Source organism: Ziziphus jujuba, chromosome 4 (assembly GCF_031755915.1).
Source record: "Ziziphus jujuba cultivar Dongzao chromosome 4, ASM3175591v1".
NCBI lineage: Eukaryota > Viridiplantae > Streptophyta > Magnoliopsida > Rosales > Rhamnaceae > Ziziphus > Ziziphus jujuba.
Window position 1 is genome coordinate 24802188 of NC_083382.1, and position 72089 is coordinate 24874276.

General features: G+C 30.5%; 7 protein-coding genes and 1 long non-coding RNA gene across 12 annotated transcripts in view; 3 read left to right on the plus strand and 5 right to left on the minus strand.

The window, feature by feature from the left end:
• Positions 1-16536: 16536 nt before the first annotated feature.
• On the plus strand, positions 16537-29649 carry LOC107417033 (syntaxin-132-like). Its single transcript, XM_048472445.2, has 15 exons — positions 16537-16768; positions 17168-17184; positions 22006-22203; positions 22563-22619; positions 23742-23790; positions 24127-24215; positions 24347-24420; positions 24549-24591; positions 24772-24832; positions 25327-25352; positions 27477-27548; positions 27757-27837; positions 28061-28126; positions 29139-29207; positions 29578-29649. Exons 1-15 carry the CDS (start codon positions 16537-16539, stop codon positions 29647-29649), a joined length of 1206 nt encoding a protein of 401 aa, XP_048328402.2.
• Positions 29650-31551: 1902 nt separating this feature from the next.
• On the plus strand, positions 31552-39025 carry LOC107417045 (syntaxin-132-like). Of its 2 annotated transcripts, none has more exons than XM_048471413.2 (13): positions 31552-31867; positions 32651-32764; positions 33053-33109; positions 33849-33897; positions 34259-34347; positions 34443-34516; positions 34613-34655; positions 34732-34792; positions 34873-34898; positions 34983-35060; positions 35561-35641; positions 35718-35783; positions 38239-39025. In XM_048471413.2, the coding sequence occupies exons 1-13, from the start codon at positions 31850-31852 to the stop codon at positions 38398-38400; spliced, it is 918 nt and encodes a 305-aa protein (XP_048327370.1). In that variant the 5' UTR covers positions 31552-31849; the 3' UTR covers positions 38401-39025. The 2 variants fall into 2 exon arrangements, with proteins under 2 accessions (XP_048327370.1, XP_048327369.1); XM_048471412.2 differs by lacking the exon at positions 38239-39025 and adding an exon at positions 35885-36467 and having other exon boundaries at positions 31557-31867.
• LOC107417032 (dolichol-phosphate mannosyltransferase subunit 1) lies at positions 38425-42359 on the minus strand. 3 transcript variants are annotated; one of them, XM_048471414.2, is made up of 9 exons: positions 42049-42353; positions 41467-41695; positions 41331-41364; positions 41150-41226; positions 40745-40770; positions 40491-40655; positions 40291-40405; positions 39751-39843; positions 38425-39024 (listed from the first exon to the last, which is right to left on the minus strand). In XM_048471414.2, exons 2-9 carry the CDS (start codon positions 41677-41679, stop codon positions 38983-38985), a joined length of 765 nt encoding a protein of 254 aa, XP_048327371.2. In that variant the 5' UTR covers positions 41680-41695; positions 42049-42353; the 3' UTR covers positions 38425-38982. The 3 variants fall into 3 exon arrangements, with proteins under 3 accessions (XP_048327371.2, XP_048327374.2, XP_048327373.1); XM_048471416.2 differs by lacking the exon at positions 38425-39024 and having other exon boundaries at positions 39545-39843; positions 42049-42349; XM_048471417.2 differs by lacking the exons at positions 41150-41226; positions 41331-41364 and having other exon boundaries at positions 42049-42359.
• Positions 42360-43604: 1245 nt separating this feature from the next.
• On the minus strand, positions 43605-44980 carry LOC125420021 (uncharacterized). Its single transcript, XM_060816798.1, has 3 exons — positions 44909-44980; positions 44165-44396; positions 43605-44077 (listed from the first exon to the last, which is right to left on the minus strand). Exons 1-3 carry the CDS (start codon positions 44978-44980, stop codon positions 43605-43607), a joined length of 777 nt encoding a protein of 258 aa, XP_060672781.1.
• Positions 44981-45075: 95 nt separating this feature from the next.
• On the minus strand, positions 45076-46372 carry LOC107422063 (L10-interacting MYB domain-containing protein-like). The gene is made up of 2 exons (XM_060816587.1): positions 45988-46372; positions 45076-45870 (listed from the first exon to the last, which is right to left on the minus strand). The coding sequence occupies exons 1-2, from the start codon at positions 46315-46317 to the stop codon at positions 45301-45303; spliced, it is 900 nt and encodes a 299-aa protein (XP_060672570.1). The 5' UTR covers positions 46318-46372; the 3' UTR covers positions 45076-45300.
• A 1168-nt stretch (positions 46373-47540) lies between these two features.
• Positions 47541-48888, plus strand: LOC107419045 (uncharacterized). 2 transcript variants are annotated; one of them, XR_009638734.1, is made up of 3 exons: positions 47581-47739; positions 48103-48332; positions 48559-48888. It is a non-coding gene; the product is annotated as an uncharacterized LOC107419045 (long non-coding RNA). The 2 variants fall into 2 exon arrangements; XR_009638735.1 differs by lacking the exon at positions 48559-48888 and having other exon boundaries at positions 47541-47739; positions 48103-48421.
• A 15581-nt stretch (positions 48889-64469) lies between these two features.
• Positions 64470-66246, minus strand: LOC125418358 (uncharacterized). Its single transcript, XM_048461707.2, has 5 exons — positions 65642-66246; positions 65448-65543; positions 65248-65376; positions 64890-65146; positions 64470-64787 (listed from the first exon to the last, which is right to left on the minus strand). The coding sequence occupies exons 1-5, from the start codon at positions 66188-66190 to the stop codon at positions 64649-64651; spliced, it is 1170 nt and encodes a 389-aa protein (XP_048317664.2). The 5' UTR covers positions 66191-66246; the 3' UTR covers positions 64470-64648.
• Positions 66247-71730: 5484 nt separating this feature from the next.
• The window catches only part of LOC107417040 (isocitrate lyase), a 3390-nt gene continuing 3031 nt past the window's right edge, over positions 71731-72089 (minus strand). Inside the window, 1 exon segment of the mRNA XM_016025596.4 lies at positions 71731-72089. This exon segment is cut by the window's right edge and continues 31 nt beyond it. Coding sequence (XP_015881082.3) covers positions 72023-72089 — 67 coding nt within the window. The 3' untranslated portion in view covers positions 71731-72022.

The window sequence follows — 72089 nt, forward strand, 5'->3', positions numbered from 1 at the left end:
TGCACTAAAACAGCTTCCGCGATCCATTTCTGCCTTCAAAGCTTGGATTCTCAAAATGGGCTTAGAATCTTCTAGTATAATTATGCCTTCTTGAGATTTAATAACTCTTTGTATGAAGCTTACCAGATTGTCCTTAAACCTCTTAGCTTAAGCCCTTGTAATTGGTTTAATCTTAAGTTGCACATGATCAGCACCTAACGTGTAGTTGTTGGTATGGGCGAGTTCTCATCAATTGAAGAGTTAGGTTTTTATGTTTTAACCTTTCATTTGACATTGCCATTGTAATCATTAGGAAGCTAGGATCTTCTTTGCCACTGTCGGTGATCAGTGGTGGGTTTCTCTTTATCTTTGTCCCCTTTAGCTATCTTCTTCCTTCATCATTGTCAATTAGGTAAGTTTCTTCTTCCTTTGTTTCCATCGGTTAGGTGGGTTTATTCTTTCTTTGTTGTAGTCTATGATCTATGGTAGGTTTGGGTTTTTGTTTCATTTTAAACGTCGGTTACAATATTTTTGCTTTTTCTCGGGGGGTTATGGTGGATTTGGGTTTTTTCTTCTACTTTGAACATTGGCAATGGTGGGTTCACTGATTGTTGTCATTGCGAGGTTCTCATGTTCTAGGTGGGTTTAGTTTTTTGTTTCGTTTTAAATGCTGATTAAAATTATTTTTGATTTTTCTCTCCCTAGGGGGGTTGGATGCATTTGTTCTTGGGTTGCTATTTTTGTTTACTAGATTGTCATTTGCTTGGTTGTTGTGTTGCTAATTTGTTGTATTACTATTTGCTGTATGTAACTATAATGTTTACTATATTTCACAAGTTGTTATTTGCTATTTAGATGTGTTTGTTTCTGGGTTGATATTTTGTTTGCTATTTTGCTTGAGATTGGGGTTTTTGTCATGATTTTTGTTAGAATTTGGGTTTTGTTTTTTATTTTACATTGGATAACAATATTCATTATGTATTCTTTTATTATATGTTTAAAATTTTAAATTAAAGCTATGGCCATTCTAATATTTGTGGGAAATTTGGGTCGTAACGACGATGGCTTATACATATAATTAAACATATATATTTGTAAACATATTTAAATTTGAGTTGAAACGATGACGGTTTATTTGTATACAATGGCTCACAATCCATATTTTATATAGTTGCCAATTGTGGTTAAAAACGATAATGAGGATGAATGTGAGAATGGTTATGGTTATATATATTTAAATGTTTTGTGCTTAATTAAGTTGTGCTTATCAAATTTATTAATTTCTTACATTTGTTATAATTGTTTAATTAATATTTTGGGCAATTGCTTTTTGATGGAGATTTATAGATCTGTTTGATGAACATGCGCTCCCCAATAATGATGATGCTAGACCATCATCAAGTGATATGGCCAGACCGAGTATTTCATCCAAAGAACATAAAAGAAAAGGACCTACAATGATGCAAGGTTTTAGAAAGGATGCAAGGGGAAGGAAAAACTTCAAACCTCAATATAATGAGGTTGGAGTTGCTCTTAACCAAATGAACAAGTTGGAAGGCTCATTGGTTAGAAGTACAATACCAATTAGTTTACCTAATTGGAAAGCCATAACACAAAAATTGAACAATAACCTATGGGATGCGATAAAGTTGATACATTATTTGTTTACTACAAATTTAGTTATGAATTGTTATTATTTGTGTTTAATTTAAATTATAATTAAATTTAGTAGTAACTTTGTATGCATTTTATTTTGTTTATTATTAGATATATTTCATTTGTTAATCAATGTTATTTTTGTATGCATTAGTAACTTCTTATTAGTAAATTTATTATTGGTCAAATATATTAGTAAATTTATAAGTACCTAATATTAATTTTTTTGAATGTAATTTTTTTTTTTTTAGATATAATTGCTAGGTTAAATATGTTTTAACTTTGCAGTAATATTCCAGTAAAGATGAGAGGTTTAAGACAGGAACTCTTTACAATTGTGGTGTGAAATGAAGGAGATTCAAGAGTTACTTGTTTGTAAATTATGTTTGACCATATTTAGACACACACGAAGTTAAGCATCCACCTCAAAAATATCAATTTATAACCCAAGATGTGTGGATGAGTTTGTAAAACAGAGGTTGACAGACAAATTCAAGGTATATTTTTATTTATTTAGAGTTAAAGTTACTTATATAATTGTGCTGTCATTATTTACATAAAAATAAACTTAATTTTTTACTTAAATATTAATTATTGGTTTTTCTAATATGTGCATGTGTTCACAATTTTGTAGAAATTAAGTGACCAACAATCCTAAGGACGAAAATTAAATAAGTATCAACATAGAATGGGTGCAATTAGATATGTGAGATTGGAAAAAATCACGGTATGCATTTTATTTTTACTTGTATTTAACTATATGCAATTTTTTATTTTAATCACATATATTATTAATATTTATTTGTAACTTTTGTAGGAAATTCAAAGAGGCACCCAAGATTATATAGAACGAGATGACCTATGAACAAGGGCATGTATAGGGAAAAATGAAAAATACGAAAGTGAAGAAATTGAAATTTTAGTGGAAAAATTGTGAGTATTTTTATTTATGATATGTTTGTTTAAAATTTATTAAGTATGCCTAAAATTTGTTATTATTGTTGCCATGCACAATATATTATTATTTAGTTAAATATTGTAATTTTCTAATCATGATCATTTAATCATTTAATATATATATATTATTGTAGAATGTCCTAAGGAAGAAAGCAGAAGAAGGAGAAATGAGTTTATACGAACCTAGATCAACTCGCGCCTAAACTCCTATTATATTAAGCCGAATCGAAAAATTAAGTTCAAGTTCTTATGATCACCTCAACCCCTAATCAATATGTGACTAGAAGCCTTGGTATATTGAAGACGCCACAATAGGTGATGGATATCCTATTGATAAGTCAAACTAAAACACTTGATTTCTATTAAGTGTTTAAAGTGTTCAAAGTGAACTAAGAGAATTCTTTCTCACAAGCATTTTTCCTTATAATATGTATGCTGTGTTTTATTTGAAAAATAAGCCCTTAAATAGGCTAAAGTCATAAAACAATAAACCCTAGACAACTAGGTAAAATTCAGCCATAGAGATTAGGAAACCAAGTGTTGGCCAAATTTTGCTTGCTTTCCTAAACTAATTTGGATTAATTAATTCCTTTATTTTGAATTAGAAATTAATTAATTTGCAGTTGAAATAATAAAATATAAACTTTTCTAAGTTAATTTGTCCAGTAAATAATTAAATAAAAACCAAAATACAAGATAGTTTCCTAAAACAAAAAGTCAAACTCGAATTAGGAAAGTAGTTGACTAGTTTGACAACTAAGCTAACTTTGACCAATATACAAGTTGTAAAGCTCCAAGTTAGCTCCAATATGCCATGTACGATGCCAAATAGGATTAATATTGATTCCAATACATTTCCCTTGATTGAAACAAAGAGAAAATGCTTAATCATCAAAATACAGTGTGAAAAGGAGCAGTTTTTGGCCAAAAATGCCCTCCATGCACAAATGCCTCTTTGGTTGCTTTTGCTTCTTCCTTCACTTGTTTCCACAACCTCTTAGTGATATCAATTGAGTTCAAGAACTTTTTAACCCATTCCTTGCTGCCGGAGTCAACAAATGCACTAAAATAGCTATCCGGGTCTATATCGGCCTTCATCATTTGGATGCTTAAAACAAGTTTTGAATCTTCGGGTATTGACAAGCCCTTTTGAAAATTGATAACTCTTTGTATGAAAATAACTAGTTTATCCTTAAATCTCTTGGCTTGTGCCCTAGTAATTAGCCCTATCTTCAACTGTATAGGATTAGTGTCCCAATGGGTAGTCAATTGTACAAGTATAAGCGGATTCTCGTCATTCCCCTCCTCTTGAAAATTATTTGTCCTCAAATCAAAATCATCACTTACAGCAAAAGGAGATAAATCAGCAACATTTAATGTAACACTAACATTATAGTTACCTGGTAAGTCAAGTTTGTAAGCATTTTCATTAATCCTCTCCAAAACTTAAAAATGTCCATCCCCACGAGGCATAAGCTTCGACTTTCTTTGTTCGGGAAATCTCTCATTTCTTAAATGCAACCATACCCAATCTCCAAGTTCAAAAACAACATTTATTCAGCTTTGATTAACATGCTTTGAATATTGCTCGGTCCTCCTCTCAATATTTGCCTTTGTTTTTTCATGAATCTGCTTCACAAAATCAGCTTTTTGCTTTCCATCTAGATTAGCACATTCATTTAAAGGTAAATGTGTTAAATCTAATGGAGTCAAATGATTAAAACCATAAACAATCTCAAATGGTGTATATTTAGTAGCTGAACATAAAGATCTATTATAAGCAAATTCAACATGTGGCAAACATTCTTCCCATATTCTTAAGTTTCTACTAATTAAAGCCCTTAACAATGCAGACAAAATCCTATTTAGTACTTCAATTTGTCCATAATTTTGTAGATGACAAGTAGTTGAAAATAAAAGTTTAGTTCCTAACTTAGCCCACAAAGTTTTCCAAAAATAACTTAAGAACTTAGCATCCCTATCCGACACAATAAATCTAGGCATACCATGCAACCTCACAATTTCTTTAAAGAATAAATTAGCAACATTAGATTCATCATCAGTTTTATTACATGCAATAAAATGTGTCATTTTAAAAATTCTATCCATAACAACAAAAATTGAATCCTTATCTGTCCTAGACCTAGGTAAACGAAGAATAAAATCCATGGACAAATCTACCCAAGGAAAGGATGGAATCGGCAATGGAAGATACAAACCTTACGACTTCAACTTTGACTTGGATTTTCAGTATTTCAGGCATCTTTCACATATTCTCTCCACATCTCTCCTCACGTTAAGCCAATAAAAATGTTCTTATAGTAAGGATAAAGTTATTAAGACTCCAAAATGACCCATTAAACCACCACCATAACCGTCCCTCACGAACAATTCTCTAATGCTACAATGTAGAATATCCCTCCAAAATGTAGAATTTATTAAAATCATATTTTGTACAGTTCCTAAATATTTCTCCAAAGTCACTATCATGCTCACAAAGTTCTTTTATTTGTTCAAATCCAAGCAATCTAGCATCTAAGGTAGAAAACAATACATACCTTCGGGATAATGCATCGGAAACCACATTTTCCTTACCTTTCTTGTAGCGGATGACATAAGGAAAAGTCTTAATGAACTCAATCCACTTAGCACACCGTTGATTAAGCTTCCCTCATCCTTTGATGTGCTTTAATGATTCATGATCTATATGAATCATAAACTCCTTCGACATTAAGTAATGCTGCCACGTCTCCAAAGCCCACACCAATGCATACATATCTTCATCATATGTCAGGTACTTTAACGCCGCTCCATTTAGCTTCTCACTAAAGTATGCTATGACTCTTCCTTCTTACATTAAAACAAATCCAATACCTACACCCGAAGCATCACATTCAATTTCAAAAATCTTATCAAAATTCAGCAATACTAATAAAGGTGCATTAGATAACTTTTCTTTCAAGAAATTGAAAGACTTCTCTTGTGCTTTGCCCTATTTGAACCCAACATTCTTCTTGACAACCTCGGTCAAAGATATTACGATGGTGCTAAATCCTTGACAAATCTCCTTTAAAAGCTATCCAAACCATGAAAACTTCTCACTTGGGTGATAGAAGTAGGTTTCGGCCACTCTTGTATAGCTTTCACCGTGGATTGATTAACTTAAATTCCTACAGCACTTACAACAAATCCTCAGAAAACTAATTCATCTTTACAAAAATCACATTTTTTGAGGTTAGCAAATAATATTTCGTTCCTAAGTACTCCTAAAACTAACCTAAGATGCTCTACATGCTCATCTAAATACCTACTATATACAAGAATATTATTAAAATAAACAACCACAAATTTTCCAATAAAAGGGCACATAACATGGTTTATTAGTCTCATGAAAGTACTAGGTGCATTAGTTAAACCAAAAGGCATTACCAACCACTCCTACAAACCATATTTAGTTTTAAATGCGGTTTTCCATTCATCACCCTTTTTTTATCCTAATTAGATAATATCCACTCCTAAGATCAATTTTAGTAAACATGCATGCACCATGTAATTCATCTAACATATCATCTAACCTAGGAATTGGATGCCTATATTTAATGGTTATATTATTAATAGCTCTACAATCTACACACATGTGTCATGATCCATCTTTCTTAGGTACTAATAAAATAGGAACAGCATATGGACTAATGCTTTCACGAATATAACCTTTGTCTTATTTACCTACCTTTATAGCTCCTTTGTCTCCTCGGAATTACTCCTATATGCAGACCTATTACGAATTGCAGCTCCCAGCACAAAATCAATTTGATGTTCAATCCCTTGGATAGGTGGTAGACCATTAGGAATCTCCTCTAGAAAGACATCTTCAAAATCCTATAAAAGAGAAGAGATAGAACTTGGCAATTCAAGTTTTTTGGGGTTAGCTTGATCATTTAAATAAACATCTTTATAAATCATGACTAGCAAGAATTTATCACTCAAAAATGCCTTTTTAACTTCCCCAAAACTAAGATAAAAAATCTTCTCTTTCTTCTTTTCCTCTCTCTTTCTTGGTGACTCACAATTTCCCCCTTTCTTCCCTCAATCTTGGCTTTTTCAAATTTTCTATCACTCTCAAGTTTGTCTTCATTTTTCCACTCAATTTGAGTTTTAGAAGACTTACCTTAGACAGTAAGTTTGGACCTACCCTCTTGGATGGATGGAGAAACCATGGCTGCGATGCTTGTTTTCTCCTTGAGCTATTCGACCTCCCTCATTTGTTGCATTTGGAATTAATCTCTAAACACCTCCCTTGGAGTTAAGGCTCCAGCTTAACATTTTTCCCTTAAATTTAAAAATAATGGAATTTTCTTTTCTATAGTGTATGGCATCCTTATCAAATTGCTATGGCCTTCCCAGTAAAATATGACCAGCATACATGAGAACAACATCACACAATACAACATCCACATATTTATCAATGCTAAATTTTACTTTGACTTGTTTGTTTACTTTCATCTCATCACTATCATTAAGCCATTGTAATCTATATTATTCTAGATATTTAGTGGTTACTAACCTTAATTTATCAACTACCACATTACTAATTACATTAGCACAACTTCTACTGTCAATTATCATACTACTATGTTACCTTGAATTTCACATCGAGTGTGGAAGATGTTATCTCTTTGAATTTGATCCTCATCTTTGTACATGGTTAGAAACCTACTTGCCACCAAGCTCAATTTAGCCCTTGAAGCATTAAGTGTATTGGATTCCTCATGTTCTTCATCAACAAATTCAACCTCTCCCTCGGATTCCTCACTTTCAAATTCCAAGTCTCCATTACTTTTTAGCACCATGATTCTCCTATTTGGGCATTGACTAGCAATATGTCCTCATCCCTAGCACTTAAAACATACAATGTCACGAGTTTTAGAAGGTTTAGGATTAGTTTTACCTTCAAACTTGGGTGCTTGGACAGATTCGATTTTAACCTCTTATTTTGGCTGATTTGATCTTTCTTTTTCATGTTTTAGTTTTTGCCTTTAATCAAAGGTGGGATTGCTTCTCCAAACACTTGGATTTTTCCTGCCACTACGTGAACCACCTCCAAACTATGAGCTTGTACCCCTCCTCTTGAATGGGATTTCAATTTTGATGGCCACATGAAGCATCTCCTCCAATTCTACATATTGTTGTAGCTCCATTTGATTGGCTATCTCACGATTCAAACCACCCAAAAACCTTAAGCATCTCCATCTCTTTATAGTAATCCTCCACGGTCCATCTTCCTATGATAATGAGTCGGTACAAATCTCTTCCTCATGGCTCTTTTCATTTGTTGCCAAGTAGTAATAGGTTCATCTCCAACTCTCCTTTAGGTACCTTGCTCATTAGTCCACCATTGGAGTGCATAATGTCCGAACTCCAAAGCTACCAATTTAACCTTCTCAGCCTCCAAATAATTATGACAGGTAAAAATTATCTCCATTTACTCCTCCCACTTTAGGTAAACTTCCGTATCACTATTTCCCATAAATGGGATGTTGACCTTAATGTTTCCAAAATCATCATCTTCTTCCCTACCTTGCCTCCCACGGTTGACCTTCCTTGGTATGTAAAAATATCATCAATCCCCTCTTCAAAATCATCTCCAAAATTATCTCCTTCGAATTCTTCCCTAGGCCATCCACAACCTCCTCATCCTTGTCCTCGGCTCCATGAAGTTCTTGCCTTGGATTTGGCCCACCTTGTACTATTTCTAACCTATCTATCATTTGATCTAAGTGATCAAAATGAGCGTTCATCCTTTGAAGTTGTTCCAAGATAGCCATCACATCGGTAGGTTCACCTACACTTCCCGTTGCTCGAGAATCACCCTTAAATCCTACAGATTCCTCTTCATTAACTCTAAATGAGCCATTTCCTTTTCTCATTCTTGAATCTGCCATGTTAGTATAAATAACCCAAAAATTCTCACCAAAATCACTCCCTCACATGTTTCACACAAATAAGGTCTCGGCACTTATGTTTGCACACTAGTTATGGCTTTTAACCCTCTTTTAAGTCACACTCTCTTGCCTTTTCCCACTAGTAAGAATATCTCAAAGTTCTAATTAAAACACATACAAAATAGCTACTAGATCACATGTATTAAACCATCTAGATTGTCCTTAAATGAATAAGGACAATCTTGTTCGTTGTTTGAATCTCTTTTCTAAATTTTATCCTTGAATTCTTGATTTCTTAATATTCTGGGTCAGTTCCTTATTCATTCTGAAAATTACTTGTTGAGTTACTTTATTTTTGGTCAGTTAGAACTTTAAAGTAACTCAACAAGTAATTTTCAGAATGAATAAGGAACTGACCCAGAATATTAAGAAATCAAGAATTCAAGCATAAAATTTAGAAAAGAGATTCAAACAACGAACAAGAAACAATTCAAACAAATATGAAATAGTTGTTAGTTGTTGTTCTTGTAATTTAAGTTTTTGTATCAAATCCTTTGCTAATTTTAATCCAAATAATTTTAGCATTCAAAATTCAAATTTCCAGCAACAAATATTGAATTCCAACAACTCCAAATATCACAAATCCAATTTTCCAATTCAAACAAATTCAAATTCCAAACTTCAACCAAAATCAGCCTTCTACAATTTCTTTTTTTTCATATTCGGCTTTTTTTTTAAATTACTTGAAAAATATAAAAACAACTCCAGTAGCAAAAATAAACACCAAAAATTGTAATTCCAACACCAAAATATACCAAATCCAATCCTTCCTCAAATAATAACAAATTGCACAATTTTTAGGTTTTTTTTTTTTTTATGCAATATGCTTTCAAACTCCTCTCTCTTATTTTTGAATATATGAATGCAACTAATTAAGATTAAAATAGAAAATAAAAATCAACAATAAATCAAATTACGAAGAACAATGATGAAAAATAGCCAACAAACTAAGAATCAAAATACGGTAAAACAAGGAAACCTAATGCGACTAGGAAAAATGATTTTGAAATTTTTTTTTTTTTATATGCAGAACATGTAGAATAGATGCAACCTTAACCTAATGTCAAAATTGCAGATTAACACAAAACAAAATAAAAAAAATAAGATAAATCTAACCTGAACAAAATTTGGCTCTTATACCACATGATACGAACCAAGGTCGACCCGCGCCTAAACCAGTATTATATTAGCCCGGATCAAAAAATTAAGTTCAAGTTCTTATGGTCACTTCAACTCCTAATCAACCTACTACTAGAAACCTTGGTATATCAAAGATGCCATAAGAGGTGATGGATGTCTTATTGATAAGTTAAACTAAAACACTTGATTTCTATTAACTGTTTTAGATGTTCAATGAGAATTAAGAGAATTCTTTCTCATAAGCATTTTTATGTATAATATGTATGTTGTATCCTCATTTAAAAATAAGCCCTCAAATAGCTAAATTCACAAAACAATAAACCCTAAACAACTAGGTAAAATTCAGCCATAGAGATTAGGAAACCAAATGTTGGCTGAATTTTGTTTACTTTCCTAAACTAATTTGGATTAACTAATTCGCTTATTTTGAATTAGCAATTAATTAATTTACAATTGAAATAATAAAATATCAACTTTCCTAGGTTAATTTTTCCAGCAAATAATTAAATAGAAACTAAAATATAAGATAGTTTCCTAAAATAAAAAGTTAAACTCGAATAGAAAACTAGTCGATTAGTTTTCAGCTTTGAGAAATTTTCAGCTTGTAAAGGCTCCAAATCAGCGCCAATATGCCATGTAGGATGCCAAATAGGATTAATATTGGTTTCCATACATTTCACTTGATTGAAACAAAGAGAAAATGCTTGATATCAAAATACAGCAAAGCCACCAGCAAATGAGCAGTTTTTGACCAAAAATGCCTTCCATGCACAAATGGCCTCTTTGGTTGCTTTTTCTTCTACCTTGACTTGTTTCCATGACCTTTTAGTGATATCAATTGAGTTCAAGAAGTGTTGAACCCATTCCTTGCTGCTAGAAGTCCACAAATGCACTAAAACAGCTATCCAGGTCCATATCAACCTTCACCACTCGGATGCTTAAAACAGGCTTTGAATCTTTGGGTATTGACAAGTCCTTTTGAGAATTGATAACTCCTTGTATTAAACCATCCAGATTGTCCTTAAATCTCTTCGCTTGTGCCCTAGTGATTGGCCTGGTCTTCAACTGTATAGGATTAGCACCTGAGCGGGTAGACGATTATACGAGTATAGGCAGATTCTCATCATGAGTCTTCACCTTTGGACCATATCCTTACACAAGCTTTGAAGACGAAGGAGTATGGAGTTCAGCTTAAGGGTCTAGGCAAAGGTTATACGGTGACTAATTTTTTCCACACCCCTAAGCAAAGTTCATCAAAAGAAAAGTAAATCCTAGGAGAGTGAGAGAATTACCAAGCTAGAGTTGGTTGTTAATGGTCTTTAGCACATCATTCAAAAGAAAGGAAATATTCAAAAAATTAGTGAGCTAGTATCTACATATGGTATTAACCTATAGTCGCAGCCTCATACACTTTAACCTAGTCTTTGTATGGAGAGGTATTGCAATCTCATACTCATTCCCGGTTATCACATGGAGATCGTGCAATAAATGACGATGATGTTACCGATCAAGGGACCCCATCTACTTCTAGACTTGATGCTCCTCATATTTATCCATCACCTATGACATCTTTAGAGGTATTTTGACAAAACAAATTCAAATTTACATTTATCATAATATATATGTTAAAATAATTATATTTTTATTAATTTTGTTATGAGTATGTTTAATTTTGTTGTTATTATTGTCATGTGAAGTATATAAATATATATATTCATATGTATTTTTTCATATCAATTATTTTTTAACTTTATTTGTAATGCAGGGTGTTAAATGCAATCTTGCACAAGGCAGTATCAATAATATAGTAGCACGTGGTACTTTGTCTCCTTCTATCCCAATGGTTGTGTGCCATGGTATTATACTAGGTGCTCAAAATTTGAAAATCACTGTTGATGAGGTGATTGATTAATTTGCCCCTTTGCCTGTTCCGTCATTTGATATTAGACATGTTGATGATGCAAAATGTGCATTTGTTACATGGCCTAGATATCTTATTATTTTGCCATCAGATGAGGTAACGTTTAACGTAACTATTTATAATAATTCATATGCATATGTTTTAAGTAATTTTTTTTTTTTTGTTGTACTTTAAATTTTGTTTGTTGATATATGAAGGGAAGTTCAAAGAAGACACATTTTGAGGATGATCAAGGTGGTGATGTTGATGCCTTAACATTTACCCCATCGATCCACAAAAATTGCTAAGTCGGGTCGACAATGTCGAGAGCAATCATTTATGGATGTTTCATATGATCAAAAGAAATGTGGGGTATGAACAAGAGTTGTGCATATCAAAAAATGACATTATTAATTTTTGTTACATGCTCAAATTATCTTCCAAGGGCATCTTATTTTACATAAGGTAACTTAAATTTAAATGTGTTTATATCTAATTTTTCAATTCAATTGATTATAAATATCATTATAAAAAATTATATTTACTTGTACATGTACAATGGATGTTGCAAGCACTTAGACAATGGATTGATAGGCACACGAGCTTAAGGGAATTTTTGTTTTGTTCATCCCGATCTCATTTTACCGGTTCATCATCCAAACCCTCATGAAATAATGATAAATATATCGAATAGATGGCAACATGCAACACAACTATAATGATAAATATATAGTTGACCAAATTGTGAAAATATTACGTGAATTAATATTTAATTTATTTTGAAATATTATTTTGTTATGCCAATATTTATTTTAATGTTGTTGCCTTTGAAGTGTTTTGCATGAAGCTAGCTTTTAAACAATTTAATTTTGATAAGATTAAAACACCATTAAAACCAAAAAGAAACAAAACCAACGCTTTTAAGAAAAAATGCCTACCAAAGTGATAATAGTCAATGCTTTTAGATGAAAGCATCGACTTTGCTTCCTCTGTTTTTTTTTTTTTTTTTTAGTTTTACTTTTCTTTTTTTAAAATTTTTAGCTATCTATTAAACAATCCGAATTTGAGAAAAATAAAAGCAAAACTTTAAAAATAATTAACCAAATTGTAAAAATATTACATGAGTTAATATTTAATTTTTTTGAACTATTATTTTGTTATGCAAATATTTATTTTAATTTTGTTGTCTTTTAGTTATTTTGCATAAGGCTATCTTTTAAACAATTCAATTTTGATAAAATTAAAATATCAATCAAACCAAAAATAAAAAATAAAATTTAAAAAGAAGCAAAGCCGACGCTTTTAACTAAAAGCATTGGCCAAAGTTATAATAGCCAACGCTTTTAAAACTTTGATTCTTTTTCTTTTTTTAAGTTTTGGTTTTATTTTTTTAAAACTCGGAACCATCTATTAAACAGTTTGAATTTGAGAAAAATAAAAGCAATTCTTAAAAAATAATAGTAATAATAATAATAATATAAGCTTACGCTTTTAACTAAAAGCATTGGCAAAAGTTATAATATCCAACGCTTTTACGTAAAAGTGTCACCTATTTTTCTTTTTTTTTTTTCAAGTTTTATTAATATGCATATAATTATGTAAATATATATACATAGATAAATTGGGGAATAAGTGGTTAGTGAATTAACATGGCAAATGATATACATAAATTAGGGCTCGAGATATCTATGTACACCTGGCTTGTAAAAACTTGAGTTGAGCAGTGTGTCTCTTACGCAGTACTGCTGCTGTCACTCTATTACCTATTTTGCAGAACAAAAAATTTATGTTGATTCAATAGCTACGTTTAAAAAGTTAAATATAATGTATAAAGATATTAAAAGTATAGTTTTAACATACTAATTAGAAATATGAAGTAAAAAATAACATTTTCTTAAATTATTTCAAGAATAATAGGCGACACTTTTAGCAATGAAAGCATTGTCTATTTTTTTTTTTTTTGGGGGGGGCAATATTTACTATTTTTTTGTTTGCAATTTTAACTTAATTAATTTTGGCAATATTAACCAATTTATTTGTTAAATTAAAGAGTTTCAATTTTTATTTTTATTTTTGAAATATCAAAGCATTAGACGATGCTTTTCTCATCTAAAGCGTGGCCTATTAGGTATTAAATTTAAAATAAATATATTATCTTACTTTGATAAATTAAAAATAAATAATTTAAAATTTAAAATCAAATAAATTAAATTGTGAGTAGATTAATTATTTTTCTGTTTGTTGCTAATTAATATATTAAATATTTAGATACATTTATATAAAATTTAAAATGCAAGATAATATTAACATTACATACACTAGCCAATGCTTTTACTTATGAAAGTGTCGCCTAAGCTTTTTGTTCATAAATAAAATTAAAAAATGTTATATGCTTCTTTAATATAGTTATTCTTCTTCACACTTCTAAAATTAAATAAAATAAGTATAAATTACAAAATAAAATTATAATAGCTTACTATTTCGTTACAAAAGTGTCGCCCAACATTAATAATTTTTACCAATGCCTTATTTGTAAAAGCATCGACTAATGTTTTTAGTCATCTATTTAGCAACACCGAAGAAAAGCGTCCCTTTTTTTTTATATATTAAGTGACGCTTTATCTTTAGTGCTTTTTGAAAGCGTTGTTTATTTTTGGCATTTTAGCCGACGCTTTATTTTCAACGTCATGGCTTTTTTTTTTTTTGTAGATGTTTTTTTTCTTTTTATAACGTCGTGTAATTGGTGTCACTAGATCACCATTTTTGCATAGTGATGTTTGGTCTCAACTTTGCCCAAACACTTATGTCAATTGTTATTATATATCCAAATCATGATAAAACTAATATTCAAGGAATGCTAATATATTATATGGTACTCATCTACAAATTAAGATATTAGAAATTTATATCGGCCTATATGGCCGAACTTACTTGTAACATATTTATCAAGTCGTGGTTTTTGTAAGGTTGGCCATTCGATCATAACATTTCATTTCTAAAGAAATTTTAAATATATTTACAAGCATGCATTTTATATTGTGTGTTTAATCTACAATTATATGTAATTTATGAATTATAATATTGGAATTATATATAATTGGATGTTAGCAATATCCATCAGTGGTGGACCCAGAAAATTTTTTGAAAGGGGAATGAAATATTAATTGTCTTTTAACATGTGGTTTAGAAATAATAACAATAATAATAATATAGACAAAAATGTAACAAATTTAGCTTTACAATAATACAACTAATTAGGATATTTGCTAAAACAAATTTTTTCCTATAAAAAAAATATATATGATTTAAAAGCAAATAAAACGTTTTTGCAAATATATTTGCAAACATGATCCTCTAATAATGATGGAATGAATGTTTATGTTTATAAGAATCTCTTCATAGTTTTTCCAAATTTAACATATATTTTAAACATATAATACTAATTAAAGTTTTAAAAAAAGAAAAATAATAAATGAAAGTTGTCATTAAAACCAAAGGTCTAGAAAAATTTATTATGTGTTTACAACAAATACAAAAAGTAATTACGTAAATATTATATTGTTCAAAAAGTATATTTCTAGTTTTAATTATAAATTTATTTTTTTATTAAATAGTAATTAACTACACATGATATGATTAAAAAATTTCTAATAAGTATTATAAATATAATATAATTTTTTATAAGTGAGATAGGAAAAATAAAATTTAGATAAATTTTAAAAATAATAAAGATATATGCAAAAAAATAATAATGTGAATAAATAAAACAAATAACTAAAAAAAAAAAAAATACGCAAAAGAACTAAGCAAGCCTAGGCCCAGATGTAGGGAAAGTACCAAAAAACACAGAAGGCCCACATAAGAGAAGATAAGGAGAGAAGGTGCGCTTGGGAAGTCGTTGTTGCACTGGCATCTTAAAAAGTAGAATAGATCAATAAAATTGTAACGGAAAATTAATAATAATAATAATAATAAATAATAGATTAGTAAAATTGTAAGGAAAATTAAAAATAATAATAATAATAATAACAAAATAATAAAAAATAACAATAATTTGAAAGGGCACACGTCCTAAATGGATTCATCAATAATATCAAAATATATATATTTATTGAATTTTTATATGTGAACAGTTCGTATATAAATACATTTAAAGCTTATATTTTCTGGATGAAAGTGTCAGTTTTGCTGTGTATATTGTATTTATCAAAATCGATGTTTTTTATTAAAAAACATCAACTTTAAATGCGATTTGCATATAGATCATCCACAACATAAAATTTATATATATATATATATCTTCTATTTATCTATCTATTTATCACGATTTGAAAAATCATGAATTAACATTTTTTTTATAGATGTATTAATAAAATTGGGTAATTAATCAAGTTTGCATGTGTTATTATTATATATTTATTTTCTGTACATAACATATAGTATATAATAATTAGGAAAAATATATGTTGTATGTTTCTCCAACATAAGTCAAAAAAGACAGACAAAGGACAACATAAAAAGCTAAAAACAGAGCCTTTTTTTTTTTCCCAAAAATGGTTGAATAACAATCATTTTTTCTAGCTGTTTTATATATATATACGATCATAAAGCAGGAAAAATCAAAAGGGAAAACAGCAACTAAACAAGCGCACTGATTAATCACAACTTAAGTTTGTTCTTGCAATTAGACTCCACGTGCTTGGAATTAACAAAAAACAAGATCCCGCACCAGCTTGAAGCCTTGAAATGCAATTTGAAAATCTTGAGCAAACTTGCTTCACCGTGCAAAATAGCCGTTGAGTTAAAATTCAAGCACCCAGAAGCGAAATCATTGAAGAAATATGGATTTAATATTAACTTGGACATCATAAAATCCGCAGAGGTTGTTATACTGAGGTTAGCATGAGCAGGGACAAGTTGTTCCACAATAGGTACTTCAGCGACAACCGTTTCGTGGTAAGTAATATAGGCTGTGCTGTTTTTGTACTTGAAGCTTACATAGTTTGGATTGTCTATGGTGATCACCATTTCTATAGTGATGTTCACTTCTGTGATCAAGAAATGAAGGTTTTCGAGGCCAACAGGGTGTGCTGTGATTGCGGGTTGTTTAGGCCTGAAGATGGTGAGCGACAAGGTTGTGAGCACGACGACAATGATGATTAAGAAAATTGTAGATAACCCACAACACAGTTTGAGAACTCTGCTACGAGAAGCTTTACCACTCTTCATGTTGGGCTAGAGTTATGAAGGAAACAGATGGTTCTCTTGCAAACAAAATATTGCCCAAAAGAAAAGTTCTAGAAGATGTGAAAATTGTGTTGATTTAACTTATGGTATATAAGAGAAACCGAGTGGAGCTTATAACAAGAGCTAGGGGATGTTAATTTTGTCTATAAATAATCTAATTTTAATTGCTACATATTCTTAATTGTTCCTATTGATGGGATAAAATTTAAATGTTGAATGCTAGTTAGGGTTTATGTGGAATTTATTTTGTTTAATGTAACGTGGACTTGGGGTTTGAGAGTTGCAGGTTTGGCACAGAGTAAGGTACATAAAATTAAGCATTTGAATTATAATTTGGACATACATATTATATATACACACACAGGGGGATGGGAATTGTTGTTTTTTCCTAATTGTTTAGATAACTCGAAGTATAGTTGACCCATATTTTACATACTTATCTATGAAAATATACAAAATCAACATGATTTAACGTAGAGGTTATTGCATTATTATTAATATAATTGTTTTATCATGTTCAACATTAACATTCTCTTTAAGTTAGGAACCCTGATAGGCTAGTTAACATTGAAACATCAAATTGAGAATCTAATAGGCATGTTGAGAATTAATTGCTCTCCAATGAGTGTGTGTAGATTTCTTACACGTAGAGGGCCCAATTACTCTCTTTATGTTGCTCAAAAAAAAAAAAAAAAAAGTGTTCTGTTGGAGAGTTTCACCCAAAATAGAATAATAATAATACTAGTCAAAAGTGTTCGTTTGGGGAGACACAGCTGGCATGATTGAAGATAACGCCGATATAGAAATTCGAGTATTGTTGCCAGAACACTTAAGGCTCGCCTTTCATAATTTTACGGTAATTCATTCTGTGCGATCTTCATTTTTTTTTTTTTTTTGAATAAATATTTTTCTAAATCCATTATATATATTTTTTCCAACTATAATCCACTTTTCGTACTCTCACTTTTTTTTTTTTTTTTTTTGGTTACTTTCTCCCATGCTTACTCATCTTCATTGGATATATGCCTTTCCCAAAAACAGAAAAATAAGAAGAAACTAGATAAACACGTTTTGGTTTCTTTTTTTTTTTCCCCCAATTTTGATCATAGTATATTAATTTCTCTTCAATTTTTTTTTTTTAATATTGATTTATTGTAACTTTTGACAGTTGGGTTGTGATGATAAGGTTTGGTTACATTGAATTATTTGTGGTGTACTGAGAAAAAATTGTGTTGTATTTATAGAATGACCGCACAAAGGTGAACAGCCCAGCAAGGCCGATGGATTATCCACTTGCGTGTACGGAAAGCTGTTCGGACAGGCTTCATTCATTAGCAATCAGGCCTACTAAGCATCTATGTGAGTCCAAAACTTTTGTGGGCTATATCTCTAGCCTATAATGGCCCAGTTAGACAGGTTCATACTGTGTAAGTTTTAGATTTCAACACCATCAATATGTTTTACACTAAAATATATATATATATATATATATAAAGAATTATCAAATAAAATAATAATTCATATGCATTCAAGAAAAAATTCATGTTTTACAACATATATATTCTTGGGAAACAGAATATTCATAAAGAAACAAGGACTTATCTATGAAAACTTGTAATAATAAAAAGGTGCTTCCAATGGCATTGATTCATTGTCTCGTAGACTTAAAAAGCTAATAGCAATCGATATTCGTTATGAATTTGGTTGTTCAATTTCCATTAGGATGTTTTATCCTACTCTCTTGATCTAAAATTTAGATACTGTTAAATATTTTATTGATTCAACGGCTATAGAATCAGAGTTAGTTAGGACTAAACCCTTTAAGATAGAATGAAATGTTCTAGATGTAGCTATCGTTGATGTGTCTTTTGAGAAGGTTATAAATGGTTCAAAATTTTGTTATATCTAACTATGAGATTTATTTACAGGAACAAGAGTTTGAAATAAATGATAAGTTAGATCTAATCACTTATAAATAAGCCATAAGTAGTTCATTATCTAACTTTTAATTAGATACACAATAGAAAATGATATGACATCCATAGTATCAAATAATATGTGAGATTTGGTTAAGTTGCCAAATGGATTGAAACTTGTTTGTTAGGATTATCAAACAATTCAATATGCACATTAGTTCTCCTAGTATGGTATCATTGGTTAAAAGTGACAAGTTTTCCGGGGACTATATTCCTAGAATGAGGGAGTTATAAAATGACAAATGAGAGTAGTCTCATTTTCTTCTGCATTTGGCAATTTGATGTTTACTCAATATTACATGCCATAGGATATTGTTTATGCAGTGGGTGTTTTCTCGTAAATGCTAGAGTAGTATTTATTATGTGTACTATGAAATAGCCATATTTATTTGAGATCAACGCACCATTACTTTGATATATTATGGTGATTTGTTATGTGGGTATGTTGTTTTGAAACTAGCACATCACTACTTTGGTGCAGCAGAGTTTTTATGAGCTTATCATGGCAAAAGAAGTTATTTTGTAAAATAGTGTTAGACGAACACTTATAACTTCGTTAATGTGGAGGCAAAGCATGTGGCATGTTTTAAAACCATGATACAAACTTTTTGGTGCATTTTTGTTATATGGCTAATAATGTTATTGTGTGTTAATTTCGCAACTATATCATTTTGTTGTCTACATACCTGTTAAAACATGGTGCCAGATTCACTATTAAAGATTAGCATATAAACTTATTTGAGGAGCATATGTCTCATATGAGATAGTGGAGTAGTTGAGACTATTGAGGCACAGTGGAGTTTTACAATCTATAATTATGTCCATATTATATGTTATATATGATTGAGTATTGTCTTATAAGCAATACATGTATATATGTGAATCATTGTTATGAGATGTTTATTACAAATATTATTGCTTTTTGTGCTAGCAGGCCTATTTGAGAGTTTTGTTGTGTACATACCTATAAAAATATTGCGCCATATCCATTATTAAAGGTTAGCCTATAAATTTGTTTGAGGAGAATATGTCTCATATGAGATTGTGAAGTAGTTGGGACCATTGAGACACAGTGAAGTTATACAATCTATAATAATGTCCATATTATATGTTATATATGATTGAGTATTGCCTTATAAGCAATATATGTTTATATGTGAATCATTGTTATAAGATATTATTATACATATTATTGCTTCTTGTGCTAGCAAGCCTGTTTGAGAATTATAGTCTTTATGTTTATGCATGTTGATCCACAAGTATCACAATGAGTCCGTACTATCTAGTTTAAGTATGTTGTTATATCTTATCGAGTATGCAATGTGCGTAAATGAAATGGTATAATGTATTAGGAGGGAGGATTGCACGTTATAAGATAAATCTTTATTATTTAAACTAAATTTATGGCATGCAATGTATTCAATTGAAATGATATATAGATTTGGAAGATTTACTGAGAGAATCTATACTGTCTAATTTGGTATATAATTATATCTTATCGGCATACGATATGCTTAAATGAAATGGTATTTTATTAGGAATATTCTTGAGTAAATGAATTTGTTGTTATATATGATGATTATACAATCCAAAAATAAGATTGTTAGATATTTTTTATGTAGATTAGTCATAATTATGTTGCTTACTTACAGAGTTTGTTTATACCAGTTATGAGATTGGTTTGTTTACAGACTTTTACAATAAAGAAACTTCAGTGGCCTATTGGACTAAACGAACTTTAATTGGCTTATTCCTTTTATTATTATTATTATTATTGTTATTATTATTATTATTATGTTGTTGTTATTATTATTATTATTATTATTATCTATTAATTATTTTGTATACATATATATGTATATATATATATTGAGGAATAAATCATCGGTTAATATAAACACCATACATACGATAGAACGATTAAAGTTTGAGGCATTTATAGTGCTTGTTTTGATAAAAACATGAGAGAGAAACGTTAGATATCAGTTTATACATTTGGCACTATTCCTGTTTTTATTATTTTTAGTTTTACAGGAACGACGATAATTAAAATTTGATAACTGCACTTAAAGGTTAGCATATCTAATCCCTAATATAATAAAATACAGTATATACACATACGAAGATCACGAGGTTATGGTTCTATTTTGATAGAATATTGTTAATTGATTTATTGTGGTTATGGTGCTATTTTGATAGAATATTGTTAATTTGTTTATTGTGAATTAGCACTAAAGGCACATCATCAATCGTCACAAAGGGTCTTATCAAATACTTAATAAATATATAATTATTTTTCGTTTCATTTTTATTTATTGGGCTTCATGAAGTCGATCTCGATTGGTTTAATTCAGTGAAAAGGAAGAATGCCTTCACATAAACCAACTCATGGGATGCGCCAGATTCGCTTATTTATTTATTTATTTTTATTATTTTTGGGTTTAGAATTTCGGATTCTTCAATGGTATGGATGGTAGGACTAAAGCCTCCCTTTGGATTTTTGGTAAATTACAACCATTTGATGCATGGTTTGTCCGTACGTAATGCTGGTGATCGTGTGGCTTCCGTGTGAGTTGTCCTCTTGAGGGGGTTTTGGTTTCTTACTAATTAAATGCGGCCGGCCAATAAACATATATATATATATATATATATGTATATAAACAAAAATATACTTATAGCCTAACAAGTTTATCAAGTAGTTAACCTGAAACTTCACCATCTCATACCATCTCATATTCTCACTCTCTCTTCCAAACATTTTTACACAGACACAGATGACACAAACTCTATACATATCTTTTTCTGCTTCTGATTATTGAATCATGAACGCCCTGCTCACGGTAATTTTAAATTTTACATATTATCTGCCACCAATCCATATAATTCTGTTCTTTGTTTGCATTTTTTTTTTTTTTTTTTTTTGGCTGGAACTGCTTTGTTCGGATTTATGTATTAATCGTCATGTTTTTTAAGATTTAAATATGGTGCTTTAGTAACAGCATGAAATTACTTAAAGGAAGGATTATTATTTCATAAGGACTTGCCTATGTTTACTATATTAGCTCTGCTTCTTCTTCATAATATATTTTTTCTTGGGAAATGTATAATGTCTTGGAAGGAATTGTTACCTATATGTAATTCGTTTCAGGATTCATCTGATAGTGATAGTAACTATATTGAGCCTTCTTATAAGCCTTTTGGTGACACTAGTGATAATGATGCCGATTATCAATACCATAATGAACCCGAAGAAAATAGTATTAATGATGTCCAAATGGAATCATCTGGGTTTCTATGCAATTATGTTGATCATATCAATTCAGAAGTTGAAGTTTTCTATAAGCAGGTATGAGCCTAATTTCTACCCAAATTAATGGCTACATATATAGACGGTAGTTTTTCAAATTTATATATGTTTTATATATATATATATTCGTGTACAAGGCACCATTGAATTTCTTTCATTCTTAAAAAAATAAATAAATAAATAACAAATTTCATCAGAAGATCAGAAGATTTTTAAGAGAAGCATTACTAGTACTTGAAGTTAGCTAAAAGATACATAGCAAAGCACCAAAGGAGACGATTATATATTTATCTTTATACATACTAACTTCTTTCTCTTCCGCTTTTGATTGGTATTAATTTAATAAAATTTAAAATCTAATTTTCCTTGATTTGTCCTCCTGCTTATATGAATTACAGATAATGAAGGTTGACAATCAGGTGGACAAGCTTTCTAGGAAAATTAAGAAACTCAAGGTATATATATATATATATATATAGCATTTTTTTTCTGTATAATTGGATAATCTTACTAAAGTAACAGTGGCGGACCTAGGAAATTTCTCCGGTGGCCACCCTTATAAAATAACATATAGTTGTTTTTTAATTTTTGCTTTTTCCAAGATACAGTACCATATACAAAATGCAACATTTTCATTGTATGTAGTCAAAGTAAAAAGAATATTCTTTAAACTAAAGACGAATAAAACACTCGTTTTATTTTTCTTTTTCTTTTTTTTTTTGTGAATTTCTCAAACCTTTTGTTTAGGAAAAAAATGTTTTCAACGATCTAGTTAAATATGATTTGGTAATAATAATAGATTGAGTGAAAATATATATATATATATATAACTTAAACATAAATTATACTCCTTGAAAAAAAAATTGAAAATTAGAAAAAAAAAAAAAAAAAAACAAGAATTGTAAGTAAAATAAAAGAAGTGATAATTCAAGATCTCTTTAGTTAAAACAAAATAAAGTTGATAAATATTATAATAAGCATATTTTTATTTAAATTGTTATTAAATAAATGGATGTATTAACTAATTATAATTGTAATGAAATATTATATTAAAAACAGTAATCAAATAAGTGTTGTATAAACCAAATTATAGATAAATATTGAATTAATAAACAATTTTGATTGAAAATAAATAGGAGATAAAAATAATGGATTAGTGGGAAAAATATTTAGATTGCAAAAGGAAATTCAATATATGCCCTGAGGATAGAGAGAGAAGGAGGAATAATACCTCATTGAGGGGTAAAATGGTAAGCATATAAATAAATATAAATAAATATTAAAAGGAAAAAATAAATATCCTACCTTATTAATTAAGCCTTAGGTTCTGGACTCAAGGTTTGTTATTAAATCCCCTCCTATTTATCAAAAAAAGTATCCTACCTTATTAATGAAAATTAAGCTTCATTACGTTGTCACTATAGATTGTAAACACAATATGAGTTACTTTTTTTTTTTTTTTTTTTTTTTTTGCTTGGAACAATATTAGTTACTTGAGCCTTGAGGATCGATATTAACATATATATAAAGTTTTGCATTTATATGATCAATAATAAAAGTATTGTTGGTTCATGCAGGATGCTAGTGAGTTGTCAAAATCAATTACAAACTCATTTTCCCAGAAAGGTAATCGGTTTTTTTGTAATTGAAAATTTCTTCAAAGAATTGCTTCTGTATAGTCTCATTATGCTCCATATATATGACTAATAAATAGGCTCAACCATAATTAAATAATACAAATGTTGGCCAATAAGTTTTTAGCCTTCGGAGAAGAAAAATCTAGATAGCTAGGGAAAAAAACAATGTTAAAAAAAAGAAAATGAAAACAAAGAGTAGACATTACTTCCAAGAGCTTAAATTAATTATAATTTCAAATTAAAAATTAGTTTCCAAAAACGTATATTATATCACATATATCTATATTGACTTTCTGATTAGGGATATATTATTCTCTGTTTTCAGTTGTAAGGAAGCGGATGGAGAAAATGATTCGTGATGTGGGAGAGAATGCGCGCAATGTCAAAGCGGAACTGGAAGGAATAAAAAGAGACGTAATTCTCAGCTGATTAATTTCTTGGTCTGGAAATTAATTAATATATTCATGGTTTTAAGCTTAATTATTGAATTTTTAAGTACTTGAAGAAAAACTGACTTTTAATTATTTTCATGATTTTTTTTCCAGAACTTGATGAATCGAAAGAAGCCTGGATGTAACCAAGGAACAGGTCTTGACAGGCTGAGGATGAATATGACAAAGTGTGCTTAATTTTCAAATTACCTGGTTAATTTAATTTACATTAATTCAAAATCTATATATAGCAATTAATTTGAGAAAATTAACAAAAGTTTTTCTTTTGATTTTTTTGCTTGTTTGACTATGGCAGTCGCTTGGCCAAAAAGTTCAAGGACATAGTGAAAGAATTTATGGTATAAATATATTACCATACATGTTAATAATTTATGGTCTAAATACATTACCATACATATTAATATTTTTTTTCCACCACCCAAAAAAAAAAAAAAAACAAAAATGGAAGAACAACTTCCTTTACATTTCTCATCAACAAATTAAAAAGACCTCTTACACATCAATATGTAATGTTTCAGATCTTACGAGAGAAGATCCAAGATGAATACCGTGAGGTTGTACGAAGACGTTTTATTACAGGTGAAAATATTTTGAGCCTAAAATTAATACATTAATTATTAAGGTCTCATTTGATAACGAGTTATTTATTTTTTTACCAAATTGTATATAAGTTATTTATTTTAAATGTTTGTTGATATTAGTTAACCATAAGTAGAATTTGTTAGATATTTATATTAACTATAAATTTATAAAAGGAAAAAAAAATCAAATCAAACATAATTTAAAATGGTTATTTTAGTGTGTGCATATATATATATATATATTATATTTATATATATATATATATACATATGTATATATATATATATTTTTTTATCACCTTTATGTTTGTAGTTATTAATTTGAAATGTCTAGCAAATATCAACCACTATTATAACTTAAACTAACAAACATTTGAAAAACCCAAATTTTATCAAACAACACGAATTTATTCAAATGTTTAAAGGTATATGTGAGTGTGTATATATCTAATCTTTGTTGAATATTGTGGTTGTATATTATGGGTTGAGGAGTCATTGGAAGCATGCCGGATGAAGAGGTGAGCAATATCAAACTTAACAACTTATAAACATAAACTAATGAGTCGTAACAAAGTGTATATATATATATATATATGGAAAAATTCTACCGTATAGATGATCTGTATCATAGACAAATTATTCTTGATAAAAATTAAAATTCAAGATGATTAATATATTATCAGATATAAATCATTTATATTTGAAAATCAATCGATCTTATATTAATTTTAATTTTTGTCTATGATCTTGGATAAGAGCTTTGTTGGGTGTATGTGTATATATGTAGTGAGTTTATTTTTATCCAATATTTGCACAGGATCAAATTATAACTATAAATAAATCACTTGTTGTACCAAATTTTTTAGATAAGAGAATTTTTATCTATACACCTAACTATAAGTGAGAAGCTCTCAAGTTATTGATCTTTTCTTCCTGTTTAAAATGGTTCCAAAATGATCCTTTTCAAGCGTTTTGGCTTTGTTTTTTAAATGCCCCAGTATTTAAAAATTTAGCATTGTCGTTAAAGTTTTTCTTTATTTGATTTTCAATAAATAGTGAGGGTATTAAGGTGAATTCCATATACTAGGTTTCAAAATTACAAAATAATTCGTTGATTGATAATATGCATGTGACAGAAGAATAGAAAGGTAGGTTCGGTATCCAATTGCTTTATCCCAAATTAAAATTATACCTTGCTTTTAATTATATGGAAGAGCATCTCTTATGATAAATGCTATTTTGTCATTGTCATTTTTAATTTTTAGTGGTAAATGTCAAACTTTAACATATATTTCAATAATAAATATTAAAAAATAGTAATGCCAAGTTTTAAAAATTATGTCAATCAAATTATGAGATCCACATTAAAAAGAAAAATGAAAAGTGCACAAAGGGTAAAAGAAATCGGATCCATATTTAATTATTCTTTTAACTAGTTAAAAAAATAAATTTAATTCAATAAATATGTAGGTCCTATCAATTTTTTGATGGTAGGATCTACTTGTAAATTTTGTTAATGGTATTTTTAGTGTCAAAAAATTTGAACAAAAAATGTTATTGGCAAAATTTGTCATTCTTCAGTTAAGAAGCAAAATAAGCAACTTGTGTCATTAACAAAAGAGAAAAACTTAGGATGTACTTTCTAAATTACTTTTAAAACATCTCCAATAAAATGTAAAATGTTAAAATAATATGTCACATCTCGAACAATATAAATAATGTTTTCAAAAATTATTTTTTAAAAATAATATCTAGAATAAATATTAAACCGATATGCCTAAACATTTTCAAGCTAAACATATTCTTTTAAAAGTCCTATTAGGTATTGTACAGTTTCTTAAAAATAATTTTTTTTTAAAAGTTAAAAAAATAATAAATATATAATAAATTAATATAATATATTTAAAGAGCCAATTCTTAAAATAAATAAAAAATCATTAAGCGATTCTTTATTTTAATATAGTAGAAAGTTAATTTTTTTTATTTTAATGTTATTTTAATTGAATTTAATGTAATATATGCTTCTATGCCATTATTACGATATTTAATAGTTAATTCATATATATATATATAAATTAATTATAAATAAAATAATAAATATTTATAAATAAAATAAAATAAAAAGTGTACGTAAAAAATGTTATTTGAGGGCCTTTTAAAAATTTTATTTTTATCTAAAAAAATACTTTTTATAATGCAGAATATGCATTTTATAGGATGTTTTTTAACATAATTTTTCAACAATCATTTAATTAACAAAAATGTGTGTTCTTTTTTTTTTTTCCCTCTTCTTTTCTCTTTATTTTTTTTTTCTTTTTCATTTTTTCGTTTCAAAATGCCTTTTATTAGAAATGGGTTGCCCAATATATAAAGTTGAAATTGTGTTACCCAATATTGGTGGGAACATACTAAAATATCATCTTAATTCATTATTTAAAATTAAAAATCTAATCACTCATTAAGTGAATAGTTTCACAATGTATTTATATAAAATGGAAATTATGTTCTAATTAGATCAGAGTCCATGGTATAAACATATAAATTTAATTATTTTATTAATTAACATGGGGTTTGAGTTTGATTTATGATGAATGTATATTCTTGCATCAGACAGTTGACTACTTTTTTTTGGGTAAAATCAGACAGTTGACTACTTGGTAGAAACGGGAACTGGTGAGCAAATTTACCAGAAGGCAATTCAAGGACATCCTCAGGTGCCAGCAACACTTTAAATGACTTTCCAAATTAGCCCTATATATCTATATTGGTTGCATATTGCATCGTCCATATTAAGTTGAAAGACCCTAATTAAGTTACAAAATATCTGCTATTCTGGACATGTAACAAATTCTAATATATATAATATAATATAACAAAAAATGAGATTAGCAAAATTAAACGACCAATATTGTTGTAATGCAGGTATTAGATGCCCTAAAAGATATTGAAGAGAGACATGATGCTATAAAGGAAATTCAGAAAAATCTTCTTGATTTGCATCAGGTATGTGTATACACGATACTATAATATATAAGAATACGTTTGATCTTGTAGTTTTAAATTTGTTCAAAGTACTACTTGACGAAACGATTTCTTTTATTTTATTTTATGCTATTTTATTTTTGATAAATGAAACAATTTAATTTTGTGTTTAATGAGAATATATAAGTGAATCCCATTTTGTCTAATATAAAGGTTTTGATTGAGATTCATCAATATTTTTCAGATCTATCTTGATATGGCAGTTCTTGTTGAGGCCCAAGGAGAGATGCTCGATAACATCGAATGTCAGGTTAATTATTTTGACTCCTTAATTTCTTGTATTAATTTCAAGTTCGTTTTACAAACGAAAAATGATGTGCACATCTTATAAGCATTAATTTATTTACATAGTTAATTACTAAATGGATATATAAAAGATAAAATTGTGGATTTACACCATATATATACTCAAATAGGTATTTTTAATCCTTAAACTACATTAAAAGTTAAAATTTGATATTATATGTATTTAGAAAGTTTACTTTTTATAAATAGAATTTTATTATATTATTAAATTTATATTTGATAATTTTTAAAATTTTAAATTTTAAACTTTAATACGATGTAAAAATTAATAAAAAAAAATTTATGTTAAAACTACCAATTCATTTTAATGTAAGTTTAACTTATTTATATAAAATAGTTTGTTGAGATAGACTAATAGTAAAAATTATTATCTTTTGGAGTATGATTGAATCCTCCACCTCCACTGTTAATATATAAAAATATATATATATATATATTGTGTATAAAGTATAGATAAAATTGTTCTTTTAGAAACTCAGGTTTTTAGAAAATATAAAGTTTTCAATAAATAATACATATATATATATATATATATATATAGTGTTACTATTATGAGCATTCTAATAATTGACGGTCAAAATATATTTGTATGATTTGTATAATATGATGATTGTGCACAATTGTTGTCCCTATCAAGTGGTGGATGACTTTTCTTACAATAGCATCCTCATATATATATATATATTGTGTGTGTGTGTGTGTGTGTGTGTGTGTGTGTGTGTGTGTGTGTGTGTGTAGTTGTGCTATAGTGTGTGTTAATCCTACACTGTAAATGATATGCTAACAGTCTATTATAGATAATGAACTTGAATATTCAGTCTATTGTTAACAAGAAGCTGATGGCTAATGCTGTTTATGAAGCAAAATTGATCATTTTTAAACAAATTTATATACACACATATATATATATATACACATTTTTCACTTAATATTGCTGATAACAAAATCATCACCAGTGTGACCATGCTTTGGAAGAGTGGCAAGAGTGCTTCAATCAGATTGCTTTTGCCCATGAGGATGGCCAGGTGGGTGATGATTATGCATATAAGTTTTTGTCCAAAATTAATAAATTAAAAGCATATAAGTTTTTGTCCGAAATTAATAAATTAAAACATTCTTTTTTGACGAGAAAATTGAAACATAATTTTCAAATTTAAGTAGCTAAATCTAGCAACTGTTGCTTAAAAAAATATATTGCATATCGACCATGTTAGAGTACAATATAATAACCAAATAAAAATTTATAACCTTTGATTGACAAAAGAAAAATAATCATACAGCCGAGGGATTGAGCAAGTGACAGGAAATTGGTGGCTCCATCATTTTGTAAGTCCGAAATTATGGGTTTGAAGCTTGGTCAATCCCAAACTTTTGCTTCCAATGCATTCTATATAGGTAACGATACTGGGGAGGGGGCTATTTAGGCTATGGATGGTTACTTTTGAAGGACAGACAAGCAATGGTTGACTAAAAATAATAATAATAATAATAAAGGTCTTATATTCACAAAAACAATATTCATAATCCCTAATAACTAAAATTACTAAAAAATATCTTATTAAATATCTGTTAACATATAAAATTGTCTGTAAATTAGCATAATATTGTGGAGTTTGTTGGTAATATCCTTCACCGATCCCATGACTTTTTTTTTTTAATTTTTTTTGTTTTTGTTTTGGTGAATACCAATCTTATGACTTTGGTTTCAGATGAATGACACATTCGATTACGTGGGACAAAGTTCAGTTGCTCTGCGAACCGCGATGTTCCTGCTAAAAAAGTTTAGAAAACGAGCAATATTCTTTTTTGCTGTCTTGTTCTTAATTATTGCAATTTCCTCAGTAGGATCCTTTAATTCTTATTATAATATTTGGAAACTATTATCATTTAAAAACCATAATTAACTTCCTTACCCTCTCAATTTTGTATATGTACCAACATTTCTTTTCTTTTTTGGAAGAATATATGTACCTACACTTTAAATCAGTATGCAATTTATTGCTAATATTGATTTGTAACATTTAGTTTATGTTCTCTTTTCTTTTCTTTTTTCTTTTTTCTTTTTTAACTTTTCGATCTCATGTTTAAAGTTTGGAATCTAATTCAGGAATTAAAATGCTAGATCAATAATAAAAACTGAAGTCCTCATATGGTTTCATTAAAATATGAAATTTCTACAATATATATATTTATATATACGGTCAGAACAATATATAAATATTGATTCTCATTTTTATTTCATTTGTCTTTTTTTTTTTAAATAATTTTTTTAATCAGCCGAAAAAATTTTCTTTTTGAAATTTTTTTTCCCCTTTTGCTTGCAATAAGTTTAAGCGAGAAATATTGTATTCCTACTAATCTGCAAAATAATCTATATATACATATATATATATATATATATATATATATTTGTTACATTGGTTGAGAAAATTATCCTAATTTAGTGTTTTTCTTCTTTTTTTTTTTTCAAAAAAGAAAAAAAAAAGATTGATTTTGTAAGTAAACATTTTTGTAGTTTTTATTTTATTTTATTTTATTTTACTCAATTAGAATAATAAAAAGGTCAGTCTCTATGCAAAATGATCGTAAATAGAGGTTTAGCATTTAAGCCTTGGAAAAATAAAAATATATTGTATAACAGAATTTTTACTTTTACCTTATGTTTAATTGGCAAGGACTAGGAGTCGAAATGGAAGGATGTGTATGAAGTGAAAAGTGAGAACCATGAAATAGAAGAGGTTTTTTTTTTTTTTTTTTTTTTTTTTAAAGGAATGAAATAGAAGCTAAATGAATTAAAATGTATATATCCATCATGTTCTATCTGGTATAACAAGAAGAAAATAAAAGTGTACAAATCTTTCACCCATTATAATTAATCAGACCAATATATAATAAAAAAAAACTCGAAAAAAATTAGTTAAAAAGCCATATTTTAGAATCAGTTAATTTTAGAATGATTACACAAACCCAACTACTTTCTCTCCCTCATTGATTTCCCTACCAAACAATTTCATATTTTACCCAAAAAAAACATACCAAACAATTTCATATCAAAATGGCTAAAGCAAAGCGTGTGAATTTTTTTTAAAAATATTTTAAAATAAATGTGTGCCTCTCATAAACAAAAATTAAAATGTTATATACTCTACATTAACAATTTAGCAAAAAACAATAATTAAATGTAATAAATAAAATAAACTAAAAAATGAAACTTTTTTTTTTTTGTGGGTCCTCCGATTCCACATAACATGAGTGTCCCACACAGCTCACTTCACATTGGGCAACCAACACCGCTAAGCTAAGCTACGGTTTTGTCTTAGGAAACCAGTTGTAAAATAATTAGTAAAAACACATTAAAAAAATTCGTAGGTAACGCCCATGTATTAGTCAATGGGCTGTCTCTCTGTTGTTTTGGCTCTTCCAAGTAATGTATCGCCGGCCAACCAACAAAGCGTATGCTCACTGTTTTTTATTTTGATTGTGTAATTAAAAATTTTAACATTAACCCACTTTTCATTCTTTATTCTTACATGGAAAATTAAGAAAATAAAGAGCAAAGAAAATCTCCATCACTATTCCTTAGCTCTTTCATTTTTCCTTCTCCATCATCCTCCACAATTCGAATTCGGGTTCTCTTTCGTCTCCCTGCGCCTTTGATTAGTTCAAGATGAACGACCTGCTTTCGGTAATTTTTTGGTTTTTTCAATTCAATTCAGTTTTTGTGTGTCACTGATGTAAATTGACACTGGCCCTCAAGATAATTGGGTTTTGATGTTTGGATTTATTTTGATATTCTGGATTTGGGTGTTTTAACTTTTTTGTTTAAGAAAAGTTTTGGGTTGGTATCTTTTCTAGATTTGTTGTTGCTCAGCTTGTGATGATGACTTTGATATTTGATGCTTTTATCTGCGATTTCAATGTGAATTTGCACGATTTAGGGAATACCCACTTGTTAGTTTAGGTTATTTTTCGATTAGATTATTGAGATCATGTCTAGTTGATCTTTTTATGACAACCCATTTGCCCTTTGATTGCTGAGATAGATGACTTAAGGGTATTAAATGAAGATGAAAGTGAGATTGTTGAAATTTTCTTTTCTCTTTTGTGAAAAGTCTTTGATTTACCAAAATTCAACCTCAGTTGAACCGGCTTGTTCTCTCACTTGGTTGTCAGCTGCATATTTTTGTGAACTTTCCTGGCAATCAAACAGGGGCTATTGTTATTTTCTTATGGAAGTTCCTTATTAACTGGTTGTTTTATGCAACCATGATAATAAATGAAACAAAAGCAAATTTAGAAAATTATAAGAAACTTATTTAAGTTTGGTTTAGCAGATCGGTGGATTTCTTAATTCTGTTAGGCCTTCCGTCAAAGTTTTTAATTGTTATTCAACTGTTTAGATTTCCTTTTTGTTCTTTCCGCTCGTTTTAAGCCTTTTGCTAATTTGTATGAACTTGCTGTGCTTTAGGATTCATTTGTTGGGGATGCCCAAGGTCAGCCTTCCAGAGAAAGTGATATTGAAATGGGGAGGCAAGTTCCACGAACCAATTCTGATATGGGAATGGAGGCTTTCAATAAACAGGTAGTTCCTACCCTAAGAATTGAGATTGGAAAGTTAATATATGGATTTGAAATGAAATAATTCTGTATATTGGTTACACGCTACATATTTTCTTGAGAAATAATAAAAAATTTGGTGGAAGTTTTGGAGAACAAAAACCTCGGAGGGTGGACACTTATATGCTAAATTTACTTTTCTTGTCCCCTACTTCTTTATATATGATGCTATATTTTTCGGTCAGTTTACTTTCCTTCTTCTTTTAGCACGTTTGCAAGTTAGTGCTAATGTGTATATTCTTTTGCACTTTAGATACAAGATGTAGAGAGGCAGGTTGATAAGCTCGCTGGCCTACTTAAGAAACTTAAGGTATGCATATTTCTCATTTGGGCTTTATAGTAACCATTGACACTTTTCTAGAAATTATGTTTGGCTTTCAGTAGATTTCTTCCTGCTATATCGAGTATATGTGCTGTGGCTCTCTGGGCCACATCATCTGTTTTCCAATTAATCTAAAAATTATGTAATGTGTCTATACCTGTGATGACTTATTTAGTTATATTTCTTGATTTTTATTTACAAATCCTAAAATTAGTGTTGACCAGAGTATCCAGTGATACTTTTAAGACTATGCAGACTGAGAAAATAACATATTAATCTGGTCACTTCGAATTCTAGCCTTTTGCTTGGAGGGCTATAGGGCTAGTTTGTACTCAAATTGGCATGACTAGTCATTGCAGGACCATATTGATTTCATTGTGTTCTTATATATCTCAGTTCTGGAGAGGGTTGAACGGGCATGATTACCTATTTTCCTTTTTTTAAAGAAAGTAATCGGACAATATTTGTGTGTTCATCACCATTGAAAAATATGTATTGTAAATTGTGAAACACTAACAAATTCTTGTCCCAAGTCCAATTGCACAGATAGGCCACTAACAGTGGCAGTGTGGATATCAAGAGAAGAATTTCTCTGTAATTTGAATCCTGTTACAACAAGATTAAGTAATTATACCACACTAGGATCTGTTTGGTTGTTGATTTCACTATAGGAATTATGTCTATCTGACTATATGTGATAACTTGAAGCATGTGGACTTCTCTACAGGATGCTAACGAAGAGTCAAAATCAGTGACAAAAGCATCTGCTATGAAAGGTAAGTTCATCATGGTCCATATTATCTGTAAACGCAAAGATCAAATATATTGAGTTATGAAACTAAAATGTAGCATCAAGTCAGCAGTGTGTCTGGGTGAGGATCAACTTGAATAGGTGCTTGATCTACTTGGTTCTTTGTTTCAAACTACATAGTGAAACCTAGTTTTAAAGCCTGGTCAAGAACTAAATTGAGACAAAAAATAAGCAGATTGAACCTGCCTAGAAACTTGGGAAATCCCTTGATAACTTTATCACCATGCATTAAGTTTTCCAATTATGTAAACCATTCTGTCTTCTAGTATGTTACTTGAATATTGATTGTAATTTGGCATTCATGTTAACTCTAAGACTGCTTTCAGCAATCAAGAAGCGTATGGAGAAAGATATTGATGAAGTGGGAAAGATTGCACGCAGTGTCAAAGCAAAACTAGAAGCGATGAACAAAGATGTAATGCTTAAATATTTGTTCTTACATTGAAAAACTTTTGATAGTGTGGTTTCTATTTTGGAGTCATTTCATGTACCGACTCTCCTTTACTGCAGAATTTAGCCAACCGACAGAAGCCTGGATGTGAGAAGGGAACAGGTGTTGACAGAGCAAGGATGAACATGACAAAGTTTGTGCACAGTGAAAAGTTCTAAATTTTAGATTTCTTTAACTACCTTTCTTTATAATATTTATTAGTGACATACAAATAATTTTCGAATGGCAGTTCTTTGACAAAAAAGTTTAGGGACATAATGACCGACTTTCAGGTATATTTACATTTTATGATTGTAATAATTGGGCATTGTTTCCAACCTGTCTTCTAATGGGTGAAATATTTCTCAGACCCTCAGACAAAGAATTCAAGATGAATATCGTGAGGTTGTCGAGAGAAGAGTCATTACAGGTACGGGTGGTTTTTTAATATCATTTGTTTTCATATGGTAGTACTCTTATTCATCACACTTTGTATTTATGATTTGACAGTAACTGGTAGCAGACCGGATGAAGAGGTGAGCCTGAATCATGATGTTAGAATTTGAACTCCGAATGGTTTGGATAGTATCATAATCATACGATTTTAATGAATGCCTTAGACAATTGACCACCTGATAGAGACTGGAAATAGCGAGCAAATATTTCAGAACGCAATGCAAGAAATGGGGCGAGGACAGGTATTTTTTATGTATATCAAACATAGCAGATTCCTTGTTCTTTCTTCTCTGGCAAGTTTAGTGCTACACTTATAAAAGCTGAAAATTATGTAGTTTCTCAGAAGTTCTGCATGTGCTATGAAAAACCATTTCAGAAGTTCTAGAATGTCATTTGGTTCCCGTTTGAGACCTACTTCAATTTTTTAGGATAAAGACAAATCTAAATGTAGCATTTATTCTAATTAAAGAAAACTGAGTGGGTTTAATTTCTGCTGGTAAGCATATATGATTTTCCTACTTTGATAACTGTTAATCTTCTTAAACAATATATAACATTTTCTGTGGGTGTTGGTGGGTGGGTGGGAAGTTTTGAGAGAGGAAATTGTTTACTTGCACAAAGTTAGTGATTGAAGGCTGACAGCAATAAACTAAGCTGCTGAGGCTACAAAATCAGCAAATTGAGCTTTCACTTGGCAATTTGAAATTTGAAAGTTATTTGTGTTTTGTTGCTGCCACTCCAGATCCTAAATACTGTTGAAGAAATTCAGGAGAGACATGATGCTGTGAAAGAAATAGAGAAAAAGCTTCTTGACTTGCATCAGGTACTTGTCCACAAAGACATGTGAATTAAACTGTTGAAAGTAAAGTGTCCAACATGATTTCTGGTGATTCTTTCAGATCTACCTTGATATGGCTGTCTTAGTCGAAGCTCAAGGAGAGATTTTAGATAACATTGAAACTCAGGTTTGCTTATATACTTTTCGCATGCTTGAATGTGCATTGATGTGTACCACAAGGATGTTGTGCATTGCTTGGTGTTGTGTGTTAATGGGAATTGTGTTCAGGTTACAAATGCAGTCGATCATGTCCAAAGGGGGAACACTGCACTTCAAAATGCAAAGAAACTCCAGAAGAACTCCCGAAAATGGATGTGCATTGCCATTATTATTCTCTTATTAATAGTAGCTATTGTAGTTGTAGGGGTCCTTAAACCATGGAAGAGTGGCTAGGGTGCTTGAGCTATCCCTTTGTCTCTTTTCCATGCAACAGATTTGGTTGGAAAATCAAATTGTTTTACCTCTATTAGAGGTGTGTTACCTATTTGTTTCTTTTTTTTTTCTTTTTTTCTTTTTTTCTTTCTTTTTCTTTTTTTGGGTTTGCATCTGTGATTATTGCTCTTTTATTTTTTTATCCTCTGATGTGAAGTTTGGTTTATTGGTGGGGGGTGTGTTCTTTGAAGTTGGACTTTGATAGAGTGAAAGATTCGATCAGGCATTTTAATTGTATTTTCCATGTGACAATATTACCTTTGCTATTGGTTTCCATTCCTAATACTTCTTTCTTCTCTTAATTCTTCTTTCCGCAGACATTGAATTGCCATAGGTTTCCTTGAAAAAAAAAAAAAAAGAAAAAAAAAAAAAAAAGAAATATCTTAGTCAAACAATGACCATATATATTCGTGTCCTCGTTAAGTCATTTCTCAAAAAATATTATTCCGGCAATTTTTGCAGTGGCATTAAGACTACATTTTTTCCTTCACTTGGTGGGCGATTACAAAAATGATTTAGATTCAGTGTTTCCGAACCAAGGTCTTTAACTGTTTTTTTCGATTGAGACTTTGCATAAAATGTGTATTCTAGATACGTCTAATTGTCTTGATGGTCCACTTAAGTAATTCAATTGTCTTCTTACGTTATGCACTAATGCACATTATCATAAGCTAACTTTATATCATTTTCTTAAACTTATGTTACTCTTTATGCATGTATCTTCTTTTTCCTTTGGTCCTAAAAGAAATGACTTTTCAGCACACAGTTGGACAGGTTCAGCCCAAGAAGCAAACCTACCAATTCCCACAATTGGGTTTTGTCGACCTTTGGTTTGGTTTCAGTTTTAGATTGCAAAATTTTTCCAATAATCTGATTTTATGATCTAAGTTTACCCCATTGAAATATTGTTTGGGTTTTAGTCTCTAGCATTGATCCTTTTAGTGTAAAGATCAAGAATCTTTTTCAGAATAGAACTTCATGTCTCATTATTAAGTTATTTCAATGTTTTAAGTCAATGTAAGCAAGTAGAGAGTTGTGAAGACGTAAATTGTAACATATTTCTAGCACTGATCCTTGAAGGGTAAAAATTAAATTTTTTTATAAGAAATGGATCTCGCATCTTGTTGCTCTTGGATTTAAGGATATTTTCCATAGAAGGTGTTAAGTCTAACATGATTGTTCCATCTTGAGGAAGTGGTAGAGAAAAGGTGATTTTCATTATGACACTTTGGTTGCGTTCACTTGACTCTATGTTATGATTTGGCTTCTAGGCACTCATACCTTGGATTCATCCCTCAGCCTCTTTTCTTTTTTCAATTCATCTTAGAGCCTTTTTGGGGTTGAGCTTGTCTTATAATCATTTAGCCTTTTTTAGGTACGAAGGAAGGTAGAGGACAAAAGGAAAGTGGAACAATTAAAAAAATAACAATAAAAATTCATGTTCTGTTCTTCTGTTTGGTATAAGATGGAAAATATAGAAATGAAAAAAGTTAATCGCTTTGCTAAATTACTATATTAATTAGTATTGTTATACATTGTCAATTAGAAGGGGATTGATGATAATTATATGCATTTTGCTAACTACTAAGGTTTTAATTTGTCCATTAGCAGGGTACTTTGGAATATGATTTTCTTCCTTTTTCCCTTTCCTTCTTTCCACTTTTCCTTTATTAGTGCGTTGTTAGTAACTCTTTGTCATTTCTTTCCTTCAAACTATTGGTCTTCCTCTATCCGGATATAGATTAGTCTTTGGTGAAAACAATTTGAAGAAGACTGAAGAATGGAATTGAAAATAAACTCTACACAGACCAAGACTCAACCTTTACATGTTTCATAGAGGTTGACTAGAATTTGATGATTCTAACTTGTAAGCATAAACAATGTGTCAACTTTAGATGGGGTCGGCCTGAAATCTTTGATCATTGGCCGAATTGCATAGACCAACACATAGGATATTTTTATTTATGTATTTATTTATTTTTTCTGATGAAAATAATGCTTTTCTGCTTTGCCTCACATGATATCTCTTAATTCCCTATTTAACGTCCTCGCTTAAAAGAGCCTAGCTTATTTGGCCTTTTTAACATTACCAGAAACTCTAGTTACAAGTTAGAATAACACTTCATTTATACACTCGCTATCTTGTACAGGTAGCAAATGCAGTGGACCATGTACAATCAGGTACAGATGCTCTAAAAACCGCAAAGAGCTTGCAAAAGAGGTCAAGAAAATGCATGATGATATCCATCATATTGCTTCTGCTGATTGCAATCATTGTCGTATTATCTATTTTGAAACCATGGAAGAAGTAACAGACGCAAGATCACCAACCATCATACTAGTTAATATAAAGATCCATCATACTAGTTACTCATAACAAAGATTACAAGGATTTGGTTCATTTCTTTTCATTCATTTTTTTTTTTCTGGTTGATAAAGGTCTCCTGATGAATCATGTTTCCTGGGACAATCAAATAATACAACGAAGTAGCATGTTTGATAGAAGCTCACAACCTATAACTTTTCTCTGTCTGCAATTCTCTGTTATCATTAACAGTAGAAAAGCTAAAGTGGTTTTTTTTTTTTTTTTTTTTTTTTTTTTGGTGGGGTATCTGATGCCAGAAAAACTTAAGCAGGACTAGCAATCCAGAAAATGGGTTCAGAAATGCCACTACTCTTTTAGGTAAGTTTCTGAATCTGCTAAAATATCCAACTGATGTGAAATGGAACAAAGCAAGGAGAATTATGATGCAAAATAAAGATAAACAAAGCAAGAAATGACTCACTACACCAGCCAATTAGGTCTTGCAATATATCGAAGTGAAGCAACTTTCCATTTTATTTCTTATAAAACTCCAATGCATGCTGCACATAAGTCATCTAGAAAATACATTCTACTTGTCACTGGAGATGTTTCTTATAGCACTCCATTGCAGCTGCAACCAAAAAACATAAAAATGTTTCTTTTACTAAAGAAAACAGATTCTACTAGTGTAATTGGAACATGTGAGCATGCATATACAATTAACAATGCTTTGGGAAAACAACACCCAAAACCGGCATGGTATTCTCTGGTTGAAAAGAAACACCCAGCACACAAACAATCACCACATACCTGCCTTCCAAGATATGCATTTACAATTAGAAGTTATTGAGGATAAACCCCATGTGAGTTAAAAGAAAGCACCCAAAAAGCCCATGAAGAGCAAGGGAGTACGGAGGCCACATGTACTGACAAAAAAGAAGTTACAGCATTAAGAACGAGAGCACTAACATAACATGAAACATGTTCTGGTCACATCCATTTTTCAGCTTCTTTTCCCCTTAACACTCCTGTCCATTTCCATAATGTTATACCCATGTGGAAGAGGATAAGCCTTTTCCAATACACTTTAAAGTATGTTAAGCAACATTCTGCATGTCATCTTCCAAAAAAACCATGAAGAAGACACAAGATAATACTATTAGTATGTGCAATAAATTTTAATAAAGAGACTGTCTTAAGGCTTGGTTGTAATGTAAACAAGGACAAATGACAATTAGGCATATAACCCAACCTAGTATTTTATATTTTGAATCCCACATCCAAACAATTTACATCTATATCAGAGAGCAAAAATGATTAAAATGAGTTATCACTGTTGATGTGTTTATGTAGTAACCAAAAGATATGCAAGGCCTTTGAGATATTCGACGATTTCAGATCCTCCAAGTTTTGAACTTCCATATACTCTATCAACAAAAGTAATTGGAACCTGTAGATGCATAGAGAACCAATAAAACCAAGGTTCAAAAATCAGAAATTATACAGTAAACAAAATGAAACTAAAACAAGGATAAGAAGAAACAATATCCTCGTAAGAATTTAAGCCACAGAATGCATAAAGGAAAGCGATAAAAAAATTAAAAGAAAAAAAAGGGGTCATCTCAGCTATCTAATCTTTCGTAGGGCTGAAACTGCACAACCAGCTGACCATCAAAAGACGTAGACAGATGGTCGACAAAGCACCTTCAAAGGTGTAGAATTACATAAGAAAATCCAGTTTCACTATAATTTAAGTTCAAATTATACGTCATGGAATTCGAAAACCAAATTTGCATTCCATCAACATACTAAAGGAAATATAAAATGCCAAGTGAGTGAAAAATGCAAAAAGCCATCAAACTCACTGCACCATGGTACTCATAGAATACAACCATACCTCTTCAATATGGTAGCCTTTTCTAGAAGCCCGAACTATCATTTCCATTTGAAAGACATATCCCTTACTAACACATGAACTAATAACATCTTCAAGCACTGATTTTTTATATAGACTGTAGAAAAACAAGTAATAGTTAGTTCCAAAATTATGATAATGTGAATAATCATACAGTTCATACAATGAAATAGCTCATGTACCGGAAAGATCCAGTTAAATCTGATACACCAGGCCACAAAAGTGTGTGTGCAAGAACATTGGCTCCCCTGCTTGTTAGCTTGCGCATGAGATTCCATCCATGTACACCCCCACCTTTAACGTAACGCGTTCCAGTTACTATACTTGCACCAGTATCCAACTGTTTCCTAATGAGCAAGTCATATAGTTGTAAGGGCTTTCAGGAAGTTTTGTATTCTGAAGTATAAAATGGAATCACAATAAGGATTTTTCTTACTTGATGAAGCTGGGCAAATACTTGGGCTGCATAAGAGGAATAAAAGATCAAACGTAAGCACTCCAAAACTAATCAAAAATAGGGAAATGCAGTGAATAGATACTTCGAATAGCCAGTCATAACAAACAGTAATGCTTAAAGTCCAGGAAAGAAGAGGGTCATCACAATCTCAAATGGCGCTTGTGGAGGCCGGTAAAACATTTCTAACAATTAGAGCAACATTACTTTTCCACTTTCAAATTTTTGAAACCCTGAGATGAGAATAATATTAAGGTCTAATTCTAGTTACGCATGCAATAGCAAGGCAAGGGATAATTTGAGCAATCCCAAATGATCTGATTGTTCCCAAAGCCAACAACCTAAGCCCTTTCCTATCATCAGTAAACTTCCTATATACATACTTACATGGTGGGATAGATCAGCATCCATTATTACAACAAAATTTCCAGAGGCATGCTTCAGCCCATGAACATAAGCCGTTCCTGGAAATTACAAAAGATTGTAACAAAGCCCACTTCCCAGTTATTATTTCATCAAAAAGACATAACCCATGAGGAAAAAAATAAAAAATAAAAAATAAATGTACCTAACCCGAGCTTTCTAGGCCTTGCTCTTAGGAGCTGGGGAAACAAAAAAGGAGCAAAAATGGTTGTTATAAAATGCTAGAAATAATAACAAACACTTCTCCACAAGCAAAAAAGTCCAACAGATCCTGTACTTACAATGCGATCTTCCCCATAAACTTGCTGCAATTGTTTAATAATTTCTTGAGTACCATCAGGGCTGCCATCATCCACAACGATTATCTCGAAATCGACATCCCGAAGATGCTTGAAGATGAGGTAGACTAGGAGGGCAATGTTAAGGCGCTCATTGTAAGTTGGGACAATTATACTGTACTTGTTCTTCTCCTTATTCTTCTGCTGCCCCTCCATTCTTGGTTCAACAATTCTTCACCATTAAAAAAATAAAAAAAAATAAAAAAGAAGCACAAAACACAAAATTCAGCTCTCCTAAGATTTCAGCCAATTGGTGGTAAAGCCAAAGGAAAGAACCCAAAAAAAAAAAAAAAAAAAAAAAAAAAGGTATACGGCGACTGAAATAATCTCGAATTCCGGCCAAACACACACAGATCAGAGATCATACACCTAAATTGCAACTCCAATATCAACACGTATCCATGTGTTTTACCGATCGTATATACACATTGGGGATTGAGCAAAAAAAAATATAGAACCCATTTTTGTACTCGACCCAGATCTAATCACATACGGTGATACAGATTTCTAAGGCAAAGTCCTCACCTTTTAGTGAATTTGAAGCTTCGGGAAATCAAATGCGACCGCTTTCAGATGGAGATCTAGGGTTTTTTGCTGAGATGGCGGAGCTTTAACGGCAACGAGGTGGAATTGAAGTGGTTCGATTCGAATTCGACGACAAAGAAGGTCGGTCCCCAGTTGCAGATGTTTCTTTGGTTGGCTGGCTGATCATGCCAAATCTACTTCTCTATTTGGACTCGGTTCCCTCAAATTGGAGCGAGGGAGTCGGCAAAAAGATCCAAACAACCGACCCGAAATACATTTTTCCAGGAACGAAGGATGGGTATAGTTTGGCCCAAGGTTTTTCATCCACTTTCCTATTGCTAGACCATGGAGTTAGTATGGTGTGCCATTTAAAAATTTATTTTTTCCTTGTAGCCTAGTGTGGTGTGCCATTTAAAAATTTATTTTTTTGAAAAAAAGTTAAATAAAAGAAATATAGGAGTCAAAAAATTTGTTACAACATTTTTGTGAAGCAAATAAAAAAAAAATAAAAATCAATGTTCAAACAGTTATTTGATTGTTGAATTTGCACCAATTTACTAAGAGTGCTCTTTTGGTAATGTTATGTATTAGGTTTTTGGTTTTTCAATTTGTATTTTTAAGTATTTTAGTTTAGTCACGTATAACTTATTTGTATTTTAAGTGATAGTTATTCTTCCCAACTACAAATTTAAAGAAACCCCAAATTGAAAGTTATTTTAAACTATTTATGAATTATTAATAAAAATAGAAACCTCAAATTGAAAGTTATTTTAAACTATTTATAAAATGTTATTCATTTTGATAAAAATATTTCTTTTTGTTATTATAAATAACTATAACTGTGTTTGTGCGCATGAAAATGAATTTTTTGACTTATTACCACCCAATAAGGGTTCAGCAGTGATATTTACTTCGTGTTAATACTATATTTGGATTGAAAAAATAAAAGCGAATAGATAAGAAAATATTCAAATTCTTAGTTTAGATGGTTATATGGGATGGAAAGGAAAAGAAAATGGAAGAAATTGAGGATCTGTTTGGCCATGTTTTCTGTTTTCTGTTTTTGAAACATTGTTTTCAGAAATGAAAACAGAAAACTGTTTTCTCTTGTTTTATGAAAACAAGGAGCGTTTGGCCATTGATTTTTGAAAACAGTTTTCAATACCAAAAAACAGAAAATATGTTTGGTTACATGTTTTTAAACAGTTTTTTGTTTTTATTTTTATTTTTTATTTTTTTTGGGTTACATACAAGGTTTTTATTTATTTTTCTTTCATACAAAGAACCTTATATATAATATATGTAGCTATAATATATTTATATATATTTACATAATATTAATTCATTTCCATATTAATGAATTATATACATATATAATATAAAATATATATTGAAATCTAATATAACTTTTTTTTTCCATTGAATTTTTTTGTCTATTATTATATAATAAAACGTAGTTGATAGTATATAATAAAATAATTGTTGCTAATAGGAAATTAAATTTTATAAGTCTAATATAAAATCTCCAATTATAAATATCCATTAAATTACTAATTTTACATTTGAATAACATAGTCATGCCACATTACTTGTGAAAGCTGATTGCGATAAGCTGCCATAGCTGTTGCTACTTCGTCTGACAAATCTATACTATTGTTTGATCCACTTGTACTAGCTTCTTCATCTTCAATCTCTTGTTCTTCTTCTTCCCATTGTGTAAACATAACATCATTTTGTGCCCACTTTCGAATGAAATTATGTAGTGTACAACAAGCTATAACTATCAAAGGTTGTCTACTTTGCTTGTAAGGTGGCATCATTTTCAAAATTCGGAACCGCGCTTTCAACACACCAAAGAAACGTTCAATAACATTTCTAAGTGAAGAATGCCTATAATTAAACAATTCTTTTGGTCCTCTTGGTTGGCGACCTCTACCATGATATTCTTGCAAATGATATCTTTCACCTCGAAATGGAGGAAGAAAACCCATGGTACATGGAAATCCAGAATCAACAACATAATATTCACCTAAAAAGATACAAAAAATGAAATCATGTATGGAAATTTTGGTTATTAAAAAATATCAAATAAGACAATAAAATTTTTTATATTTACCTTCTTTAGGTAATGGAAATTTATTCTCAGATGTTGTAATTGCATCAACAAAAACTCTTGAATCATTTGTAGTGCCCTCCCAACCAGCATAAACGAAAGTAAACATCATGTTGAAATTGCATGCACATAAAACATTTTGAGTCACTATAGATTTTCTACCTCTATAGCTAACTTGCTTTTCAGCAGGAACATGTGCGCTTATGTGTGTGCCATCAATTGCACCAATACATTTCTAAAAACACCAAAATATTATAGTATTAGTTTTTAAAAAGTAACTAAGAATAACAAAATTCATAAATTATATTTACAAAAGCAAGTATTTACCTCAAACCATGGAAAATATTTTGGATTGTTGACGATATGTGAAGGCAATGGAGAGTTTGTATGACATATCAATTCTTTTCCAAGTCTACATATTGCTTTTAGTGTCAAAGTAAAATGTCTATCCACAGTTTCAAGGGAATGTTGAAAACGATCCGCTATAAGTCTCATTCCCACATTGTGACCAATTATTATAAGAAACATAGCAAGTGCTTCTTCAACTCTAACTTCTTTAGTATCTTTCAAATATTCATGTTGCTTCAAACAAGTACAAAGAGAAAGAAAAATATTTTTGTCCATTCGAAACAACTCATAGCATGTTTTTTCACTCCCATTCAACAATTCTGTTATAAAATTTTGACCACTCAACATTGAAGTTCTTTGAGATATTTTTTCTAGAAAACGTTTAGTGTACTCACATACATCAAGAAACATCATAAAGTCTTGAAACTCTTCATCTGAACTAGAAGAAGAGGAACTATTTATATCATCCATAGATGAGTTTTACCTATTGTCCTTCTTGCATATAATATTAAAATATAAATATATATTAAGATGAAATAATTAAAAGATCTCAAATTCTAAAACAATTTAACCATCCAATAATCAAGCACACCATTAACCAAGTGTAGGCAAACATAGCATTCATTTGAACATATCATCTAAACATATAAAGTATAAAAATCCAAACATATAAAACATACAAAAATCTAAAAAAATCCAAACATATTATTCCACAAACATTAAACCGACAAAATTAAATCCTAATATATCAAATCCCACTACAGATATAATTATGATATATGATAATCTAGCTAAAGACTATCTAACCAAGCCTTCTTCCTAGGCGAAGACATATGGATAAATATCTCTCTCCAATCTGCCTCTCTCAACTTTTCTACTACTTTAAGATAAGTATCATTGTCAACTCCATCTATTGCTTCAAGAAGGCTCACACATGTAGCAATGGAACAATCTTTTGCATTACCAATACTATTATCATCCACACTATAGGAACTTTTATATTTTTCTGCCTTAGCTTTAGCAACTTCTGTCTTTGCCTTTGCTGTCTCAGTCCATGCTTGGATTGCATCACTCATTTGTTGTGACCTAGTTTCCTTTTTACTTCTACGTTCTGAGCTAGATGATGCAGTGCGTTTCCTCAAATTGCTTGTTAATTTATCGAGAGTAGAAAAGGGATCATCAAGACTAATGTTAAGATGTGCACTCTCAGCCTCCAATTCCATCTCATCATCAGTATTGGGTGGATCACTAGTAGATGCATGACGAAACACTCCAGTAGCAGTTGACTTGTTAAATATAATTCCTAATAGCTTGTAATGCTCACATCCTTTCTTTCGAAATTGAGTTGCTTTAGGATGCACCTAAAAGAATAAATAATATATTCATCAACGTATAATAATAATAATAATAATAATAATAATAATAATAATAATAATAATAATAATATATTGTATATCCTCAAACGAAAGTACATATACCCGTATATAGTTTTGCCACATTTCATCTGTAGCATTCACAGTATTAGTTTCAGCATCCCAACCAAATCTAGTTTGTTGCAACAGCTCACTAAACTCATGATGCTTACTTCGAAGCCTATTGAATTTCTGCTTAATTTGCTTCATGTTGTAGTTTCTTTTAGACTTATTATTCAGAGCTTCAAACATATTAGTCCATTCCTTTGAACTGAACTGACCATCTTTCATACCACCTTTGTTTATTAAATCTACCATAACATCTATATAAATCTTTTCATTGGTAGCACTCCATAGAGTTGAATCATCACCACCATCATTTTCCATAGTTGACATCGCATAAATATACTACAGAAAAAACAAACAGCAGAATTGAAGCAATCATCATAAACATTTCTAGGAATTTAAAAGTTTCAACAAAGGGAATCATCATAGAAAGTGAGAGAGACAAATTCCATGCTAACATAAAGATAAAACAATCAATGAAAAGGCAAGAAAGATAATCAACGTGAATAAAATATATATATATATATATATATATATATATATATATATATATATATATCATCCAAATAATATATATATATATATATCTAAAGAAACCCACCACAAGAAATTTCCACCTATATATATATATGCATGTAATTTCCACCTATATATATATATACATGTAGAACTTGGACAAAATCCATAAAAGCACATGGTTCCATATGCTTTGTTTTCTTTTTATATATATATATATATAAACATGTGAAAAGGTATCCACATGTCTTTTGTTTAGCCACACAAACTTTTTCTTGGCTCCATGCATATATATATATACACACACATGTCAAAACATCCCATCCTTTATCTTTTTTTCTTTTGTTTGTATATGTATGTATGTGTACACGGTTTCATGTAAACATAAAAGGTGTCCACACGTCTCTATTAGGCCACACTTGCACTTATAACAAATCTGTAAAAAAATTAAAGAGAATAATCCATAATTATCCCCATGAAAAGGAAAATTCAATGCGTGTGTAGGTAGGTAGGACCAGAAAGATAATGATTTGTCTATTCCAAGCAGCCAAACAAACAACAATCCGAATAACTTTTGTAGAACAAAAAACAAAATAATAATAAGAATCATTTAAAATTATCGACATCTTTTCCAGTGGTGAGAGAGAAGGAAATAATTATGCAACTTGAAAAGATAAATCACTATTGACTATATTGACTGTGTATTCGATGTGTATTTATCGCAGTTCGATAAAAAAACTCTCTCTCTCTCTCTCTAAATCATAATTAGTAGTGATCGGCAGAAAGAAAAATGTCGAGAGTCTGTTTGTTGCTTGTTTTTGTGCTAAATACCAGCGTTAGGGTCTTAGCAGTTGAGGCTTTTAACAGACAAGATTTCCCTACTGGCTTTGTCTTTGGCGCTGGAACCTCAGCTAATCAGATCCATTTATATTTTTTGTTTTATATATAAATAATATATATATATATATATATATAAAACAATTTTTCATTAGGATACCTGATGAAATTGTGGTACGGACTCATATATATCATTTTAATATATGCATTTTTTTAAAAATAAAATCTCATGATAAGAGCTGGACTATATATATATATATATAAATACATACATGCAAGAAGTCATAGAAGTAATTAATGATGTTTATGTTAAATATATTATTCCATGGAAGGTGGAAGGAGCAGCAAACGAAAATGGGAGGACTCCCAGCATTTGGGATAGTTCTTTTGCTCCTAGTGGTAAGTCATTTCTTCTTTATGAGCAGAGCAGCCTGCCAGTTTATATATAAATTGATTGTAAAGAAAATTAATTTGTTAAAAGAAACTATTAAGATTTAATTATCAACTGGTCCTGTATTTTGGTTCACTACTTTAACTAAGTGGAACAGTGTTGCAGACCCAAAGCTTTAGGCGTCCTTGTCTCACAGCAAAAAAAGAAAATACCCACATAAAATTATCTTCTGTATAGCTTTTTATCCAGATCACCAAAAAAGCAAAGGCATAGAAAAGGGAAATTCAATATGGCAAAAAAAATTCAGTCGGGACTTATTGAAGGACTAATTAACCCCACCATTTTTTTTTTCACTCTCTTTAATGCTGCAGCCGTATTTGGACAACCTTACAAGAGGATCCATCAAATAATCATCTTGGGTGTCCTCTACTGAAAAAATGGAGAAGAGCTGGAAACTAGCTTTACTCCTCCTGCATATATTTCTAAAAGACTCTGCTCTTCATAAGTCCAGAACCAGAAACTGAGCCAACCTCTTCATCATCATCATCAACATCTCCATGAGAAAAAGAGAGTTTTACCAAAAACCGCTATTGTAAAAGAGGTGGGTGAAGTGAAATAGTTGTATTATTAACTAATAGCAATTATTATTCAGAACTTCCTAATTTAATTTCTTTGATGGAATTGGAATCACTATTGTCCCGACTGAATTTTTTTTGCCATATCGTGGAATTGGTATGAGACTCAAAGGCTAACCAAGAAAAATTCACAATCAATAATAAGCAATTAAACCCAAATCTAAAAAAATTACAAACACAATTTATCAACAGATAGAATCCAACCAGTATTGAAAGATTTGAGAAGCGAGGAAAACCTGATCGGTGAACTTCAGCAGAGATCTATTCGAAATTTGTTGAAGGCACGGCTGACTATTCGAGATCTGTTCGATGAAGGTTAGCTGGTGTGCGTGGGTCAACGAGCGGTGAACGTTTCGCAAGCCAGTGAAGGAGCTGGTCGAGCGACGAAGGTGAGAGAGAAGAGAGGCCAAGGTGAGAGAACAGGTGGAAACATCTTTTTAATGTTTTCCCAATTTTGTTTTTTTTTTAAACTTGTTTTTAGAATTTGTTTTTAGAAACAAATGGCCAAACAGATATCAAATTGTTTTGGAAACAAATTTCTGTTTTCAAGAACAGAAAACTGTTCTGAAAACAGCTGGCCAAACAGGCCCTGAGTTTCTTATTTTTACTTGTTTTGTTTTCCACTCAAAATTGGAAAGAAAAAGATGGAAATGAATAGATTTTACATTAATTTATCCATCTATCTAAATAATAGGTCTCAACCAGGGAGGAAAAGGTCAGCGAAACGATTGATATTTCGGCAACATTATCAGGTTTCGACTATCAACGACACTGACAAATATATCTATAAGAGGTGCCAAAGAAATGTCGCTCTTGTCGCTAAATATCACCGGTATCGTCTGAAATCAATGAAAATTTCAGATTTCCAGTGGAAAATTATGGAAAACGTAGTGGAGATGCCAGTTGTCGGTGGAAATCCCTGATGGACTCGGCCCTCTCTTTTTCATCTCTTTCGGTGGAAATTCAATAAGTTCTTGTGGCTTTTCTCCTGGTTGGGTCGGCCGGTCAAGAGGCGAATGGTTGGGTCGGCAGCATTACTTGTGTTCTTACTATTTCAACTGGTTTCCATAGATGATTTCATCACTTAGGAGATGAAGGAGGCCGACGATCACAGAAAAAGTGATTGGAAATGAGAAATTTTTTTATTTTTTAAATTTTCATTTTATAAGTGAACAAGAAAAAGAGTTCTAGACCTCTGTGTATAGCATTTGTGTTTAGTTATTATTATTATTTTTTTTTATCTATGTGTTTATTTATTTATTTATTTTTTAACTTTTACAATTGGGAAAAAATAGGTTATTTTGATTTGTTTAATTATATTTGGTAGTTTAGATTGTTTATTATTTGATGATGATTGTGAAGAAAAAAGCAGAATATTATAAATTACTTTCTAACAATATTTTTAATGGCAAGGCAATGACATTTAGAAGGACATTGAGAAGGACATGGAAAGAAAAGAAAATAATTTGAAATGAAATGAAAATAGGGAAGTGATCATTAAGTTTGTTGGCTAAGAAGAAAATTGAAAAGTGTTGGAAATTTTTGTAGATTTTTCATAAAATATCCTGCAGTTTTTGAATCATTTTATCACGTGCTAATAGTAAATATAGGCTAAAAAAATAAAACTACTAGACTGAAAAGAAAAAATCACGAAAGAATACAACTATGATGGGGCGAAATGACAAAATAAAATCATTAAAAATTGAAAAAAAAAATTGCTTTGTTCTCTTTTTTTTTTCTTTTGAATATTTTAAATAGGCTTTGTACAATCAAAAAACCGAAAAGTACATATATCACAAGGGAGAAAAAATTTTCTATTGATTTGTGAGATTATGAGGTAAGAAAATGCACGTATTTCTATTTTATTTTTTTATAAAGCAGTATAAGAATCAATTATAACATGCAATATAAAAAACGTTATACTTATTATTCTATTACTTATGCAATATTTTTAAGTTTTGAATCCTCCCTCTTCAGCATAAAATCGTAGAGAGAGTAACTTTGAAAGTTTCTAAAAAATAAAAGATAATGGAGGTAAAAATTTTTGTGAAGGTGATTAGTTTTCAATATCATTTTCTTTCTTTATTCCACATTTTATGTTCATAAAAAAAAGAACTTTTGGAAAATTCAAGTTAGAAAGAAAGTTTCAATTCATAGTTTCTTGACATTTAAAAGTAAATATTTTAATAATAAATATTGTAAAAATTTTGATTAGTATTTAATGTAGAATTAATTATATATATAAGATATGGACCACATAATTGATTTAATATAAAATTAATTTTACTTTACACTATAATATATTATGTAATTATTAATTTTGGTATTTATTAATATTTTAACATTCATTAATATATAAATTTATTAATATGATTTTGTGGATGAGTTATTGATAATGGAAATGTGATGCTTAATTTGGATGCATAACAGCGTAATACGTATTGTTGTTGTTGTTGTTGTTGTTGTTGTTGTTGTTATTATTTTTATTGTTATTATTATTTTTATTATTGTTGTTGTTGTTGCTGTTGTTGTTGTTGTTATTGTTGTTGTTGTTGTTATTGTTGTTATTGTTATTTTTATTGTTATTATTATTCTTATTATTGTTGTTGTTGTTATTATTTTTACTATTGTTATTATTATTGCGATTATTGTTATTATTTTTGTTATTGTTATTATTATTGTTATTATTTTGATTATTGTTATTATTGTTGTTATTATTATTATTAGTTTTGTTATTATTGTTATTGTTGTTATTATTATTCTTGTTGTTAGTTTTGTTATTATTATTATTATTATTGTTGTTGTTGTTGTTGTTGTTGTTATTATTATTGTTATTATTATTCTTATATTATTGTTGTTATTATTTTTATTATTCTTATTATTTTTTTTAGTATTATTATTTTTATCATTGTTATTATTATTGTTATTATTATTGTTGTTGTTGTTGTTGTCATTATTATTGTTACTATAGTTATTATTGTTACTATTATTGTTATTGTTATTATTATTATTGTTATTATTGCTATTATCACTTCTTCTTCTTTTTATTGCAAATATTTTTTTATTGAACTCATTATTATTGCTAAATGTTAGTTTTATAAATTATTATTGTTTATGTTGTTTAGTTTTATAAATTATTATTAAACATGTTGTTATTATTATTATGATAAATTAATTTAATAGTTATTTATAATTATTAAGAGAAAAAATGGAAACTGATAGTGGAAGAGTAGATTCAGCTTGGTCATATTGTATTTCAATTGAAGGTAATAAGTATGGTACATTTTGCAAATATTAGAACCATAAAAAGCAAAGTGGTGAAATAACAAGATTAAAGTATCATTTAGCTCATTTTGATCCAAAAAATAATGTCAAAAAAATCTCATTTACCTCCAAAAGTGAAGAAAAAGATTTATAATTCTTTAAAGAAGAAAGAACATGCAAAATTGAAAAAAAAAAAAGGCAATCGAGAAAGATATTCATAATGATTTACGGGGTAATTTACCTTGATTTCGAAGTAATTATGATGAAGATGATGATATATATATATATATATATATATATTTAGCTGATATGCATTCTGATGAATGAGACTCATATAGAGCTACGGTATATGCATCTAAACAAAACAAATGAGAAAAAAAACAAAGGAGAAATTTTTTTAACCCCATAGATCAAAGATCAGGATCTTCTAGAGAATGTGGTAGTCAACTATATTTTCAGTTCCATCGTGCAATAAGTGTAAGAGAACTCATTCATAGACAATAATCTCAACAATTTTCTTCAGCTGCACCTTCATTATATAAGTCATCTGGTGCAAAATAAAAAAATGTAAAAGATGTATTGATAAAAGGTATTGTCAAAGAAACATGGGGAAAACTAATAGTAAAGTTCTTTATTTATAATAATGTTTTACCTACAAAGGCAAAATCACACCATTTCAAAAACATGATTGTTAGCGCTCAACAAATAGATATGGGAGTTGAAATTCTTTCTCTATGTGAAATTAAAGAAAAATATCTAAATATGGAGTATAAAGAGATGCAAAAACATATTGAAAAGTTAAAAAAAAAAAAAAACTATAAGATATATGGTTGTACAATTATGTGCAATAGATGGACAGGATCAACTAAATTGTCCATATTGAATTTTATGGTTTATTGCAAAGGGTCATTAGTGTTTTTTAAGTCAGTTGATGCCTCAAATAAAATAAAAAACCATAAGTATATATATAAACTATTGGAGGATGTTATCTATAAAGTGGGCAGGAACAATGTTATGCAAGTAGTTACAGATAATGGTTTTGCATTTGTAAAGGCTGGTAAAAAAATTGAGGACAAAGTACAATTTGTACTGAACACCATGTGCTGCACACTGTATTGATCTTATATTTGAGGGTATAGAAAAGCACAAGAGTATTGCAAGGGTGATTCAACATGCAAGAATGATAACCAATTATATTTATAATCATAATTGGTTACTTTCTTTAATAGAAGATATATGTAAAGGAGACATAGTACAACCCGAAAAAACAAGATTTGCAACAAACTACGTTGCTTTAAATAGTCTCCTTAAAAATAAATCTTCTCTAAAACAAGTCTTTACCAACGATGCATGGGCTAAGTATAAATTGAGTCGAAACAAAACAAGTAAAGAAGTGGAAAAATTTATCCTTGATAATGATTTTTGGGATTCTGTTGCTCACATTGTTAATATATATAAGTCATTGTATATTATTTTGTAAATTGTTGATATTGAGTTTATATTTTCGATGCCAATATTCTATGATTGTTTTAAAAAATAAGATATGCAATCAACAACCTAAGAGGAATTCAGTGGGCTATGGACATTATAGATATTCGATGGAATAATACACTTTCTCATCCTCTCCATATGGCTGGTAATTTTATGTTAATTACTTACTATTAATTGTTATTTTGTCAAATAATTTATATATTAGATTTTAATTATTATTATTATTTTGTATCATACTTTCCGAATCCATGATTCCAGTATAAAGAATGAATTGACACTAATTCAGATATTGAACAAGCTATTTATGATGTTTTTGCAGTGTTAGATCCAAATTGAAATTGTATATCTCAATTTGGAAATCAAGTAATTTTTTACTTTTTTATTTTTTTGCAATCAAACTAACATATTAATAAAGTTTCTTATAATTTTTTTTTTGTAATTATATATAGACAATATACTTTAAAGATACACGAAAAGGGCTTAGTGACCATACAACAATTGCGACCTGAGCGGAAATGATACCCAGATATGTATTTGAGTACATTTATTAATTGTTATAGAAAAATCAAGTGCAAAATGTTTAAAATTTTATTAAAATTTAATATATGTTGATTTATAATGTTGAAATATACAGCTGAATGGTAAACAATATATGGGAATAACACTCCAACATTCAAAAAATTGACCATGCATATTTTATCACAAACTGTATCATCGTTTGCATGCGAGTGTAATTGGAGCACATTTGCTTTGATACACACAAAACAACTAAATGGCCAGCCCCCATAGTGTGATAGCCGATGCATACAAGGCCTGGGAACGAATTCACCGTCGTATGGCTGACTGATGATTACTAGTGATTCCGGCTTCATGTAGGCGAGTTGCAGCCTACAATCCGAATTGAGGACGGGTTTTTGGAGTTAGCTTACCCTCATATGAAAAACTTTAGAAACTATTTTTTTGCTACTATAATATGAAATTGGGGATTCGTTAATTAATAAATTAACTACAATTAGATTCAGATTATTTAGATCTTCTTGAAATTGGAGCTAATCCTGGTGAAGATGAAGATAATCCTATTATTCAATGGGTTAAGAATTCACACTTAGATGAAGATAAAGGCAATACAGATCCTTGAGTTGCAATGCATGCTTCATAATTAGGGATAAATGTTGACAATGTTATTGCTGAAAAAGTTATGAGCAGTGATAGTGGAGGTAATAATTCATTTGAAGTACTGACAAGGCCTTCAACTAAACAATTTAGTCTTAGTTTAGAAATATTTGATGGCAATTATGCTCAACCAAATGAGTATGAGGATGAAGATGATGATAATGATGATGGTGACGACAACGGTGGTGATGATGATGATAGAGGTAATGGTTATGGTGGTAATGGAGGAGGAGGATATAATATAGGTGGAAGAGGGGATGAAACATATTATCGAGAACCAAGCCAACCATTAAGCTCATTTACTGTGTAGAAATATACACATACCACACAGGATTTTGATCATAGGGCTCGAACAGCAGGCACTAGTTCAATAAAGCATTATGGAATTTCCACGATGAATCCACTTGATGAAGATTATCTTTCAAATTCTTTGGATGCAATGAGTTTAAGTACACACGTTAGTTCTCATTATGAAAATTTTGAGATCCCATTTGTATATCCAATTGGTCAAATAAGACCATATAATCCTCATAATGATTACAGTGTTGGTATCTTTAGTCATCCTATGTCTAAAAATAAATGTTATACTCCTCCTTGGTTAAATCCACATTATCCTCGTTTTGGACAGTTGATTGGAATTGATAAAGAGAGATATACTTGGCATATCCATAATTACATAAAAAAATTTCTCTAATATGATGAGTTTAAATGTCTATTATTATACTCACGAAACATCTGAATATGATCATCAATTTGAAGCACCAAGAAGTTCTTTTTAGTATTAATAATGTATTATAAATTATATTTATGAATTTAATGTATTTTAGTATTATCTATTAAATTTTCTATATTTTGGTGCTAAAATTTTTCTATTTTCTTCACTTATAATAATTTTTAATATTTATGGACTATTTTATTATCATTGTTTTCTAATTATTATATTTTTTATATTATTTTACTATATTAGTTATCTCATATGCAAAAATCTATATTCTATATTAAACATTTATAGTTTCCATAATTTTATCAATATTGACATCAATATCGACATTTCCATCAATATTTCTATAAGATCATAAATTTGATATTTCCATAAGATTATAAATTTGATATTTTCATTGATACCGATATTTTCATCACCGGTCTCAACTCAACTCGGGAGAAAGAACTAGTAATAGTCATAAAACCATCTACTCATATTTATGAATTTTTTAAATATTTCAAAATGACCCTTATTTTTATTATGTGACAATATTTATTATCTTTCATATATCAACTTTTATTTTCATATGTAACGATCAAATCACCCAAAGCTACAAAACAATTTGTTTCTAATTCCTTACCATCCAAAATTAAAGCAATCAACCTAGTATCCACATCCTTGCTTAGCACCAAGTATTGTTTTTCAAGTTGTTTTTTGTCCTTTAATACATGAATTATCTCTTTTTTTTTTTTCATTCTTTTAAACATGAATCTTTCGTATACTATTCATTATTCTATTTCTTTTTCATTCATAAAAAAATCTTCTATACATTTTTTAAATATTTTTGCATAATAAATTGTATGAACAATATTGATAGCTATATATAATATTCATATTTTATCACTTGCTTTAAAATCTTTGGACAGTTGGCTGCGTGACAGCTATAATATTGATATTTTATCATTTACTTGGAAATCTGTGGATAATTGACATGGGTTTGCTAGGATGGTGGGTCATTGGTATGCAGCTATTATATTTTTTTATTTTTATTTTTAGGGGTAATGCCTTTGAACATCTCATAACCAAACTTGAGAAAGAAATGTATATATATGTATATATATATATTCATATATAAAGCAAATTTGTCTTTTCATTGTGCAGCTCCTTTTTAATTTTTTTTTCCTAGTAATTAAAATGTCATCGTGCTTGCATTTTACATTATTGAAAATTCAAATACCTGTGTTTGCAAAAGAGTATTTATTCCAATCAAAACTTCCATTTGAAAGTCTATTTTTGAATTGTTTGATTATGTTTTATATGTGTGCGTGTGTGCCGACGTATATGTTTAGTGATGATATTCCAGGATTTGTAAAATGGAAGAGTTTGCCATGATTTTCAATGATATATATATTCAACGGCCACATTGAATTTAAGCAATTCGAAGAAAATTTTAAGTTGTTACATTTTTCATAAGACTGCTAAGTAAGCTTTTATAGGAAAGTTGATCTTTAAACAGGTTGTTGATAAAATCTACCAAATTGGATTTTCAATTTTTATTGATAGATTTAAGTAAAATAAATTTGTATAATTTTATTTTAATATCAAACTAAAATTTATTAATCATGGAAACCTATCATTTAGCAATATCATCTATTATTATAATTCACTTTATGTAGTATATATTAAGTGTTATAAATTTGATTATATTGCCTATTTTGTTTTATGTATTTTCTTATAATTGATTCATGTGTCAAAAAAATTTTTTTTTTTTTGGTTTCCCCTGCATAAAATAGTAAAGAAGGCTGTGAACCTATATGGTCATATTGCATTAACATGTACTCTGCTCAAAACAGATTCCTGTGCCTTTAAATATTCACAATAGGTCAATTTTTTATATCTAATGATATATATAGATTAAATATTATATTATTCAATGAGATAATATAAGTTGTGACCCTAATGCATTATATAAACATAGTTTAGTTTGACACTTTTTTTTTTTTTTTTTTAATCATAGCTTACAATGTCAAAAAGATGTTAGTATAACATTAGGCATATTTTCATTGGTAGATTGATGATCAAGAAAATGAGAAAATGATTTTATTATCTATGTGGAAGCGAAGCTATCAATTAGCTGTCATAAGTATATATACTATTGTTCATTGGTTAACTCGTGAACATACAAAACATGTAGCTTGACCAATTAAATAATCAAAAATTCATAAACAGAAAGTACGTGATGAACTAATAAATCAACTTCAAACTAATAAAAGATATCAAGATATTATTCTTATGGGGCTCGAAGAATTTAAAAATTTATGTATAATTCTAAAAGAATATGGTGGCCTTTATTCTACAAAATTGGTGATGGTCAAAGGATAAGTTGCTAAATTTCTTTACATCTTATCACATAATATGAAGAATTGCACCATATCTTTTTTCTTTCATTGCTCCAGTGAAACCATTAGTCATTATTTTCATAGAGTTTTGAGATCAATTGTTTGTTTAGAAGAATGATTTCTTCATCAACTTACCAAATTACAAGTTTCCTCAAAAGTATAAAGCAACTATAGATTCTATCCATATTTCAAAGTACATACATATAGCCTTTATAAATGTTTAATATCTATTTATATATACACTATATATTACTAATATGACAAAATTGTGTTGGAGCAATTAAAGAAATACATGTTATGTAAAAGTTTCAAAAGAGAATGCACTGAGATATTGTGTTAGAAATGGTTACCTAACTTTGAATGTTTTAGCTGCATGTTCATTTGACTTAAAATTTACATATGTATTATTTGGATGGGAAGATTGATTTGAAAATTATAAAAGATGCACTAATAAGAGAAGATAAGCTAATGATTCCTAATGATATATTTTAATAGGAAAATTTTATATAGATCTTTGTTATACAATTGGTCAAAGTACCATATAGTAATTTTGATTTTTTAAAATGATGAATACATGCTAAGAAGTGGACTTATTATACCATACAAAGGAGTTCATTATCATTTAAAAGGGTATTTTTCATGTCCACCAGAAAATTCTTAAGAGTTATTCAACCTTCATTATGGATCACTATACAATGCAATTAAGAGAGCTTTTGGCATACTAAAAAAAACATTTTCCAATTATAGAGAGTATAATTGAGCTTAACTATTCTGTCAACACTCAATTAATAATTTTTTTGGCATGTTGCATCGTACATAATTATTTAATAGATTTGGATCCTAATGAAAGCCTTATTGAGAAAGTGGATGAAAAAAATAATTATAATTAGATGGAAGAAAGCGTTAAGGTTCTTGATATTCCAATAAATGCAGAAAAAAAATGATGCTCAATTTGACCAAAATTTTATAAGTGCTGATCAAGATGTTGCTAGAGGAGAATTTATAAGAAATACTCTAGTCGTTGAAATGTGGAGGGACTATTGTGAAATGAATTTAGTAAGAAAACCCTTTTATTAAACTATTACCCTAAGTTTATTATTATTATTATTTCTCTTTGAAAATTAGCTTTGAATAAAAATTTATTTATTTTCTTATACTATTATTTTTGTTTGACGTTTGGTACTCTATTTTTATTAAATATATGTAGTGTAGTTGATTTTGACCTTTAATGGTGTAATTTATTGGTATCATGCTCACCCTTTTTTATGGATACCACAAATGGACGGTCATCTTATTGATAGATTGCATACAATATACCAAGGAAATATGATTGATGAAAATTTTACATCAAAGGCATAAAAAAATATTATTATAAAATTACATGAAAAACTTGGACTAGATATCGACAAAGATAAAGTGAAAAATAGTATAAAAAGTTTTAAAACTAATTTTAGTGAATGTTATGACTTGTTCAATAAGAGTAGCTTGTGTGGGTTTGCTTGGAATCTAGACATAAAAATTTAAACTATTAAGCCTGAAGTTTGGGATAATTTATTAGAGGTATTTTTGTAAATTTACTATAGATATTGTATTGAAATATATAATACATATTTGTATATTGCTTAATGTAATAGATTTAATTTTTTTTAATCAAAAATGGTAAATCGTAATATGAAAGAAATGGCAAAACAGTCTTTTATTAATTATGAGAAATTGATCGAGCTTTTTTGCAAAAGACAAGACAACATGTGCTGGTGTAGAAATTGCAAATGAGAAACATATATTGTGGGAAAGTAGAATTGGTGATGATTAGGAAAGCACTGAATACATCGATCAATTATTGTCACAAAATAAAATCACTTTGGAGCACTTTGATTGCATGAATGATTATCTAGCTAAAATGTTATCTCTAAGAATCTCTTCTCAAGTATCAACTCAAAGTGCACAATTAAAACAATAAAAAAAAAAAAAAGAAGGTTTCCAATGTTGAGGATAATACTGTTGAGATGAATAAATAGTTTAATCAATTGTTAATGCAATAAAGGAAGGGAATACTATACTTGAAAATTTTCAATCGTAAATTTATTCAGAACAAGAACTAAGGAAATATTTGCAGAGCTCATGACCTTCAAAACCTATGCTTACAGATGTTTATCTTTATCTTATTGAATATCCTGGTAAAAGAAGAGCTCTTTGGTTGTATATTTAAGGGTTGAAAAGACTTTTTTTTTGAAAAGAATGGTGAATGGTAATCATTAAATAGTATGCATCTCAATGACACTTGTTGATAACTTTTTTTTTTTTAATAAATAATATCCTAGAGGTTTAGATTTATTTAAGTAATTTTATTTATTTATTTATTTATTTATTTTCATTTTGAAAGCTAAGTAACATTAAATATTATGTTTCTATTAGACCAATAATTTGTTTTTTTTTTTTTTTTTTTTAAGCTTGTTTTCCATTTTTTCTTCTCTTGTTTTTCTTCTCTTGATCTTTGCTTTGGAAGTTAATTTTTTGAGTTATTATAAGGGCATCTTTTTAAACAAGTTGAAAAGATGCTTGACAACTCAATACTTGTTTTAAATTGAGCAAAAAAAATACTGTTAAATCAAAAGTACTAAAAGTGTGAATAATTTTGATAATGTTAAATCATCTTTCTTTTCAAAATGCATTAGCTTAATATATTACATAGTTGAAAGTAACATATATATATATATATATATGTATATATCCCATATTGAATAACTAATTCATTAGGGAAAAAAATGTTGAATAACCAATATATATATATATATATTAAAATCAAGATATATCTAGATATTAGGGGTAACCAAATTTAAAACAAGGAGGACTTTCATCAAATGGAAGGTAGAAGAAAAATGTGAAAGGGAGAGTAGAAACAAAAGAATGTGACGAGAGAAGAGGGAAATTGGTAGAAGTAAAAGGATTAACATACATACAACAGATATAAAAAGAAGACTCAAAAGGGAAAGAAAATTAATTGCTAACAAAGCATGAGCATGAAAATTCATACGAGACACTTGGACCTAACCTTAATATACACCTTGCATTAAAAATAAGGGTTTTTCCCATGAATAGCCACCTTACAACTCCATTTTAGAAAAATAGCAAATTTTTTTTTTTTTTAAAAAACTAGCCACCTTGGGACAAAAATACCCTTGATAAAATTGAAAATTACACAAAAGCTTTCCTTTCTTCTACACAGCCGTTCGTTCGTGGGGGTGGGGTTTATACAAAACTGTTCGTGGGGTTTCTCTAAACTCTTTGCATCTCATCGCCTCTCACTCTCATTTTTTTGTATTTTCTCATATCTCAAACTAAAATCAGGTAAAAATTTTATCTTTTTTCTTATTAGATGAAAGTAAGGAAATATGTGTTTTTTTTGTTTTTTCTCTTTCTATTTTTTCTTGTAAATTTTATTAGTTTAGGGTTTGTTAAGCTTTTTATTTGATATGGGTATGCAAGAAATTGATTTATGAGATGTTCTATGTGATTTTAAAGATACTTTAGGTGGCATATGGTTTGAAAATGGGAGAAATTTTGTGTAAAACTGAAAAATCGCGAAAAACAGTAAAAACGGAGGAAATTTGGCGAAAAAGATGAATTTCCGCCAATTTCCTCCAGTTTGTCAGTTTTCGCAAATTTCCGCCAATTTTCCGCCAATTTTCCGCCAGTTTTCCGCCATTTTTCCGCCAGTTTTCCGCCAATTTTCCGCCAGTTTTCCGCCAGTAGGAAAAAGCTATATTTGGCCCGAAAAAAAAAACAGAATCAACTTTTTTAATACAGTTAATATGTTTGTTTAATATTATTCAAAATTTTATATATTTATTGATTTAGTTTAACGTTATTCATTTAATTTTGTAGTCAAATGGAAGATGATGACATTGTAATTGCGGTTTTATACAATGGAACATTGGTACAAAATGATAGTGGTGATTGGGAATATCGAAATGGTAAAAATGTAATGGTTTCCGTCGGCAAGAGATGCACAAAATCAGAGTTAGAGGATGAGATTTTCAATTGTATTGAGATAGATCGAAATGAATATTTGCTAAAGCTAAAATGGATATATGGACGATGTGCAGAAAAGTTGGATCCTACAGAAATACGATGTGATAGGGATGTGAAATGCTTTCTTCAAGAAGTGAGGAATGGAGGGATGACAATGATGCGGCCTCCATTGTATGTTGAGGTGATTTCAAAAGTTGAACATGTATGTAGAAATGTTCATCAAACAGCATTTGCTTCGGATAGTGGGAGTAATCTTCATTCTTTTTCTTGTCCTCCAATTGGCGGTCGTCTACCACAAGCTTCCGGTACTGAACCAATTCAGGCTACATCTCAGGAAATTATGGTTCAAGAAACTCAGTTTAGAGATCAAGTTGATGTTCGTGGGGGGGCCTGGACATCATTTAACATTCACGAAGGAGTTGATGTTGGAGGTGACTATGCTGAACGGTTTCCTAACGACGAGGAGTATGAGCAGTTGCATCATATTGATCATGATGAGAATTACAATGCAGCAGGGGATGATGTTGGTCATAATGATGTAGATTTTGATCATGAGTTACCGGATAATGATAATGATATGCATCCTGAAATGAACAATGAAGGAGTTGATGATGTTAGGGTTCATCGTGCTACAAGTGACCACATATCATCGAGCAACAGAAGTGGTTCTATGGCCATATTTTCGTCAAAGTTCACTGGCTGTGAGAGCATAGTAGTTGGACAATTATTTCGCAACAAACGTGACCTACAGAATAAACTGAGTATCTATTGCATGCGAGAAAATAAGGAGTTCAAGGTGACACGATCAACTACACAACGGTATGAGGTTGTATGCTTGGAAAATACTTGTAAATGGCGACTACGTGCAACCACATTTAAAAATGGAGAAATATTTGTTGTGAGAATTTTTGATAATGTACACAGTTGCTCGTTAGATATCGTGCATCGAGAACACAAGCAAGCCAGTAGCCGGGTTATCGGGCAATGTATCAAATCTAAATATGAAGGTATTGCACGTGTTTACAAACCCAAAGAAATTCAACATGATTTTTTGCAGAAATATGGGGTGAATATAAGCTACAACAAAGCATGGAGAGGTAAAGAGTATGCACTTAACAGTGTTAGGGGATCTTCAGAGGAGAATTTTGCTAAGTTACCTGCCTACTGTTTTGAGTTAGTGTCGAAGAACCCTGAGACTGTTACACGTATCAAAACAGACGATAATAACAATTTTGTATATTTCTTTATGGCGATTGGAGCAAGCATTAGGGGATTTAAATCCCACATAAGACCCGTATTGGCTGTTGATGCAACTACATTGAAAGGGAAATACAAAGGGTATATGTATATTGCATCGGGCATAGATGGCAATAAGTAAATATATCCTTTGGCTTTCGGCATTGGAGATGGAGAGAACGAGCAAGCATATACATGGTTTTTCCAAAACCTGAAGGATGCCATCGGAGATTTTCCAGATTTGGTGTTTGTGAGTGATAGACACCCCGCTATTGAAAGGGCATTACGCAAAGTTTTTCCCAATGCATACCATGCGTTGTGCACGTACCATATAAGCAGAAATATTAAAGCAAATGGACATGCGAAAGATGAATCAATAATACAATGTTTCATGCTCGCAGCTAGTGCATATTTGGTTGAAGATTTTGAGTTTTATATGGGGCAAATTGAGGCAAAAAACAGTAGGGCTGCCCAGTACATTCGATCATGTGACCCTACAAGGTGGGCACGTTCTCTTTGTCCATGTAGAAGGTACACTATCATGACCACCAATATTGCAGAAAGCTTGAATGGCATTCTGCTAGATGCTAGAGAGATGCCAATAGTAGCATTAATAGAGCACATACGGGATTTACTGCAAAGGTGGTTTTATGAGCGACGTACTGCAGGTGCAAAATTGACAAAGCCTGTGACTGACCATATGGAAGAGCAACTCACACTACGAAATTTGGAGTCCATCGGACTACGTGTGAAAGCCATTAATATGCATGAATTTCTTGTGGAAGGTGGGAGTTTGAGGGGTACAGTTAATCTCCAATCAAAAACATGCTCATGCAAAGTCTTCAATCTTGATCAATATCCTTGTGATCATTGTATTGCCGCTTGCAGAGACCGAAAAATTGCTCCTTATGGCATGTGTTCTCATTACTACACCGCGGATGCATATCGTGCAGCTTATGCTGAGTCCATTTATCCTTTGTTAGATGAAAAATAGTGGCAAGTCGCATTGTTCTTCCACCAAGATGGACACGTAGGCGAGCCGGTAGACCTAGGATGCAACGCATACCATCCGAAGGTGAAGATGTTATTGGACGTAGATGTAGCCGATGCGGTGGTGTTGGACATTATAGGCAGAGATGTACGAATCCATTGTCTTATACTTCGAATTAGAAAGTTTTAATTTAGTGTTATGGTTTAATATGTTTTGATAATTATTTCATATCTTTTTTTTTTTTTTTTGAATTTAATCCTAAATGAAAAGATGCTTTCTGGAATTGATTTTCAATCTTTAGTTTACATATCATTTTATGAAATGTCCAAATGATTTTGAAAATAAAAACAAACATATATCAATTTTATTTTTATTTAAAATGGTTATTGATTTTAAATGTCACTACATTTTTTGTTAATTCCATCTTCATCTTATATAATATTTGTCTCCACTCCCAATTTTTTTTACCCTACTATTAACTTATATAATCTATTAGAAATTGATTTTCCAAGTGAAGGAAATTAGTTTCTAATAGGAGTAAAAATTATTCAACGATTTCCGCTTGGAGGAAATGTTTTCCAACAGGAGGAAAACTATTTCCGCTTGGAGGAAAATTTTTCCACCTGGCGGAAATTTATCAAGAGGCTTCAATTTTTCTTCATATGGGATTTCCGACTGGAGGAATGTTTTTCCTCCATTTTTCCTCCAGTAGGAAAATTTTTCGGCCTATAGGAAATATTTCCGACAAGCGGAAAATTTTTTAAAATTTGAAATTGAGCTCTTAAGGCGTTTGTGCATAACGGAATTCTAATAAATAAACATGGCACATTTCCTATAAGGTCAATTACTTATCATTACATCAATACCACATTGTTATCTTTGTTAAATGAACATTATAAGCCACCATTATATTTACAATTAAAAGTCAAATATAATAAATAATATGCATCTATAAACATGAAAAAATGAAAGAAAAAAGCATCACCACGCAGCTCATATGCTAAGTTCTTTGTTGTAAACCTCATATGCATACTTCTTCCTAAAGAACTCCATGTTATCTTGTGTGAATGTCAATGGTAATCTAGCATGTAAGAATTCGATGGTCTTGAGTGTAAATATGCCACAGTCACCACTACAAAAACAAACAATTATTATAACATATATTAGTATTATTAGAACCATATTCAATAGTTAATATTTATTCAACTATCATGTAAGTATTAAGAGGTTTTACCCGTTACTTTGCTGAGGGGTATTTTGTGCCAATTCACATGTAAACTCGTCAACGGAGTCTACAAGATCCGACCGCTGCTCATAAAAGGATGCAGACCGCAGTAAATATGGTAACATTATGCATAATTTCTGGAAATAAATTTGTCCCTTGTATCGGTTACCAGCCTTATCTGAATCATATACAGTCATGCGACGCTCTTTTAAGTCCACGTGCCCTACCACCCAATGTATGTTGCGCTTGTTTAGTGGAATCAACAACTGTCAATACATTACAGAATTTCAGTTAGCACAATAAATAAAGGAAGGCACATGAATAAATGAATAGTTAACATTACACAATTTGGACATGTATATATTACATGATTTACGTATTTCCATGGCTTGGACTCCTTCATTCGAATCCCCAGCACATATTCTTGCATTGCGTATGAGAATTGGAACTTAGATGGATTGTCGATGAACTTTCCATGACATTGCTCAATGTATACCTACAACAAAATAATTTATTAGTTATCTAAAATCACAATAGCCACATATAGGACACCTGGCCGTTACTTACCCAAAATCCTCCATCTAGCACCTCAAAACTAGGATCAAAAATATCAGGAAATTGATTGGCACGTACACGAAATAGGTAAGGCAGGACTTCCATATGCTGCATTGAAAGACGAGTTAATTTTAAATTACATCCATGCAGTTGAACAACTATCTATGGAATTTATCAAATTATAAAATAAAAATCTTGATACTTACATCGTGATTCAGCCACTTCTCACTGTTTATAAGCAACTGGAAAAAGTCTTTACCCGCAGTCAAAATGTCCATATCAACCTTTGATGCCCAACCAGACTTCATAAATTTGTCAAAATTTTTTACAAGTCGCGTAGGTACTGGTTTGTATGGGTCGAACTTCAAAGTAGAAGATGCACCAGGTAAAGTGCGCTGTAGTTTTTTCCGCAAGCCTCCGACACTATAAGGAGTTGTAATAGCTGCTGCCACCTTCCTATCCCTCCTCCCAATATCTATGTTTTGCTTAGCAGCTGCTACCTTTCTTGCACGTCTCCCGGCAGGAAACTTTGATGGAGACACTTTCTCAATAATCGTAACACTTGGTCCTGCAAGGTCGTCAACATATGGCTGTGACTGTCTATCAACGGGGGTCGCATCGGGACCATACTCTCCTTTATTTTCATCCCCTTGACCATCCATCCCATCTCCCAACCCGTCAGCACTAACTCCCACTCCTTGGTGCTTCATTAACGTATCAAGCTTGGTGTCCAAACTTGCAAACTCTCTAAGCATGGCAATTCGTAAATCCTTAACGTCTTGCCGTACACTAGCCACTTCGCCTTCAAGGATTGTTAATCTCTCTCTCCAAGGTACCTAAAAGAAATAATAATTATTAATACTTGCAATAATGAAAAAAAGATAAACATTCATACAATTTATTCAAACCTCATCATGGGATGGAGTCGTTGGAGGTTGGGATGGAGTCGTTGGAGGTTGGGATGGAGTCATTGGTTCAACATGAACATGAGCAGCAACTCCTGCAGTCGATGAAGAAGGCTGGTCTGTCGGCTTATGTCCCATTCGCCGCCTCCCTCCTTTTCCCATAATTTCCACAGACGCCTCTTTCCGTTTCTTACTTATTCCACTTCTTGTAAGTGGAATACCTTCATCTTTTTCATCATGACTTGCCTGTGGTGGCTTGTCTCGAACAGCAGGTGTAACATTGTATGGAGTACTGTCATGATGTACATCCAATGCCAAGTTGCCGATATATGCATGCTCAACTTCAGTCACATTCATTAAGCCATGAACGGGATACTGCAAAAGACAAAAGGGATTATAATCAAGTGATTAACAAGTAATACTAATATTCATACAAATACTGCAAAAGTGTATAAATAATATTATTATGTTGGAATGTATATATATATATATATATTTGTACATATAAGTGGAAGAACTCATAGACTTACATCACGATGATCGAAGAGTTCAGTGGCCTTCTCAAATCTTGGCACTTGTGAAAAATGCCAATTAAGAATTCGAGGGAATGCCATGTCCGGCAACTTCTTTCCGAATGCTTGACCCAACGAAGGAATTGTCTCAAAACCCCAAATCTGTCAAACAATTAATTAGTAATCAATAAGTAACGAAATATACACCATACATACAAGTGTAACAAACTTTAAATAATAGTGTAACAAACTTACCATGAAAGCCAAAGGAAACCCACAAAGACTATAACTCTTTGACTTGTTTAAAGCGATGGACTCTCTATGCTCAAAAGCACTCTTCAACGATCTAATGGTGGTAGTATACGATAAAGTACCCCATGGAAAGTTATTGAAGTACTCTAAATCGTCCACCATCTCCAAGTGATTATGAGGTGCGGTGGCCATGCTTTCTTTGCCTAGAAGAACCGTCTCTAGGAAATATAATAAAGCCAACTTCAATCTATCATCGTCGGCTTCATTATTGTCTTGACACTGTGCAGTCAGGAAAGCTTCGGTTATCTCCGAATTAGTGACCTTTCGCTTTCCGCCAAAATACGTGTCACTAATACGAGTAGAGATGTTAACCTGCCTATTGGGTTCGTAACCAAACCGTAGACCTGTAATTATGGTGAAGTCCCTCTGTGTAAATCTAGCACCACGCCCTCCAAAATTGAATACCATAGAGTCCTTGTCGTCGCAAACACATTGCCTATACAGCATGCTGTTGACGATGTGGCCACTAAATTGTATCTCGTTGGCCTTCAAAAAGTGGCCAAAACAGCTATCCTCAAACTTCTTTATTTGGGCTGGAGTCAGTTTGAACTTAATATCCGACACGGCTTTCCAGAAGTTCGATCTACAATTAACCTTTGCCCTCGATATCTCCGAGTCCCAAAACCTTCGTTGGTAATCTGAATCCATTTATCTGCAAATCAAATACAACAAAACATAACAGATGGAGGAAACGTTTTTTCCGACACGAGAAAAGCCTGAAGGACAATTTTTCCGCCTGGAGGAAAAGGTTTTCCGCCTGGAGGAAAACATTTCCTCCAGGAGGAAAAGGTTTTCCGCCTGGAGGAAAAAATTTCATCCAGGAGGAAAATGTTTTCCTCCTGGAGGAAATTCGCCTGGCGGAAAAAATTTCCTCCAGGAGGAAAACATTTTCCGGCTGGAGGAAATTTTTTCCTCTAGAAGTAAAAAAATTCCCACCAGGAGGAAAAAAAGAGAAAATATTTTCCTCGGGGTGGAAAATTTTCCAGAACCAAAATAACATACACCTAACGGGATTTTCAAACCAGCGCATAATACATTATACATTAGTAGTGTACATTATACATTGCTTCGTAAAGATAACCTATAGATATATTATGGTTTCACATTCAAACCTCCCATTATATTCAAACAAAAACACAACTTCACAATATTAGTAACCATGCAGCAATCAAATTTAGCATATTATATGTGTAAGATGTGCATATGAACAAGAGCATATGAGAAATTTGGAAATTTTCCACCAACAGAAAAAAACCACAAGAAGCATAAACCCTTTTAAACAAATATAATCCATACAATTAGTTATGTCTAACCAGTCATAAGCCAGATCTCAACATGAACACCAAGAAAAACAACTAACACTCCAGTTAAAATCTCTGTTCTGGTTGCCTAAATATGACCTATCAGTATCACAATAATGCAGCCTAGATACAAGTGAATCAATAGCCTTGCAAGAAAGAAAAATAAGAATAACAAACAATTGACAGAAATCTACTAGTAAATAAAAAAATAATAACAATAAATAAAATTAAAAATAACAAAACTAAGGAATCAGCAACGAGAAATTATTTGCCTTTTCATGTTTCTGAACATACAAAATGAACAAGGAGTATACACATGCAAAAGGAATCAGTTCAATAGGCATCCTTACAGCAGGACGAAGAGAACAATACAAAGATTAAATGTCCACAATGGTGAATATTAGGAAGAATAATGCTAATTCACAAAGAACAAATTTCAAACAATGGAAAACTGTAACTTTTGCCCCAATAACTGAAGATAATTGTTACTGTAAGCCTACAACTATTTTGGTTGTACTCATGCTATAGGTGATGCATAAAAAATAAAAATTTCTATCCAATTAGTGATTAGACCAAGGACAGAGTATTATGTTGAAATGCAAGACAATAGAACTTGAGGTATAAAGAGAAGCACACATCATAACTATTCCCTAGTCATGTTGCAACAAATGCTTTAAGCATGCAATTGAGGTTACCGGTGGGTCATTTTGAGCACAAGGAAAAACTTAAATCCAACCATCCATATAGAGTATCTACAGAGATCACATACGGGTGCAAAAAGTAATTAAAAAATAACACAATTTACATCATCATAGCTGTAATTGAATTTGCCTTGTACTCACCTGTATTTCACCATCAACATTTGGAGAATTACTGGCAATATGAGCATCTCCTTGAGACGTGGACTTAGTTTTGGATCTCTCTGTAGCTTTGGCCTTCTCCAATTGTAAAATTTACATCGTAAATGTACATACTGATCTAATCCAAATAGAGAATATATATATATATATATATATATATCAGAATTTTACCTGGCAAAAAGCTGTAATTAATTCTGGTCTCAAGATACAAAATCGAGACCCAGGTCCAATGTAGTTTGCATCACGAGGAGTGACTCTCATCAAGTCAAGGAGATAATGCCTGAATCATAAGATATCAAAGAGAAAGAGAAAGATAGAGTTAGATGTTTAAGTTGTTAACACTTTAATACTACACCTAAGATTTTCCCCTGCAGAGACTTCAATATTAGTTAAAACATTTAATTGCAGAAAAAAACAGCAACAAAGAACGCTGAGAAACTGAGTCTAGAAATTTTTCACCATGATGCAAACTTCAAGCATCACATGAAAGGATATATGCAAGCACTAAACTGGGGTGAAAAGCCAAATACACAGAAAGAATAAGGTTTAAGGTGATCCGAAGTATGCAAAGAAACCCTAGCTGTTGAAAGGGAAAGCTATTGAAAGGGAAAGCTTCGAAAGGGAAAGTAAGAAGCAACCAAAAACCACAAAACAAAACAAAAGAAAAACATGCTTTTTGATAGAGAAAAAAAAAAAAACAAAAAAAAAACAAAATCTTCATTAAGGGTATCTTCGTCCAAATAAGTAAAAAGTTGGCTATATTTTAAAAAAAAAAATTTTTTTGCTATTTTTCAAGTGTGCTTTTATACGGTGGTTATTTTTGACAAAAACCCTTAAAAATAAACACATGCATGTTAGGGGCCAAATAACGAAGAAGGCCGCAACTAAACCTCGATTAACCCATGCATTACAAGCAAATTCAAACATAAATAGGAAAGAGTATAGGCAATTTGGTGAGCCCATATATGAAAGAAAGCTAGAGAAGAGTATAGGCAAACTGTTGGGCCCAGGTATGAGAGAAAGCAAAGGAAGAGTAAAAGAAAAATGTGAAAGGAGGAATAGAAGAAAAATGTGTGAGGAGGGGAAGAGTAAGGAGTAAAAAGACTAACATAAAAATGAAAAATATAAAAAAGAGACCCAAAAGGGATATAAAAAAAAAAGAAAAATTAAGTGTCAACAAACAATTTGGCTCATTTTAACATATGCCTTACTTAGAAAACAAACACATGCATGTGAGGGGCTCAATAAGGAAGAAGGCCACAACTGAACTTTACTAACCCATGCATTCTAAACATAAATATGGAAAAGTAAAGGCAATTTGGTGGGCTCAGTTGTGAAGGAAAACAGAGGAAGAGTAGAGACAACTTGATAGGCTCAGATGAAAAGTAAAGACTGAAGACGAGGACGAGTATTGGCAACTTTGCGGGCCTAAATGTGAGAGAAAGAAAAGCAAAGGGAGAGTAGAAGAAAAATGTGAAAGGGTGAGCAAAATAAAAACGTAAGAGGAAGAAAAGAGGGAAATGGATAAAGGAGTAAAAAGAATAACCTATAGACAAAATATATAAAAAAGAGACACATCAATGAGAGAAAATTAAGTGCCAACAAAGTGTAGGCATGAAAATTCCTAAGCAAACTTTTTGGCTCAACTTTAACGTTATTAACCTTACGTGGAAAACAAATACATGCATGTGAAGGACTCTATAAGAAAGAAGGCCACAAGTAAAGCTTGACTAATCGCTGCATTCCAGATTTAGATAAATCCAACATAAATAGGGAAGAGTAAGGCAATTTGATGGCTCAGATGAAAGAAACTAAAGGAAGTGCAGAGGCAACTTGATAGGCTCAATGAAGAGTGAAAACAAATGTAAGAGTATAGGTAACTTAGTGGGTCAAAATGCGAACGAAAGCAAAGGAAGAGCAAAAGAAAAATGTAAAAAGAAGAGTAGAATAAAAATGTGAGAAGGTAAATGGGTAGAAAAGTAAAAAGAATAACATATAGACGAGATATATAAAAAAGAAACCCAAGAAAGAGAGAAAACTAATGCCGATGCTTACCATTTACCATTTATGTTATGCTAGATTTCTCCCAAAAAAAATATATAAAATTACGTTGCCAAACAAAGGATATGTTATAAGGATAATTTAGACATTTTAACGTCGAATTGGTCCTGTTAGTCTAGAGAATATAATCATTTTTATGTGGTTGTGGAATTTGCACCAATTTTATTGTGTTAAATACATATTTTAGATATTTTAATGTTGAAATTTGGTGCAGTTAATTAATCGCTAGAGGATGATCACCTTGTTTTTCCTTTGCTCTTTCACGTAGTTTTTAGCCATTGATTTTCAATAAACACTAGTTTCTAAACTTAGAAAGCTGATATATTTGATTTGAAGAAAGATAATAGGACTAAAATAATATCACAGTATGTGAAAGTTGTTGAACAGAAATAGAAAACCCAGTTACAATAAATTAACATCAAACATGTCCAAGACCTGTTCTAGAGAATCAACAAATAATTGTAGCAGCAGCAAAGCTGTGTGTTACCCAAAAAAAAAAATACAATACCCAGAATTACCCAAATGACCATATTGCTATTGGCATTATTGCAGTTTGATTATTCTACTCCCCAATCCCAAAATACAGGTATTGGGTTAAAATACCCAGAACCATCCTCTTTCTTAAAATAGCTCCTTCTACATTCTTGACTTGGCAACCATAAGACTGCTACCTTCTCCCATATCTGTAGCTCCTGGTCTTGTC

Coding starts and splice junctions, on each gene's coding strand:
- LOC107417045 (XM_048471412.2), top strand. Junction 34,793..34,872: donor CGAGAGAAGAGTCATTACAG/GTACGGGTGGTT, acceptor ATGATTTGACAG/TAACTGGTAGCAGACCGGAT. Junction 35,784..35,884: donor TAGATAACATTGAAACTCAG/GTTTGCTTATAT, acceptor AATTGTGTTCAG/GTTACAAATGCAGTCGATCA.
- LOC107417032 (XM_048471414.2), bottom strand. CDS start 41,679: ATGGAGGGGCAGCAGAAGAATAAGGAGAAGAACAAGTACAGTATAATT. Junction 40,771..41,149: donor ATGCTGATCTATCCCACCAT/GTAAGTATGTAT, acceptor CCTCTTATGCAG/CCCAAGTATTTGCCCAGCTT. Junction 39,025..39,750: donor AAGGCCTTGCATATCTTTTG/GTTACTACATAA, acceptor TTTTGGTTGCAG/CTGCAATGGAGTGCTATAAG.
- LOC125418358 (XM_048461707.2), bottom strand. CDS start 66,190: ATGCTTAGAGAGTTTGCAAGTTTGGACACCAAGCTTGATACGTTAATG. Junction 65,544..65,641: donor AGAAGTGGCTGAATCACGAT/GTAAGTATCAAG, acceptor CTTTCAATGCAG/CATATGGAAGTCCTGCCTTA. Junction 65,377..65,447: donor TGCTAGATGGAGGATTTTGG/GTAAGTAACGGC, acceptor ATTTTGTTGTAG/GTATACATTGAGCAATGTCA.
- LOC125420021 (XM_060816798.1), bottom strand. CDS start 44,980: ATGGATGATATAAATAGTTCCTCTTCTTCTAGTTCAGATGAAGAGTTT. Junction 44,397..44,908: donor ACTTTATGATGTTTCTTGAT/GTATGTGAGTAC, acceptor TGGTGTTTTTAG/AAATGTATTGGTGCAATTGA. Junction 44,078..44,164: donor ATTTCCATTACCTAAAGAAG/GTAAATATAAAA, acceptor GTATCTTTTTAG/GTGAATATTATGTTGTTGAT.
- LOC107422063 (XM_060816587.1), bottom strand. CDS start 46,317: ATGTCAACTATGGAAAATGATGGTGGTGATGATTCAACTCTATGGAGT. Junction 45,871..45,987: donor TGTGGCAAAACTATATACGG/GTATATGTACTT, acceptor TTATTCTTTTAG/GTGCATCCTAAAGCAACTCA.
- LOC107417033 (XM_048472445.2), top strand. CDS start 16,537: ATGAGCAGGGACAAGTTGTTCCACAATAGGTACTTCAGCGACAACCGT. Junction 22,620..23,741: donor GGAAAATTAAGAAACTCAAG/GTATATATATAT, acceptor TGGTTCATGCAG/GATGCTAGTGAGTTGTCAAA. Junction 29,208..29,577: donor TTGCCCATGAGGATGGCCAG/GTGGGTGATGAT, acceptor CATTCTATATAG/GTAACGATACTGGGGAGGGG.